The following is a 72089-nucleotide window of genomic DNA, read 5'->3' on the forward strand; positions in this document are numbered from 1 at the left end:
CACCCCCATTTGTTGTCTCTTGGTATTCTAAGACCGCAATGACCCACCTAGAATTCTGCCCTTTTCATCCCCTGGGCCCCTTTCAGAAAGAGATATCTCTCATTGGAGCACATTTCTAAGGATTTCCATTTTTGCACGCCAGTGTTATATTACTTTCCAGTAGCCAGTTTAGGGAGGCTCCCTCCCCCCTCTGTTTATCTTCTGATACTTCCCCTCAGATTCACTTTTCCACACCTCTTACCTTGCAAAAAGCAAGTCACTTTTCTGCTTGTAGAGTTCCAGATATATTTTCTAACATCTTCAGCTGATTTTGTGGGTGTTCAGATGGTTTGATAGATATCCAGCTAAATTCAAGGACCAGATGAAACAACGTCCCCTACTCTTCTACCAGGAGACTTACTTTTAGATCCAAAAACAAACTGGTTGATATTGAAAGGATAGATAAAATATTCTATGCAAACAGTAACCAAAAGAGTGTAGAGGTACTTGTATTATCAGACAGTATAGTCTTTGAATAAAAACAGTTATTATGCTAAGTGAAATAAGTTTCAATCAGAGAAAGAAAATTATCCTATGATTTCACTCATGTGGAATTAAAAAAAAACAAAACAGAGGATGATGGGGGAGGGAGGGAAAAGTAAAATAAGATGAAATCAGAGATGGAGACAAACCATAAAAGACCCTGAACTATAGGGAAAAAAGTGGAGGGGAGGCACGTGGGGGGATGGGGTAATTGGGTGATGGGGATTAAGGAGGGCACAAGATGCACTGGGTGTTATATGCAACTGATGAATAACTGAACTCTACCTCTAAGACTAATGATACACCATATGTTAACTAATTGAATTTAAATAAAAATTTAAAAAGTTATTAAAAATTTACATATTAATAAAAGGTTTAATACCACAAGAAGCCTTAACAATTATAAACAATTGCACATATAACAAGATCAAAATAAGAAGCAAAAATAGGCAGAATCAAGGGAGAATCAGATATTACTATAATAACAAGGAGATTTCAATCTCACTATTGATAGTGATTGTACAACCAGACAGAAGATAAGGAAACAGAAGACATGTACAACAAAATAAACCAACTAGATCTAACAAACATTTATAGAACATTGCACTAAACAACAGAATACACATTTGTGTCAAGGGCATATGGGGCATTCTTTGGGAGAGACCAAACATTTGGGCACAAATTAAGTCTCAATAGATTGAAAAAGAAAGGTATTATACAAAGTCTCTTCTGTGACCATAGCAGGATGAAGTTAAACATCAGTAACAGAAGGAAAACTGGAAAATTCATTTGTGGAAATTAAGCAACACTCTTAAACAATAGATCAAAGAAATCACAAGGGAAATTAGAAAATACTTAGAGAAAATGAAAAGGAAAAGACAATATATCAAAATCACTGGATTTAAAAAAAAACAGTGCTGGGGGGTAATAATATAAAAACACTGGAAAAATATGCCAAGGAGCAGGCTAAGCCACACTTAATTTAAAAAATTATATTCTTTCCATAACAATATAGCATAATATGAAAACAAATTACTTGTGTGTTCGATTGTTAGAAGCATTATTCAAGCACTCTTTTCTTTGGTAAACCTGTAAGGAGGGTGCTTTAGTCCTGATGAGAATAAGTTTCTCTTAGGAATATGGAAGGGCCGCTGAAAATTGAGCTCAATGTTTCAAGTCCTTGTAAAAATTTTCTATCAACACAGAAGATGGGTTCTCAAACTGTGACCCGAGTCATGCCCCCATGAACTCTGCACACAGGTAGAGGATCCTCTACTACTTGAAATGGTGTTTATTTTTAAGTTTTGACACACCTGTGACAAATAATGTGAAACCTCATGGCTTTTGCCCATGATTAGAGCCAAGTCAGCTGCAGAGCTGAGTCTTCTTTTTTTTTTTTTTTTTATGGCAGGCACCATGTGATTCAATTATGCAAAAGAACTCAGGATATAGTTCTTGTGTTAAAAGGCATTATTAGTCACACATGAAATCACTTTCAATACAACAGGGAAACAACTTAGGGCAGCTGTGGTATCATATGCTGAAAGCATTTAGAGAATGTGTATGTGTGTTTGTGTTATTAGAACTATGCTCAAGTATGACTTCTTTCTAGAATGTTCATACATCTTGTGTGTATGCCTACTAACCTGGACTGTAGCAGAGAACCCAAGTGACAATACTTCAGCTTAGTTTTGGCTTCTAAAAGCTTCTATCAGAGAGAATCTTAGGGAGATGGTGGGGAGGGGGATGTAGGGCCATTGAGGGAGAGGCTTTTTATGTCTCTGTTCAGAAGCAATTGCCTGGGAACTAGACAATGTTTTGGATGAAGTCATGTCAGCAACTTAGCAGACCCCAAGGTTTCAAGCACTTCAGGAATGGTGTCATCAGATAGAGTTAGAAAAATTGATGCCATAATAATGTGAGGAACTCCCATCCAATCAAGGTGAAGCCTCCTTTAGGTCTAAATTATCCCATTGTTTTATTATGAATTATAATCTTGCATTAAGCTTTTTTAAAGAACACATTCATTTTGATTTTTAGCATTAGTAAAATAATGGTAGTTATTATTTATTGCCCATTTGCTCTGTGCCAGGTTGGTTTAAGTGATTGACATAGATTCAGAAAATGCTCCTCAAATGGATTGTAGGTAATTACTATCATTGTGCACCTTCCACGAATGAGGAAACTGAGGAACATAAAGAACTGACTTGCTCCAGGTCACAAAGCCAAACAGGAGGGGGAGGGGAGTAAATAACCAATTAGTAAAGTCAATAAGCCACTTGGCACATGCTGGGTCTCCTAATATACATAATAAAGTTCAATTTTATGATTTTTAAAATCAACTGTACTGACATGTATAATATAAAGTGTATGCATTTTTGTACATTTTGATGAGTTGCAAACATTTATTCAGCTTTGTAAACACTATCACAATCTAAATATAGAACCTTCCATCACACTAAGACATTCTGTTGTTCCTCTATCTAGTGAATTCCAAACCCCACCCTAGGCAACCAATGATGTGTTTCCTATCCATCTATATGAGAGGTCTTTTCTAGAATTTCATAGAAAAGAGATGATACAGATTCTTTTGGTTGGCTTCTTTTCCCAGCCTAATCTTATTGAGATTTATCAATGTTGATACATCCATTAGCAGTTTTTTTCTATTACTGAGTGCTACTCCATTCTAATATCACTGTTTATACAATTTATCTGTTGATGGACATTTTGGTTCTTTCTAATTTGGAGCTACTGTGAATAAAAGTTCCTTGAACATCTTAATAAAATTCTTTAGAAAAACTTAAAAAATTTTCTGGGTACAGTGTTTCCTTGGAGGCAAATATCTAGAACTCAAATTGTTAGTTGTAGTTATGATATTGTTAACTTTATAAGGAACTATCAAAGGGATTTGTAATACTACCACATTATAATTTTAGTTTGCATTTCCTTGATGACTAAAGCTTGGGACATCTCTTTTAGTATTTATTGGGTATCTATATATCTTCTTTTCTAAAATGCCTGTTTTAATCTTCTCCTGTTTTGCCCATTTTAACTAGGGTGTTTATATTATTATTATTATTGCATTATAATTTTTTCCCATTATTAATATTCTTTATATATTGTGGATGCAAGTACTTTATCAGATATAATTGTCAGATCTATTAGGGACATTTTCTCCTAATCTGTGTTTTTTTACAATTTCATAATAAAATCTTGAAAAGCACTTTAAAAATTCATAAACTTCAACTTATCTTTTTTTCTTTACTATTTGGTCTCAAAGTAAAATTATACTTTTGTCTGTTTTCTAACAAATATTGTACTGTTAGCTACTTTGTTTAGGTCTATATTTCATTTTGAATTAAGTATTTAATTATGATGTAAACATAAAGGTATATTTAAAATACACAATTATCCAATTATTTTATCACCATTTTTGGAAATAGTTATCCTTTCCCATCAAATTACACTGGAACATTTATCAAAAATCCATTTAAAATTTTCAGTTTTAGCTCAGATAAGTAGAGAACATCCAGTAAGAAAACAGCTAGGCAGACTTTAAGTTAGTAAGTTTTCTTGAATGCATCAGCTGAGATGGCAGGGTAAAAACTAACGCAGACCTTGGAGAGCTAGGTGGCTGCAGGGAGAAGCAAGGGCCCAAGCAGTTGCTTCATTGAGCCAGAGAAGGACAGATATTATATAAAATGACTCTAATGGAAAAGCTAGACAACATGCATGATTAGATAGGTTATTTCAGCAGAGAGATAGAAGTTTTAATAAAATTTTAATGCTAGAAATAAAAAACAGTATCATAAATGAAGAATGCCTTCAAAGGGCTCCTCAGTATACCTGATACTGCTGAGAAAATAATCGGTGACATTGAAGATGTGTGTATGTTGAAATGTTTTTTTTTTTTTTCATTTTATGTATTTTAATGTTCACAAGCTTATTTTACTAGTTTAGTCCTAGAAACATCTTCACATGAAATATTCCTACCTGCTTAACTGACTGTATAATCATTTACTGTTTTATTTAAATTCAATTTAATTAACAAATCTGTATTATTAGTTTCAGAGGTAGATTTTAGAGATTCATCAGTTCCATACAACACCCAGTGTACACTACTTCAAGTACCCTCCTTAATACCCATCACCCAGTTGCCTCATCCCCCACCCACCTCTCTTCTAGCAACCCTGTTTCCTATAGTTGAATCTCTTATGGTTTGCCTCCCTCTTTGTTTTCTTATTTTATTTTTGCTTCCCTTCCCCAAGTTTATCTTTTTCATTTCTTAAATTCCACATGAGTGAAATCACATGGTATTTGTCTTTCTCTGATTCTTTCACTTAGCATAATATTCTCTAGTTCCATCAACATTGCTGCAAATGGCAAGATTTCTTTCTGTTTGATGGCTGAATAATATTCCATTGGGTATATATGTGCATGTGTGTACGTGTATGTGTGTAAACCACATCTTTATCCATTCATCTCTTGAAGGACATCTAGGCTCTTTCCATATTTTAGCATGGCGACCCTGAGATAATACAAAAGTACACAGAAAACACTGTTTGGCTTCTTTGAAAACTGTTTAGTAACAATATCCTTCCCTAGATGTACATGTGAGAAAGCAGCAGGAGAAATGAAATGTAGTATGGGATTCTGTCCATTCAGAGATTTCCTGTAAAAGACTTATTAATCTACATGTGGTAAAATGTAGCTGATGTCAGAACAGTTACTGAGCAAGGGGTACATAATTCTATTATAATGATGTTGGGTTTCAGTACACTTATAAATACCTGGTAAGTGGCATGCACATATACAAACACACATAGATAAAAAATAGAGGAATCAGAAAATATTCACATATATTCAACACTGTTCAGTTTATGCAACTTATTTTTTATTTCTTTTTAAAGCTTCTTATTCTAGTGAATTCTACATTATCAATATTGTTATGTTTAACTGTTTTCATAATACATATGTAACAATTGTTTTATGAAACAATTTCTAAGTAGATGCTATTACTTACCTTTCTCAAATTGATAGATTCTCCCCCTGTAACACATTCTGAGAAAGATTAAAATTTGACAACCTGTTGGAAAACTTTCATATGTTTACAATTCAATTATCAGATATTTGATGAGATATTATTTTTTGGTAAAGGATTTCCTACATATGTTGAAATGTTGAGTTTCTTCCACTGGTATTTACCTGACTGATGAGGAGGAGTTGTGGATAAAAACTATGGTCATTCAGGATATTGTCAGGGGTTTCTCCTTTGTCAGGTTTCTGATATATGTTGAGTTTAGATATCCACAGAAATCATATTCCTAGGCTTTATTAGTTGAGGGTTTGGTGAGTATATGTCAGTATAGAGTGTACTCAAGCCTGTAGAAACTCAGTAACAAATTTATATCCTTGCTGCAAAAAGACTGGTTCCATGGAGGAAAAAACTCCATTCCAGTCACTCTTTTACCCTGTTTCCTTCCGTCTTGTACTCTCCCATCTTCAGTGCATGAGCCCCATGATTTCACTGGGAGAAATCTCTACTCCATTCTAATAAGGGATAGTAGAAAACATTAATTCGAGGAATGTATTAAATGAGACTGGTCAATGACACCCACATCCTACTAGCCAGAGGTTATTAATATGACACCATTTGGATGACACTGGTTGAGAAATTTAGACATATGGCATATGGGGATTTAGACATATTTGGACATATGGCATATGGGGATTACTTCTGTGTAAGTCAAACTGAGGGCTGATTTATAATAGAAAAATTCCCCACATCCATTACCTTGTTTTTTGTTTGTGTTGAAATAGTGTGAGGTCTATAACCTCTATGTATTTTCTGTTGTACTGAGGAAGGTGGCTTTTGGCTAAAAGTTATCAAACACTTATTACACTCTCAGTTTTCTTATTGTATCATTTATCTGATGATGAGTATATTTTGATAATTGATGCAGAGTTTTCACATTTTATTACATTCCCAGACCTTTTCTGCAGTGTGAGTTTTCTGAGGATTGAGTACAGAGTATTTCTTACATTCATTCTTTCTGTAATTTCATTTCTTTGGTGGGTGAGTTCTCTGATCCATAATGAGGACTGTACTTTGTATGAAAGACTGCACATATAAAATATATTCCAAGAATTTCTCTCCTGTGTACATTCTCTGATGTTTGTGAAGATTGGTATCTTGCAGAGGAACTTGCAATAGTTTATTCTATTCACAGGGTTCTCTTTCTCTTTTATATTGTGAGATTTGATTTCTGGCTCAAAGTTTTTCCATATTCTTTACGTTCAGATGTTCAACTCCCTGTGTGGGCTTTCTGATGTTCTCTAAGGCTGGATTTCTGGCTGAAAGTTTTCCCACACTTATCACATTTATAGGGCTTCTCCCCTGTGTGAGTTCTCTGATGTACTCTGAGGTTTGATTTCTGGCTGAAAGCTTCTCCACAGTGATTACAATTATAGGGTTTCTCTCCAGTGTGAGTTCTCTGATGTTTTCTTAGGACTGACTTTTCACTGAAAGCTTTTCCACATTCATTACATTCATAGGGTTTCTCCCCTGTGTGAGTTCTCTGATGTCCTCTGAGATTTGATTTTTGCCTGAAAGTTTTTCCGCACTCATCACATTTATAGGGTTTCTCCCCAGTGTGAGTTCTGTGATGCACTCTGAGGTTTGATTTCTGGCTGAAAGCTTCCCCACAATGATTACATTTATAGGGTTTCTCCCCTGTGTGAATTCTATGATGTCCTCTGAGTTGTGATTTCTGACCAAAAGCTTTCCCACATTGATTGCATTTATAGGGCTTCTCCCCTGTGTGAGTTCTATGATGTTTCCTTAGACCTGACTTCAGTTTGAAAGCTTTCCCACATTCATCACATTTATACGGCCTTTCCCCTGTGTGTGTTCTCCGATGATTTCTTAGGCCTGACATGTGGCTGAAAGCTTTCCCACATTCATTACATTCAAAGGGTTTCTCCCCCGTGTGAGTTCTCTGATGTACTATGAGGATTGACTTATAGTTGAAAGACTTCCCACACTCATTACACTCATAGGGTTTCTCCCCTGTGTGAGTTCTCTGATGTATTCTTAGACCTGACTTTGCACTGAAAGACTTCTCACAACCATCACATTTATAAGGTTTCTCTCCTGTGTGAGTTCTTTGATGTTTTCTTAGGCGTGATTTCTCACTGAAAGCTTTCCCACATGCATGACATTCGTAGGTTTTATCCCCTGTGTGACTTTCCAGAGGCTGAATCAGGAATGAATTCATAGTACAGGGTTTTCCACATTCATTACATTCATAGGGTTTCAGTGTTATGTGAGTTCTCTGATGTATGTTGAAAGCTGACTGGCAACCTAATGTCTCTGTACATGTGTCATAATCAGAGGATTTGTCTGTTGTGTGAGTTCTCTGATGCACTGGAGGGGCTGGATTATGGATGAAATTCTTTCCATATTCAAAGGGTTTCACTCCTATATGAATTTTCTGATGTTCTCTGTGTGATTTTTGGCTGAAAGGTTTCCCTTCTGTGTCAGTTCTTTGCATGATCCTACTGAAATTATTTCTGTTTTTGGCACATTCATATTCATTAAATTCACAATGACTCTTCTCTTCTGGATTATTGCTATGAGAGACTATAAAAGTTGTTTTATCACATTGTTTTACCCCAAATTTACTGAATTTATAAGATTTCACTTTTGGGTGGATACTTTCAGATGCAATGAGAGCAGTCTGTTCAAGGAAAGCTTTTCCACATTTGTTGTACTCAGAAGCTTGCTGCAAAGTCTGAATTGCCTGATGCTGAATGACTTTCTCTTTATGACTGAAGGATTTCACATTTTTACTATAGACAAGTGATTTCTCACTAGTATTAGTTCCGCCCTCCTTAATACTAAGAAGCCATTTCTCAGTAAGCTTATGAGCCTTCTTTCTTGAATATTGATAGTGTGGCCAATGAGCTGAGATGCAGGAAGGTAGGCCCTGTAGTATCAAATTTATAGGGCATTGTTCTTGCAGGTAAAATGTTTATGTCCAGATTACATGGTTCTGCTGTAGTCAATGATTTATTGGTGAACAAAACTTGCCACAAATATTTGCCTTGGTTTTCTAGGCTCTTCTCTGAATGTTGATTAGGTTGGGAGTCTTCTAAAAAATGAGAAAATTAAAAATACTTTAAGATATTTAACATACTTCTTATGGAATGGGACTTATAGATGTATGCCCTATTATGTATTTGATGCCTCAGTTTCTGGCTCAGGTTAATAAAGTAATTTCAAGTGTATATTCTTTTTTTTTGCAAAAAAAACCCCCCAAAACAAACAACCCCCCCAAAAACCCAAAAAAACCTCCAAAACAAAAAAAATGAAAAAAACTTTTTTAGTGGGAAGAAACTAGAAATAAATATACATATGATCTGGCATCTTAAGGTATAGTTTTCAAAGCTGGTTAAAGAAGAAGATATAAAGGAACGGAACAATTAAGAATGTAGAATATATTTGAGAGAATTGGTTCTTGGGAACAGAAAAGACAGGAAAAAAGTAGTAAATGGGATGAATTCAACAAAGATTATGAAACTAAGTAGATTAAAAGGCTTTCAATGGTTTTACTGGAGATAGAATTTGCATTAAGGAAAAATATGAGTCTAGATTCTTAGTCAAATATAGATTAAAACGGTAGCATAATCATTAGAATATATGATTAGATTTGGAGCTCCATTTTTGTTAGTCTACATAACAACACTAAGTTTATAATGGGATCAACTTCCTCATGGTGAAAAAAAAATATTTGCCATGCTTTAATTCTCTCTGTGGTATTATTCACAGAAAAAGTGTTTCAGTAGAAGTAAAAACAAAATGATGGGACTTAAAGTAATTTTTCCACCTATAATGGAGTCACTGGTCTATCCTGGTTCTGGTACCTTGGTATTATTATTAAATAGTGAATATCTCTTGGTCATCAAACCTCAACTTTTCTCTTTTCAACTTGCTCATTATTTTCCCCAAACTCGTCCTGCTTGCCCAATTTTTGATATTTTTTTTCCAACATAGCTAGGTTTTTTTTTGACTGAGAACCTTAAGTAAGGATCATGCTTCAAACTGACCCTAAAAACTACAAGTATCCTTTGTATTTATTCACCATAAGTTTCTTATGCATATTTGACTGTTATTGCCCTTTAACTACCCACACTCCTAGCAAAAACATCAGGCCTACCCTAAAAATATTAGAAAGCCTTGAATATATTACCCTAGGCACCAAAAGATTAAAGATTTAAGTGATTCAGGAAAAATGTCACATTAACTACATGTTCATTGTGTGTTTTAGCTACCATTCCCCCCGTCCATAGTATTTTCCTGCTCTAATCTTATTATCGGTCCCCATTAAATGGTTCTTTTCCAGCAGTAACTTTATATGCACACTCTTTCCCTAAACTGACTTCCAATTTAGTATTAGAACTATACAGAATCTAGATGCCTTTCAGGTACAGCAAAGCTATCTTCATTAAACTTAACAACAGAAAGACTTCCAATATCTTCTTACAAATTTAAGCAATATTTACTTTAAAATCTGAAAGAAGTACCATTCTGCCTATCTCATTATTATTATTATTTTTTTAAAGATTTTTTAATTTTTATTTATTTATTTGTCAGAGAGAGAGGTAGAGCGAGCGTGAGCACAAGCAGACAGAGTGGCAGGCAGAGTCAGAGGGAGAAGCAGGCTCCCCGCAGAGCAAGGAGCCCGATGTGGGACTCAATCCCAGGACGCTGGGATCATGACCTGAGCTGAAGGCAGCTGCTATTTTAACAAGGGATATACAGAGAGGGCCCATATTTGTGACTGATGATTTTTTTTAAAGATTTTATTCATTTATTCGACAGAGAGAAATCACAAGTAGGTAGAGAGGCAGGCAGAGAGAGAGGGAGAAGCAGGCACCCCGCTGAGCAGAGAGCCCGATATGGGGTCAATCCCAGGACCCTGAGATCATGACCTGAGCCAAAGGCTGAGGCTTAACCAACTGAGCCACTCAAGTGCCCTGTGACTCATGACTTTTAAAGTAAATTATCACAACCCAAATCAGGAGTCTTTTTTTTTTTTCTTTAGGAGTCATTTTTAAAATTAATGGCATGTCCATAGTTAAATAAGAAGCAATTTTCTCTTTCTTGGTTGTATTTAAAATACTGGTTCATCTTTTAATCAACAGTACCTTATATGATATGAAATATATTTTATGCAGTTTTGCTCACTTTTCCAAAATGAAACCCTCACTATGATATTCTTTGCATCCTTCTGTAATATATCAGTGGTCCATAAAAAGCAGTGTGCTCAGAATTACTTAGGGAGCTTATAGAAGGGCTCAGATCGATTGTTGACCTAGCCTGAGGATTCAAAAAATCCTAGAAATTTGACTTGGGCATTGCATTTATGAATAGTGTCTTCTGAATGAATCAGTATGAAATAGTTACCTCCACCTCATTTTGGAATCAATCTACAATGTTATTAAAAATATTTATCATATCATACATATCAAAGTAGAAGAATGAAACAGACAATTCTTTTGGGGGGGAATCATAATCCAAGCGAGAAAAGGAGCTCATCAATTCAATAACTTGACACATCCATCACATGATTTAAGAGTTTACAAAAGAAATGGAGAGGCTAAAATATTCCAAGATTATATTACACAAGTTAGAATCTGTCCCCTTCTGATTTCTTTCCTTTTCTGGCTGAGGTTAGCTATTTAATTTACTTTTATTCCAAGGATTACCTTTGCTATATAATTGATACCATTATACTTTGTATTACATTTTTTTACTTTACTTAAGCTTTCTTTTACAACTTTCTTGTTAAAAAAAAGTACACTTGAGGGGCACCTGGGTGGCTCAGTAGGTTGAAGCCTTTGCCTTTGGCTCAGGTCATGGTCTCAGGGTCCTGGAATTGAGCCCCACATCAGACTCTCTGCTCAGTGGGGAACCTGCTTCCTCCTCTCTCTCTGCCTGCCTCTCTGCCTACTTGTAAACTCTATCAAATACATAAATAATAAAAATCTTAAAAAAAAAAAAGTACACTTGACCCATGTGTTTCAAGGGTCAACTGGCCAAGGGGTGCTGACCACTCCCCATGCAGTTGGAAATCTGTGTATAACTTCTGATTCCCCAAAAACTTAACTACTAACAGCTTACTGTTGACCAGAAGCCTTACCAATAAGATAAACATAGTTAACTCATATTTTGTAATTTACATGTATTATATATGCTGTATTTTTTACAATAAAGTAAGCTAGAGAAAAGAAAATATTATTAAGAAAATAAAAGAAAATACGTCTACAGTACTTTATTGCATTTATTGAAAAAAATCCATGTATAGGTAGATCTGTATAGTTCAAACCTGTGCTGTACAAGTGTCAACTGTATATGAGATGAAAAATTCTGCACTGCTTTACCTATAGTTCAAAGGTTCTAATAAGACATTTTTTTTAAAGATTTTATTTATTTGACAGAGAGAGATCACAAGTAGGCAGAGAGACAAGCAGAGAGAGAGAGAGAGAGAGAGAGAGGAGGAAGCAGGCTCCCTCCCAGCAGAGAACCCAATGTGGGACTCGATCCCAGGACCCTGAGATCATAACCTGAGCTAAAGGCAGAGGCTTAACCCACTGAGCCACCCAGGCAGCCCAAGACATGTTTTTTTAATAAAAACTTCAGGATATTGTATAATTTTGATTTACCTTTTAATAAAATAGGTTTTTGAAAGATATATATTCATCACTGATTTTAAGATAGAGGGATTTTAACTTTTCTCATATTGTTTGCAATTAGTGTTACTGAACGATAGTATCTCTGCTTTTTGGAATTTATTGACGTTTGTCTAAAATACTTTACATTTTCTCAGTGTTCCAAGGCCATTTAAAAGGAGGTTTATTTTTTGTTTTCAAAATAGAGTTTTGAAAGACACTTAATAGATTTTTTTTTTAATAAAATATGCTAGATAATGTCTAGACCAGAGATTGGGAAACTTTCTTTGTAAAAGGCCAGAGAGTAAATGTTTTGGGCTTTGCTGGTCATGCAGTCTCTACTGCAATTATAGTTGACCCTTGAATAATGTGGAGATTAGGGGTGCCAACCCCCAAAGCAATTAAAAATATGCAATTTTTAACTCACCAAAAATTTAAAACTATTAATAGCCTGCTGTTGACTAGAAATTGTACCAATGACATAAAGTTGATGAACACATTTTATATATTACATGTATTATATACTATATTGTTACAATAAAGTTAGCTACAGAAAAGAAAATTATAAGAAAGAGAAAATATATTTACATGTGCTGTTTTGAAAAAAATCCACATAGAAGAGAACCTGAGCAGTTAAAGCCTATGTTGTTTCTGTAGTTCAAACTGAAGTTACTTAACTCTGCCTTGTAGTGTGAATACATGAACAAATAGACATGGCTGTGTGTTCCAATAAATGTTTCCTTACCAAAAAAAGCAGCAGGCAGGATTTGACCTAGGGATAGTTTTCTGAGCCGTATTCTAGACCCCACTGAGTCTGGTATGAAAGAGGGGCATATTAAGGTTTATTATATCTACTGTATGCCTACTTCTCCTTTTAACTCTTGCCAGCTTTTATTTTATGAATCCTGATCATTTGGTACATAATACTGAAAACTTCAATGTCCTTTAAAACTCTTTCAGCTTTATCAAAATATCCCTTTTCTTATCTGTTTTTGACATGAACTGATTCTTAAGTATTAGGTAAATAAATATTGAGTTTTAAAATGCTTTTGGCTTAACAATTCATGGCTATATTTCAAACTATATATATAGATATATATATATTACTTTTTAGGCATATCTCTTTGATACAATTTGATGGGATATTATCTTAATAGGTGAATTTAATTCATTTTCATTAGTTGATATGGCAGGTATGTTTATCTTACTGTATATCATGTAGTGTATTTGCATAGCTTTTGTCCAAAATGTTTAACACAGCAGGCCTGAGACTGTTACCCTTAGATGGTTGGCTTGGAAGATTAGCCCTTGCCTGGCATCTACAAACTTAAGATTTTGAGATGGTTCTCAAGAACCTAGTCTCTAATGAACTTTCCAGGTAGACAACATTCACTGTTGGGGGTCTTAGAAGCTTGCACTTGGTTTCCTCTGGACTTCGTCCCTTTTCATTTTGCTGATTTTGCTTTGTACCAATCATTTCATGTTATAAATCTTAGCTGTTAAGTATGACTACATGAATAGCAAAAAGAACCAATGAATGTGGTATGTGGTAGTTGTCTTGAGGACTTGCTCTCTCTCTTTTTTTTTTTTTTAATTTTTTTTATATATATATATATTTTTTTTATAAATTTTTTATTTTTTATAAACATATATTTTTATCCCCAGGGGTACAGGTCTGTGAATCACCAGGTTTACACACTTCACAGCACTCACCAAAGCACATACCCTCCCCAATGTCCATAATCCCACCCCCTTCTAAATTTGAAGTATAGTTGACACATAATATTGGGGACTCTATAGCTTTTAAAGAAACTTTTCTATTAATAGGTCTGTTATCTTTGCTCTATTAAAGATATTTAACTTCTAATAATTAGGAAGGCTGCGTTTTGTTCCAGTAGTTATCCTTTCCAATTATATTATGTAATTTCTTAATTATCTATATATTTAGATGACAACTAGTAACACATTATCATATGGTGAAAAAATTATGGTTCCTTTCTCTTTTCTAATCTGCTGATTCTCGATTTTAGTAGTTTTATTAATTTTTCTTAGTTTTTATGTTTTTACTGTTAAGAGTATAGAATTCATTATTTAACTTTTCAGCTTCCCATCTTTTAAGATGAGAACATCAACATGCTTACAACCCACTCCTTGTGTTAACTGGCCCCCCCACATTTTATTAGATTTAATATTTTTGTAATTTAAAAAGACTCTAAAAGGACAGTGCTGAAAAACATTTTAAACAGCTCACTTCCAGCTGATTGCTTTGGTTTTATTTTTCTTTTTTAGCTGATCACTTTGGATCTAATTTTCTTGGATGCATTCTGCCAGTATTTAATAACTCACCTGGGGAGCTTTTTCTTAGAAATTCTTTCTTTAATAACCATGGATCCTCTCCTTGTTCCAATGTGAAGATCAGTTCTGGTTTTGCAAAGCAGTACCCTGTAAATGGGAAATAATTTAGCACTTCAGTTTAGCTGCATAGGTTTCACTGTTTCTGAATGTGAAGTAAGGTATAGTTTCAAAAGTGGCATGTTTAGGGTACTCACTACAACTTTTCTGGGAGGGGAATGATCACAAAAAATATTTTCTAATGCTTATAAAGCACCAATCTTCTTAACCTCCTAAATCACAAGCCTAAGTAATGTTAAATTCCAAAATGCTCAGTGTCTATCTTTTAAAGAAGAGCGTTTAGAAGGACTTTCCAAACTGGCCATAACAGAGTAAAAGGAACTGATTTACTTCTCCATACCACATATCTAAAAAAGTGTACAAACTATATAAAATGGTTTTTAAACTTTAGACACCAGGCAGTGCAGACAGAAATACCTGAAATAGGAAAACAAATGATGTGAGTCCTAGGATTACCATGTGTTGACACAAAACGAACATAAACTTTAAAAAATTTTAAAGAGGGGCGCCTGGGTGGCTCAGTGGGTTAAGCCTCTGTCTTCGGCTCAGGTCATGATCTCAGGGTCCTGAGATCAAGTCCTGCATCGGGCTCTCTGTTTATCAGGGAGCCTGCTTCCCTCTCTCTCTCTGCCTGCCTCTTTGCCTACTTGTGATCTCTCTCTGTCAAATAAATAAATAAAATCTTAAAAAAAATTAAAAAAAAATTTTCAAGAGAAAGGAAGAGTTTTACTTGAGCCCAAGTTAGGACAACTGCCAGGGATACACAATCTTCACAAGCAAGAGTCTTCCAGGGAAGGAACATTTAGTGCAGGGTTATATATGTTCTTTACACAAAGAGTTACAAATCAACAAGATGAAGGACATTCCAGAAAGTTACAGACTTTATCTTGTGTTTTTATTATATGCAAGGCTCTATGATTAATCTCAGAGAGAGTTGTTTTGTTTTTCTTATCCTTATGTTTAGAATGCTCCTTTTTCGTCTTTTTCAAAAAAATTGACATGTGCTTGGGGCAGAAAAAGAGCCCATGCTTTGAGGTTTTGCCAAGTCATTTTGGTCTTAGTAAATGTTAAAGCCCAGGAGCAGGGCCCACAAACATTAAAAGTTGAAAATTTCCCTTATCACACAGCTTACTGCTAAGAGTTTAACCCAGAACAAAAGAACCAAAAAAGCCTAGCTGACTCATTAAGTTGAAGTAACATAAATGAATCATGACAACTAGAATTGTTAAGGATGAAATACTAGAGAAGACAAAGCTGTACTGGGGCGCCTGTGTGGCTCAGTTGGTTAAGCAGCTGCCTTCGGCTCAGGCCATAGTTCCAGGGTCTTGGGATCGAGCCCCACATCGGGCTTCCTGCTCAGCAGAGAGCCTGCTTCTCTCTCTCCCTCTGCCTGTTGCTCTGCCTACTTGTGCTCTCTATCTCTCTGTCAAATAAATAAATAAAATCTTAAAAAAAAGAAAAAGAAAGAAAAAGCTGTACTGATATGGAGTCTTATTAGAGATTTGCAGAAGAGTCTCCTAAGTACTAACTTGTGCAAGCATGGAAGAAAAATACTCAAGGATGGGGAAAGACCAGTGAAAAAGAATAGGCTGAAAAAATTATCAAAGCATACATAGATGTAAGAAGCTTCTGTTGCCACCAGCCAGGGTAGAAAAATCTACTTCATGGCCAACTGGGAAGAATACCAGAAGGATGTTTATTGCTTAACAGAAGAGCCAAATGAGTCCTAAAGCAAGCTCTGAATCTAACAAAACACAGCTTAACGCAATCCCTGAAATAATCAAATTAATTCCAAGTAACTTAACTACATGCCAGGAAAGGCCTCAAAAGATTTAAAATATAAACAACAACAACAACAACAACAAAAACTAGAAACTTACAATTTATTATCAGTACTCCATAAGATAAATGTACTTTTGATCCCCTTTATCAATTTCATCCCTCCCCCACCCACCTCCCCTCTGACAACCACTAGTTTATTCTCTGAATTTAAGAGTTTGCTTTTTTGTTTGCCCTTTTTTTGGGGGGGGGGTCTGTTCTTTTGTTTTGTTTCTTAAATTCCAAAATGAGTGAAATCATATGATAATTGTCTTTATCTGATTGACTCATTTCACTCAACATTATACCCTCTAGGTCCATCCATGTAATTGCAAATGGCAAGAACTCATTTAATGAAGAAAAAAAATCTCCCTCTCCCACTCCCCCTGCTTGTGTTCCCCCTCTCTCTGTCAAATAAATAAATAAAATCTAAAATAAAAAGAAAATTTTTATTTTAGAATGTCTTTAAATTCACAGGAAAACTGCAAGGATAGGAAGGAAAATTTCTAAATAGGCTGTAAGCAATTTACCCTACTGTTAACATTCCTAGATTTGTCACAACTAATAATATAATGTTGACAATTATTAAATAAAATCCACACTTTGATATTTATTTTTCCCCCTTAATCTAATTTTTCTGTTCCATAGTATCCATCTGTTCCATAGTATCCATGCAGGATACAATATTATATCTAGTTATCATGTCTCCTTAGACTCCTCTAGATTATGAGTGACTTGCCCTGGTTTTGACAATCTTGACATTTAGAAGATGTTGCAGAAAGTCCTTCAGTATGGGGTACTTGTCTGATATGTTTTGAGGATAAAAATGGAATTTGTGTTTTGGGGATAAAGACCACAGAGGCAAAGACACTGTATTCTTATCCCATCTTATGCTATCAACATGACACTATTTTCTTTTCATTCAACTTTTTATTTAAATTCTAGTTAGTTAACATACAGTTAACTATGTGAATACTACTTTCAGGAGTAGAATTCAGTGGTTTATCACACACAATAAGCATCACCCATTTAGCCCATTCTCCACACACCTCCATCAACCCTCAGTTTGAGCTCTATCGTTGAGTCTCTTATAGTTTGCTTTCTTCTTTTCCCTTGTCCCATATGTTTATGTTTTGTTTCTTAAATTACACATATGAGTGAAATCATATGGTATTTTTCTTCCTCTAATTGACTTATTTTGCTTAGCATAACACACTATAGTTTCATCCATGTCATTGTAAATGGAAAGACTTCATTGTTTTTAATGGCTGAGTAATATTCCACCCCCCTCAATCCTACATCTTCCTTATCATCTGTTGATGGACATATGGGCTCTTTCTGTATTTTGGCTATTGTGGACATTGCTGATATAAATAGTGGTGTGGATGTGCCACTCTGAAACACTATGTTTGTATACTTTGGGTAAAAACCTAGTACCACAATTGTTGAGTCAGCGTAGTTCTATTTTTAACTTTCTGAGGACCCTCCATACTGTTTTCCAGATTGGCTGGACCAGTTTGTATTCCCACCAACAGTGCAAGAGGGTTTCCCTTTCTTCATATCCTTGCCAGCATCCATTCTTTCCCTAGTTATTAATTTTATCCATTCTGACTGGTGAGATGCTATCCCATTGTGGTTTTGATTTGTATTTGAACATCTTTTTCATGTGTCTGTTAGCCATTTGTATGTCTTCTTGGACCATGTCTTTTCATGTATTCTTCCCATTTTTTTGACTTGATTTTTAATTTTTTGGGTGTTGAGTATGGTAAGTTCTTTTTAGATTTTGGATACTAGCCCTTTATCTGATATGTTATTTGCAAACACCTTCCATTCCATAGGATGCCTTTTAGTTTCTTTGCTTTGTTGTGCAGAAGATTTTTGTCTTGATGAACTCCCAATAGTTCATTTTTGCTTTTGTTGTTCTTGCCTCTGGAGACATGGCTAGCAAGAACCTGCTGTGGCTGAGGTCGAAGAGCTTGATACCTGTATTCTTTTCTAGGATTTTGATGGATTCCTGTTTCACATTTAGGTCTTTTGTCCACTTTGAATTTATTTTTGTTTATGGTGTAAGAAAGCGGTCCAGTTTCATTCTTCTGCATGTATTTTCCCAATACCATTTGTTGACAAGACTTTTTCCCCTTTGTTGAACATTAACATTTTTTGACCATGTAGTTGCAGACTCATTTCTGGGTTTGCTGTCTGTTCTATTGACCCATGTGTCTTTTTTTTTTCTGCCTGTACCATACTATTTTGATTACTACAGTTTTGTGTAGTATAACATGAAATCTGGAATTGTGATACCTCCAGTTTTGTTCTGCTTTTTCAACACTGTGTTGGCTATCTGGTGGTTTTTGTGGTTCCATATAAATTTCAGAATTGTTTCTTCTGGATCTGTGAAAAATATTGGTGTTATTTTGGTAGGGATTGCAATGAATGTGTATACTGCTTTAGGTAGTATAGACATTTTAAAAATATTTGGTTTTCCAATCCATTAGCATGGAATGTTTTTCCATTTCTTTGTGTATTCTTCAATTTTTTCTCATAAATATTCTGTAGTTTTCATAGCACAATTCTTTTACCACTTTGGTTAGATAGGTACCTTTGAGTTTTTGGTACCACTATAAATGAAATTGACTCCTTTCTGCTGCTTCATTGTTGATGTATAGAAATGCAACAGACTTCTGTGTGTTGACTTTATAGACTGTGACCTTGCTGAATTCCTGTGTAAGTTTTAGCAATTTTTTGGTGGAGTCCTTTGGGATTTTTACATAGAGAATCACGATGTCTGCAAAGAGTGAAAGTTTGACTTCTGTGCTCATCTGAATGCCTCTTATTTCTTTTTGTTTTCTGATTGCTGAAGCTAGGACTTCTAGTAATATGTTGAACAGCAGTAGCGAAAGTGGACATCCCAGTCATGTCCCTAACCTTAGAGTAAAAGCTCTGTTTTTCCCCTCTGAGGATATTAGTTTTAAGTCTTTTGTATAAGGCCTTTATGGTGCTGAGGTATGTTCCTTCTTTCCCCACTTTTCTGAGTTTTTTTTTTTTTTTTAATCAAAAAAGGATGCGGTATTTTGTCAAATGCCTTTCTGCACTGAGAGGATCCTTTGTTTTGTTAATGTATTGTATCATGTTAATCGACTTGTGGCTGTTGAACCACCCTTGTAGCCCAGGAATAAATCCCACTTGATCTTGGTGAATAATCCTATTAATATACTGTTGGATCCTATTGGCTGGTATCTTTTGGAGAATTTTGGCATCTAAGTCCATCAGGGATAATATTGGTCTATAATTCTCTTTTTTAGTGAGGTATTTGTTTTGGGGATTTGGCCTCATAGAATGAGTTTGGAAGTTTTCCTTTCACTTCTGTTTTTTTGGAAAAGTTTCAAAAGAATGGGTATTAATTTTTCTTTAAATGTTTGACAGAATTCCCCAGGTAGCTGTCCAGTCCTGGACATTTGTTTGTTGTGAGTCTTTTGATTACTGCTTTAATTTCATTGCTGGTTATGTGTCTGTTCAGGTTTTCTATTTCTTCCTGTTTCAGTTTTGGTATTTTATATGTTTTTAGGAATGCATTAGTTTCTTCCAGATTGCCTAATTTGTTGGCATATAATTGCTCATAATATTCTCTTATAATCATTTTTCTTTGGTGTTTGTTGTGATCTCTCCTCTTTCATTCATGATTTCATCTATTTGGGTCTCTCTTTTTGATAAATCTGGCTAAGAGTTTATCGATTTTTGTTAATTCTTTCAAAGAAACAGCTGTTTCATTGATCTGTTCTACATTTTTTTTAAAATTTCTGTATCACTGATTTCTGCTCTAATCTTTATTATTTCCCTTCTCCTGCTGGATTTAGGCTTTATTTCCTCTTATTTTTCCAGCACCTTTGGGTGTAAGGTTACGTCTTGTGTTTGAGACTTTTCTGTTTTCTTGAGGAAGGCCTATATTGGTATATACTTCCCTCTTTGAAATGCCTTTGCTGCATCCCAATGGGTTTAGAATGTATATTTTCACTTTCATTTCCTTCCATGTATTTTTAAAATTCTCCTTTAATTTCCTGGTTGACCCATTCATTCTTTAGTAGAATGTTCTTTAATCTCCACGTATTTGTGTTCCTTCCAAGTTTTTCTTGTGGTTGACCTCAAGTTTCATAGCATTGTGGCCCAAAAATATGCATGGTATGCTCTCAATCTTTTTGTACTGGTTGAATCCTGATTTGTGACCCAGTATGTGCTGAATGTCTTGGAAATTCTTTATCCTTCCTTCTATTCTGAATGACAGCCCTAATGGATAAAGTATATTTGGCTACCTATTTTCCCCATTTATCTGCTCTAAACTTTATTATTTCCTGTCTTTTGACCTCAGGTCTTGTTTTTCTAGTTCCCTGAGACTTAAAGGTGTTTATTTGATGTTTTTCTATTTCCTAATATAGGCATTATTGCTACAAACTTCCCTCTTACTACAGCTTTTGCTGCATCTTATACCTTTTAGCATGTTGTATTTTTGCTTTTGCTGGATTCAAGATAGTTTTTACATTATTTTTCCATTTTTTTTCTGACCCAATATTTAGCTGTGTTGTTTAGTTTCCACATTTTTTGAATTTTCCTATTTTCTTGTTGTTGTTGGTTTATAGTTCAGAATGATTTCAATCTTCTTAAAATTTGTTAAGATTTGCTTTTTTTTTTTTTTTTAAACCTAACGTGATTTCTCCTGGAGAATAATGTATGTACTTGAGAAAATTATGTTTGCTTCTGATGGATGGTTCTATATTTGTCTGTTACATCCAATTGGTCTATCAGGTTCAAATCAGCTGTTTCTTTATTAATTTTTATGTCTAGACTTTCTTTCCATCATTGTAAGTGGAATATTGAAATCACCTACTTTTTATTGCTGATAGCTTCTCTGTTTAGGCCTATTTATGTATAACTCAGAGATATTTCAAGTACAGCTCCAGGCCATCACAATAAAATGAATACTGCATTACAGCAAATTACATGAATTTTTTGGTTACACAATGCATGTATGCTTACACTATACTGTAGTTTATTAAGTGTGTGATAGCATTATGCTGAAGAAACATATACTTATAAAAGAACTTCGCAGCTAAAATATTCTAACCATCATCTGAGCTTTCAGGAAATTGTAGTCACAGATAACAGTTTGCCTTTAGCAAATACTATACTAATGAAAAAGTTTTTAAACTTTTAATTCCTGTATAGTTAATATACAATGTTATATTAGTCTCAGGAGCACAAAATGCTTCACCAATCTGTCCACTGCTCAATGCTCATCAAGAGAAGTGTACTCTTAATCCCCTTCACTTATTTCACCCATGGCCCCACCCACCACCCCTCTCTTAACCATCAGTTGAGAGTATGTTTTTTGGTTTCTCTTTTATTTTGTTGTTCATTTATTTTTTTCTTCAATTCCACATAGTAGTGATATCTATATTTGTCCTTTTCTGACTTATTTCACTTATTAGCATTATGCTCTAGTTCCATCTGTGTGTTGCAAATGGCAAGATTTCATTTTCATGGCCAAGTAATATTCCACTGTATGTATTTACCATGACTTCCTCTATTTATGGACACTTGGGGTGCTTCTACCTCTTGGCTATTGTAAATAATGCTTCACTAAACATATGGGTGCATGTACCCCTTTGAATTAGTGTTTTTGTACTTGGTGAGTAAATCCTTAGTAGTTTGGTTCTATTTTTAACTTTGTAGTTAAACTTTGTAAGAAACCTCCATACTGTTTTCTACAGTGGCTATACCAGTTTGCATTCCTACCCATAGTGCAAGAGTATTTCTTTTCTTCCACATCTATGTCAACACTTGTTGTATCTTTTTTTTGGATTTTAGCCATTCTGACATCACATTGTGGTTCTGATTTGCATTTCCCTGATGATCAGTCATGTTGAGCATCTTTTTATATGCGTCTGTTGGCTATCTGGATGTCATTTTTGGGGATATGTCTGTTCAAGTCTTCTGCCCATTTTTTAATTGGATCATTTTTTGGGTGTTGAGTTTTATAAGTTCTTTATAGATTTTGGAGACTAACCCTTTATCAGCCCTATCATTTGCAAATAACTTCTCCCATTCAGTAGGTTGCCTTTTAGTTTTGTTGATTTTTTTCATTTGTTGTGCAGAAACCTTTTATTTTGATGTATTTGATGTATTTTATTTTGATGTATTTTTACTTTTATTTCCCTTGTCTCAAGAGGCCTATCTGGAAAGATGTTGCTATGGCCAATGTCGAAGAAATTACTGCCTGTGTTCTCTTGCAGGATTTTTATGGTTTCAAGCCTCACGTCTAGATCCTTAAACCATCTTAAGTATTATTGTGTATGGTGAAATTGGTCCAGTTTCATTCTTTTGCATATTGCTACTTTTCTCAGCATCATTTGTTGAAGAGATTGTCTTTTTTCCATTGCATGTTCTTGCTTTTGTTGAACATTAACTGACCATGTTAATGTGGGTTCATTTCTGGGCTCAATATTCTCTTCTATTGATATATGTGTCTATTTTTGTGCCTGTATCATACTGTTTTGATTACTACAGCATCATGTAATAGAACTTGATTTCTGGAATTGTGATATCTCCAGTTTTGTTCTACTTTTTCAACACTGCTTTGGCTATTTAGGGTCTTTTATGGTTCCATACAAACATTAGGATCATTCTAGTTCTGTGAAAAATGCTTGGTGTTTTGGTAGGGATAACATTAAATCTGTAGATTGTTTTGGGTAGTATGTATATTTTAACAGTATTTTTTCTTTCAGACCATGAACATGGAATATCTTTGCATTTGTTTGTGTCCCCTTCAATTTCCTTCATAAATGTTTTATAGTTTTCATAGTATAGGTCTTTTCATGTCCAGGGTTAAATTATTCCTATGTATTTTATTCTTTTTGGTGCAATTATAAACGAGATTGTTTGCTTAATTTATCTTTCTGCTACTTCATTATTAGGGTACAGAAATGCAGTGGATTTCTCTATATGATTTATTATCCTGCCACCTTACTGTATTCATTTATCAGTTTTAGCAGGGTTTTTTTGGTTTGAGTTTTTTGGGTTTTCTATATATAAAGTCATGTAATCTGCAAATAGTCGAAGTTTTACTTTTTCCTTACGAATCTGGATGCCTCTTATTCCTTTTTTTTGCTTTGTTGCTGTCGCTAAGAGTTTCAGTAGTATGTCGAACAAAAGTGGTGAGAGTGGATGTTCTTGTCTTGTTTCTAACCTTGGGAGAAAAGCTCTTATTTTTTTCCCCATTGAGAATGATGTTATTAGCTGTGGGTGTTTCATATATGGTCTTTATTATTTTGAGGTATGTTCTCTCTAAATCTACTATGTTAAGGTTTTTTTTTTTATTATTATCATGAATGGATGTTGTATCTTGACAAATGCTTTTTCTGCATCTATTGAAATGTTCCTACAGTTTATGTCCTTTCCCATATTGATGGGATGTATCACACTGATTGATTTGTGAATACTGAGCCACCCTTGAAACCCAGGAATAAATTCCACTTGATTGTGGTGGATGAATTTTTTATGTATTGTTTTATGTATTGTTTGATTTGATTTGCTAATATTTTGTCTGTGTTTTTTGCATCTATATCATACGTCAGATCTTATTTTCTCTTTCTTATGTGGAGTCTTTGTTTTTGGTGTCAGGGCAAATGCTGGCCTCTTGCAATGAATTTGGAAGTTTTCCTTCCTTCCTTCCTTTTTTGTTTTGTTTTGTTTTTGTTTAAAATAGGTATTAACTCTTCCTTAAATGCTTGGTAAAATTTGCCTGCGAAGCCATCTGTTCCTGGACTTTTGTTTGTTGGGAGTTTTTGATTACTGATTCAATTTCACTGATGGTAATAGGTCTGCCCAAATGCTTAAGTTTTTGTGGTGTTGGATGTATTTCTCCTCTTTCATGTCTGATTTTATTTGAGTTCTCTCTCTCTCTCTCTTTTGATGAATCTGTTTAAAGGTTTATCAATTTTGTTCATTTTTGAAAAGAACCAGCTCTGGGTTTTATTGATCTGTTCTACTGGTTTTTGTTTTGTTTTTTTTTGTTTTTAGTTTCTATTAAGTTTATTTCTGCTCTAATATTTATTTCCTTCCTTTTACTGGTTTGAGGTTTCATTTGTTCTTTTTCTAGCTCCTTTAGGTGTAAGGGTAGTTTTTTGAGATTTTTCTTGCTTCTTGAGATGGGTCTGTATTGTTACAAACTCACCTCTCAGAACCAGTTTTGCTTCGTCCTGAAGATTTTGGACCATTATAATTATATTTTCGTTTGTCTCCATGTATTGTTTGTTGTCCTCCTTTATTTCTTGGTTGACATACTCATTGTTTAGTAGCATGTCACTTAACTTCCATGTAGTTTTGCTCTTTCCAGACTCTTTCTTCTGTTTGATTTTCAAAGTACCGTGATCAGAAAAGACATGGTATTACTTTAGACTTTTTTAATTTGTTGAGGTTTGTTTTATGTCCTAATATGTGATCTATTCTGGGTGAATGTTTCATGTGCACTTGGAAAGAATGTGTATTCTGCTGTTTTAGGGTGGAATGTTCTGACTATATATCAGATCCATCTGGCTGATGTGTCATTTAAAACCACTTGTTGATCTTCTGTTTGATCTATTCATTGATGTAACTGGAGTATTAAAGTCCCCTAATATTATTGTATTACTACACCAATTACTTTATGTTTATTATTATGAGCTTTATGTATTTGGCTGCTTCTGTGTTGGTGCATATCGTTATAAATTCTTATTGGGTTGTTCCCTTTTAAATTATATTACGTTCTTACAAAAAAACAGTTTTTGTTTTAAAATCTTTTTTCTTTCTTTCTAGGTGGCTCAGTCAGTTAAGCATCTGCCTTTGGCTCAGGTCATGGTCCCACAGTCCTGGGAATGAGTACCATACTGGGTTCCTTGCTTGGTGGGAAGCCTACTTCCCCCTCCTGCTTGTTCCCTGCTTGTTCTCTTTCTCTCTCTGACACATAAATAAAATCTTAAAAAAAAAATCTCTTTTCTTACTGGTTACCAGAATGGATGTGGGTGGAGAGATCGGTTAAATAGGTGATGGGGCCTAGGAAGTGCATTTGTTGTGATGAATATCAGGTATTGTACAGAAATGGTAAATCACTATATCATACACATGAAACTAATATTCTGTATATTAACTATAATTTAAATATAAGCTAAAAAGACAAATACAATAGTATATATTGACTATCCATGTATTAAGTAAATAGTCTATTTTGTCCAAATAAGTATTTCTACCTCAGCTTTCTTTTCATATCCATTTGTGTGATAAATACTTCTCCATCCCTTCACTTTCTTTAGTTCTTTTATCAGAGAGAGAGAGAGGGAGAGCGAGCGAGCACAGGCAGACAGAATGGCAGGCAGAGGCAGAGGGAGAGGCAGGCTCGCTGCCAAGCAAGGAGCCCGATATGGGACTCGATCCCAGGACGCTGGGATCATGACCTGAGCCGAAGGCAGCTGCTTAACCAACTGAGCCACACAGGCATCCCTTTAGTTCTTTTTTTCTTAAAGATTTTATTCACTTATTTGACAGACAGGGAGAGAGACCACATGTGAGGGAGCATAAGTACACAAGCAGGGGGACTGGCAGGCAGAGGAAGATGGAGAAATGGGCTCAGAGTCTGATGTAGGGGTCAATTCCAGGACTCTGGGATCGTGACCTGAGCTGAAGTTAGAAGCCTAACTGAGTTACCCAGGTACCCGTGTCTTTAGTTCTGAAATCAGTCTCTTATAGGAGTATACTCTTATAGAGTATATATACTCTATGGAGGTATAGAGTATCCATATAATGGGAGTGTTAATATGCTTCAAGGTGTTGCCAAGTTCCCTAAATCTATTTTCATTTTATATTAGTTTTTTCTCTCTCACCTGTTCAGCTTGATTGCTTTCCTCCAGGTCGCTCATCCATTGTTCTGCCTCCTTTAGTCTACTTCATTCCTTCTAATGATTTTTAATTTCATTTATTGAGTTCTTCTTCGATTGGTTCTTTTGTATGTTTTCTACCTCTTTGTTAAGGGAGCTCTTAGGTCTTCCACTCTTTTATCAAATCCTTTGAGTAATTTTATGACCATTATTTTAATTTCTCTATCAGGCATATTAATTATCTTCATTTTGTTTATGTCTCTTGCTGCGATTTTGTCCTGTCTTCTCATTTAAGACATATGCTTCTGTGTCCTCATTTTGACTAACTTTCTGTGTAGTTTCTATGTGTTAGGAAAATTAGCTGCATTTCCTGCCCTTAAAAGTAGTTGCCTTATGAAAAAGGGATTCTGTAGTGCCCTGCAGTGGAGTGTCCCTTGGTCACGAGAACCTAGTACTCCAGAGGTGCCTCCTATGTGTGTTGCTTGTGCTTTCTTTTGTGGCTGAGGCACTTTTTCCTTGGACAGTTGTCTTCAACATCTCTCTATTTGTTGTAGGCAGGGTTTAGTTGCTGTGGTGATAGTGATCACTTTGGGGCTTCCTTAGGCTTGATGAGAGTCGGACCAGTTATTTGCCAGAGATGCAATAGTACTGAAGTGCAGGACACTTTCCCTGTTTTGTCCCCCGAGAAGTTTTCCTTGGTAGGTGGGACCTGTAGTAGATACCCCCAGATACCCCAATATCTTCCCCCAGTATGTGGTTGTCTTTCTCCCTGTTGCTGTGGTTGCTTACATTCTGCCAGCACTGTCACAGTACTTTGGATGGGCTCTGGCCAGGAGTGTATTGGAGGGGGGTGGATCCGCAGAAGCACAGACTATGGAGGTTGAAGGTAGGATGCACAGTGTTAACAAAAGGTTTGGGAGGGTCCTCTGTGGGAAAAGAACTGGTGCTGAGGCCTTGCTGGAAGTCACATGTCCATAGGGGAATGGGAGTGAAGTGGGCACTGTTAGCAAGTTAGGTAGTGAGTATTGGCACTGTGCTGGTTCCCACAGGTTGCTATGCTGGGGGTGGGGTGGGGGAGGGAAATGGTGCCTGCCAACTCCTTTATTCCTGGAGAAGTCACTGAATGATTCCTGTCCCACCAGCACAGGCTCTGAGATTAGTAAATAAATCTTCCATCTGATAGACCCCATGCTATTTTCAAACCACTACTCCTATGCTATATCACTGCAGGGCTATTTGGGTGGGGACTGTTTCCTCTCATCCCCCTGTTCTCTCAGATGTTAGGCCACTGATTTTTAATGTTTCAGATGTTAAGTTCCATTGATTGTAAGAACTCAGGAAATCTGGCCTCTTTGGTTTTCAATGTCAAATGTTACGTGATGCCTTTAGCTTTGTTCTTTCTCAAGACTGCTTTGGCGATTTGGGGTCTTTTGTGGTTCCATAAAAATTTTAGAATTGTTTCTTCTAGTTCTGTGAAAAAGGTCATTGGAATTTTGATAGTGAGTGCACTGAATCTGCAGACTACTTTGGGTAGTGTGGACTATTTAACAATATCAATTCTTCCATTCCATAAGCACAGAATATCTTTCCATTTATTTCTCTTCAATTTTTGCATCAATGTCTTATTGTTGTCAGTGTATAATGTCTTTTTTTGTCCGTGTATGGTGTGTCTTTCACCTCCTTGGTTAAATTTATTCCTAGGTATTTTATTCTTTTTTAAAAATTTTATTGTAACTGTGATTTTTCCCCCTTCTACTAGTAGATTTGTGTACAGAAACACAACAGATTTCTACATAGTGATTTTTTATATTCTGCAGTTTTTCCAGAGTCTTTAGTCTTTTCTATGTATAGTTTCATGTCATCTGCAAATAGTGACAGTTTTACTTCTTCCTCACCAATTTGGATGCCTTTTATTTCTTCTTCTAGCCAAACTGCTGTGGCTAGGGGCTGCAAGAGGATGTTAAATAAAAATGGTGAGAATAGGCATCCTTGTTCTAATCTTAGAGGAAAAACTTTCAGCTTTTTACCATTCACTATGATGTTAACTGTGGACTTGTCATATGTGGCCTTCATTATGTTTAGATACATTCCCTCTGTACCCATTTTGTTGAGAATTGTTATCATAAGTGCATGTTGAGTTTTGTCAGATGCTTTTTCTGCATACTAATATAATTACATGATTTTTATATCCTTCATTTTGTTCATGTGATATATCCTAATGATTGACTTGCAGATATTGAACCATTCCCATCCTTGCATCTCTGGAATAAATTCCCCTTTAGCATGCTCTGTGATTTTCAGTGTATTGATGAATTTAGTTTGCTAACATTTTGTTGAGGACTCTGCATATATTTCATCAAGGATATTGGCCTCTAATTTTCCTTCTTGAGGTGTTTTTCTCTGGTTTTGGTATTAGAGTAATGCTGGTCTCATAAAATTATTTTGGAAGTGTTCCCCTCCTTCCTTCTGTTAATTTTTTTTTTTTTACTATTGAATTTTGTAAGTTTATAATGAGTTCTTTGTCAAAAATATGATTTTCACACTTATCAGTGACTTGTCTTCTCATCCTCTGTATCAGGTTTTTCCAAGGTCTAAATTTTTAATTTTGATGAAGTTCAATTTTTATCAGTGTTTTTGATTCACCAAGTTTTTGGTCCAAAAATTTCTCCAAATTTTAAAAATTATGTCATTTTACATTTACATTTAAATTTGCAGTACATTTTGAGTTAAATTCTGTATAGTTATGTCTACATTGATATATATATATATTTATATATATATATATATATTTTTTTTTTTTTTAATTTTTGCCTGTGGATATCCATTGGCTCTGTACCATTATTTTTCTCCCATTGAACTGTCTTTTCCTTTCTCAAAAACCAGTTAGCTGTATTTTTAGGGGTCAATTTCTGTGTTCTTTAACTCAGACAGTAATGCTTCCCACATTATATTTTTTGTTCAACATTGTTTTATCTGTTCCGGTTACTTTGGCTTCACATATAAATTTGGAATAATGCTGTTGTGTTTTTTTAAATCTTGCTTGGCTTAACATTTACATTTACTGTATCAGTTACCTATTCTGAAGGGTTAATATCTTTACTATGTTGCAATCCCTAAACAAACTATATACACTGATTTAGAACTTTGATTTTTTTCATCAGGGTTATATAGTTTTCAGCATAAAAGCCCTGTACAAGTGTTGCTTAATTGATACTTTAGTATTTCATTATTTTGAGTGGTGGTAAATGGCATTATATTTTACTTTGTTTTCTTATTATCAGTTGCTGGCTTATAAAATATTTTTATATGTTCTTTTATGCTGGGACCTTGGTAAACTTTCTTGGTAGTGGTGAGAAAAGACATATTTGCCTTTTTCCAATCTTAGAAAGCATCCAGTCTTTCACCAGATGATATTACTCAGCAGGAGGTCTTTTACAGACATTTTTCATCAGCTTGAGGAAGCTCTCCTCTACTTCTAGTATTCAGAGAGTATTTCTTATGAATGGATGTTCAATTTTGTCAAAAAATATTTTTTGTATCTACTGCCATAATTCTGCAGTTTTTCTTATTTACCCACTAATGTGGTAGACCACACTGACTGATTTTTGAACACTGAATCAGTCTTGCAAACTTGGAATAACCCTTACTTGGTCATGTCACATAATCCTTTTTATTTATTGCTAAATTCCATTTGCTAATATTTTAAAAGTAGTTTTACATCTCTTTCATGAGAGAAATTGGTCTATAGTTTTGTACTATCTTTGTCTTAGTATCCACATCAGAATAATGCTGACCTTGTAAAATTAATTTGAAATTGTTCTATTTCTATTTTCTGGAACAGATTGTGTGGAAATTGTGTTTATTTTTCTTTGAATGTTTGGAATAATTCTTTATTAAAAATATCTGGTCCTTTTCTTTCTTTTGTATTTAAGTTACAAAATCAGTTTCCTTAATGGTTATAGGACTATTTAAATTATCATTGTTGGGTTCATTGTGGTATTTTTGCTTTCCTACTAATTATTCCATTTTATCTAAAACTTGTCAGATTTATGTGTATAGAGTTCTCTACAATATTCTCTTATTATAATTTTGGAGTCTGTCGGTGTTGTGTTTTTTATATCCTTATTTTATTTGTCATATTGACCATTTGTGTTCTTTTATCTCATTCACTGTTATTAGAAGTTTGTTTTATTATTCTTTTCATCATCTTCTATCACTGGTTTTTCTTTATTGTTTTTCTGTTTCCAATTTCATTGATTTCCACTGAGTTTTTCTTCTGCTGAAGTTGGGTTTACCATGCTCTTTTATACTTTCTTAATGTGAAATTATATACACTACTGATTTGAGACATTTTCTCTTTTCTTTTTTTTTTTTTTTTAAAGATTTTATTTATTATTTATTTGTCAGAGAGAGAGCAAGCAAGAGCAAGCATAGGCAGAGTGGAAGGCAGAGTCAGAGGGAGAAGCAGGCTCCCTGCGGAGCAAGGAGCCCGATGTGGGACTTGATCCCAGGATGCTGGGATCATGACCTGAGCCGAAGGCAGCTGCTTAACCAACTGAGCCACCCAGGCGTCCCCATTTTCTCTTTTCTAATGTAAACATTTAGTGCTATAAATTTCTCTTAGCACTCCTTTAGCTTGTAAAAATTGTGTATCAAGTCACTAAAACAAATCCTTAATTTATATCTTTTAGTGTATCTCCTTCTTTTATAGGTTACAGTATGTGATCTTGAAGAAATAGAATTAAAATATAACTATTTACTTAATACTCCCTATTCGGGGACACCTGTGCAATTCTCCAACTATTTAATAGCACAGCCTTTTCCTAGGATAGTCTGAACACTCAGTCAAGTACTTGACTAAGTACTAGAAAAATAATTATGAACAAAATACAGAATGTTTCCTTTCAGGAAGCTCAGCATTCTTGGGCAAATTACAAATAAATTACATAAACAAATGTAATTCTGCAAATTTGGTAAGCACAAGCAATCAAAAACATACAATACAATATTTCTAACAGCAATACTTGACTTGAGGGAGCTCAATAAATTTTCCATAAAAAAATGTGTGCTATTTGTTGAAGTTGGGTGGGGAGGGGTTCACTGATTATTTACTATTTTCATTAAAGTTTTCAAACTCAAAGAAAAAGAAATGTTAAGATAAAACGAGGCTTGAGAAAATCTTTAAGGGAAGTGCAGGAGTAACTAAAATAAAGAAATAGAAGCACTCCAAACAGGGATAAAAGCAAGTACCAAGATCCTTGTAAGAAAAGAAGACAGTGAGCACCAGGTCCTAAAAACAGATCAATAAGGTTGCAACAAAGAAAACAAGAGGGCACATAGTACAAGATGTGGAAGAGAATCAAGAGAATATATTTTCTTGGAGCCATATTCTGAAACTTTTAAGCAATCAATAGCCAGTGAATGTTCTTAGTAAAATAGTAATACAATCACATTTATTTTTAAGAAATATAAATTTGGGGCACTAAAATATTTCAGATACATTAGCTTTTCCCCAACAATCTCATGTCTAGGAATTTATCTTAAATCTATTCCTGCACAGTTAGAAAATAATATATGTACAAGGTTATTCATTATAGCACTGCTGGTAATAACAGTAAAATAAAAAAACCCAAATGTTCATCATTGACTAGTTAATAAACTTGGGTTGCATCCACCCACAAGTGAAGACCATGTATTCAAAATATAGATAAGAGCTTACACACAGGGTGCCTGGGTGGCTCAGTGGGTTAAGCCGCTACCTTCGGCTCAGGCATGATCTCAGGGTCCTGGGATTGAGCCTGCATCGGGCTCTCTGCTCAGCAGGGAGCTTGCTTCCTCCTCTCTCTCTCTATGCCTGCCTCTCTGCCTACTTGTGATCTCTCTCTGTCAAATAAATAAATAAAATCTTAAAAAAAAAAAAAGAGTTTACACACAAATAATGAGTAATCAGTATAAAGTCAAAAATAAAGAAGCAGAATAGTATGTGGGAGAAAGAAAGGGAGATAGGAATTATGTAATTACTTATATTTGCAAAAAGGAAACACTGGAAGAAAAATCAGAAAGCAATAAAAGTAGGACAGGAGGGAAATGAACAGAGGGACAAGAATGGAAATGAGAAAACTCTGAACATACCTTTTAACAGAGTTTGGGTTTTTGAACTACATAAATATTTCCCATACCTAAAAAATCACACTAAATTTAAAGTCAATTCTTAAGTGTGAAAATTTCAGAGGCTGATGGTTCCAGATACAATTAGTTAGACATCACTCTGTACCTCTTCTTAAATCCATGTGAAATCCTAGATATAATATATAAGGTAAACATATGAAGACTTTGGACAGTATAACAGAGGAAAGAGATTGGCTAGTGATCTCAGAACCTAACTCTGTATAAAATATGTGCACTATATGTTAAGTGGTATGATTATGGTGTTGTAGAATGGACACAAGATTACTTTTAAAAATGTATAATGTCAATAACAAGCAACCACTATAAAGATTTTAAAAAGAAGTATAAATGATACATCAAGAGGAAGAATAAAATGGATTCATATAAAATGTTCTTGGAAGCAAAGAAGGCAAAAAGGAAAAAGGAATTGGTGGGGAAACCAATGAACAAATTCAGTGACTAGAAAAGTTACAGAAAATTTAATCCAACTACATCCATTAGTCACCACAAATGTGAATGGTCTAAAAATCCCCCCACCCCCCCAAAAAAAGAGGCTGTCAGGTTAAATAAAAAAGGTAGAAGGGAACTCTATGCTGGGACTATAAGAAACACACTTAATATGCAAAGACTCAGATAGATTAAAAAGTAAAAGATAAAAGAAAAATATATCATGCTAACACTTACAAAGAAAAAAAATTGAACTGTATTAACTTCAGAGAAAGAACACTTCAAAACATAGAAGATTACCAAACATCACACATATTACCAGGGCATTACCTACTGATAAGGGGTTGATAAGGGGTTGACTCTTTAAGAAGACATAACAGTTCTAGGTATTTATGTACCTAAAAACAGAGCTTGAAAATATATGAGGCAAAAACTGATAAAACAGAAAAGAAATAAAACAAAACTCACTGTTAGATTTGGAGCGTTAAGCTCTACTCTGTTAACACTGATAGATTAGGAAGGCAGATTCCTAAGGATATAGATGCCTTGAACATCACTAGCGACCAACTTGGACCTATTCACATATATTAAGGCTATTCTAACAACAGAAGAATACACATTTGCCTGAAGTATACATGAAACATTCACCAAAAGAGAACCCATTCTAGGTCACATACCATATTTTAACAAATTTAAATGTGTACAAATTAAAACAATATGTTTTCCCATTAACCCAGAAGTAGATAGGAAATCAAGTACAGTCAGACAGCAGGAATATTCCTAAATATTTGGAAATTAACCAGCATATTTCTAAATAATGCACTAAAATAAGTCACAAGAGAAATTCTGAAAATATCTTTAAATGAAAATAAATTTGTATAATGCAGTTAAGCAGCACTCAGAGAAGAGTTTATAGCATTAAGTGCACCTAATAGAAAGAAGAAAGAAATTACTAATCTAAGATTTCTTTCTTTCTTTCTTCTTCTTCTCCTTCTTCTCCTCCTCCTCCTTCTTCTTCTTTTATTTTGGGTCAGGCTTCCTTTTTTCTTTCATTTTTTTCCCTTTCCCTTTTTCAGTCAGGCTTATAGTTTTTCTTATTGTCTGCCTGGGGTTTCTTGTCGGTGTTATTATTCTATTTCCTTTTCTCTTTTTTAGGATCAGACTTTTTTTCAACAAACAAATCAAAACACACCTAGATCAACGTCCAAACACTTCCCACTGCAAACAGGTTAGGTGGAACTCTGCAGGGGATGGACCAGTGGGAAAGAACAGCTAAAACACAACAGCACAGTGCACACAGCACACCTCCTGAGCTGCCAGGCCCTACACGCTGTATGATCTCTTCCTAATATAGCATTACTCTGAGGTGCAGGAAACATAATAAGCTTTCATAACATGCAAAAGATAGAAACTTAGCCTAAATGACAAGATGGAGGAATTCTCCCCAAAAGAAAGGTCAAGAAGACATCACAGCAAGGAACCTGCTTAAAGCAGATATAAGCAAGATATCTGAGCAAGTATTTAGATCAAGAGTCATAAGACTACTAGCTGGATTTGAAAAAAGCACAGAGGACACCAGAGGAAACCCTTACTGCAGAGATAAGACCAAAAAACTAGCCAAGCAGAATTAAAAGATGCTGTAACTGAGATGCAAAACAGATTGGATAAAATCACTACCAGGACTGAAGTAGCAGAGGAGGAAACAGGTGATAAAGAAGATAAAATTATGGAAATAATGAAGCTGAAGAGGGAAAGAAAACTACTAGATCATGAATGTAGACAAAACTCAGAGATTCCATAAAGCAAAATAGTATCATAGGAGTTCCAGAGGAAGAATAGCAGGGAGGAAGGGGTGGATGGTTTATTTGAACAAATTACAGCTGAGAAATTCCTTCATCTGGGGAAGGAAAGAGCCATTCAAGTCGAAGAGGCACAGGGAACTCCCCTCCAAATCAACAAAAACAGGTCAACACCATGACATAACATAGTGAAATTTGCGAAATACAAGGATAAAGAGAGAATTCTGAAAGAAGCTCAGGAAAAAAGGTCCTTAACCTACAAGAGCAGACACAAAGGCTGGCATCAGACCAATCCACAGAGACCTGGCAGGACAGAAAGTAGTGGCATGATTTATTCAACATGTTAAATGGGAACAATATGCAGCCAAGAATACTTTATCCAGTAAGACTGTCATTTAGAATAGAAGGAGAGATAAAGTTTCCAGGACAAACAAAAACTAAAGGAGTTCATCAACACTAAACCAGTCCTGCAAGAAATATTAAAGGGAACCCTTTGAGCAGAAAGAGAGATCAAAAGTAAAAAATACTAGAAAGGAACAGAAATAATCTATAGGAAGTGACTTCACAGGTAATATAATGGCATTATACTCGTATCTTTCAATAATTACTCTGAATGTAAACTGGACTAAATGCTCTAATCAAAAGAAAAAGGGTATCAGAATGGATTAAAAAAACAAAACAAAACAAAACAAAAACCAAAAAACCCAAGAGACTCATTTTGGATGCAAGGGCATCTGCAGATTGAAAGTGAGCAGGTGGAGAATCATTTATTATGCTAATGGACATGAAAACAATGCTAGAGTAGCCATCCTTTTATCAGACAAACTAAATTTTAAATCAAAGACTGTAATAATGGATGAAGAAGGATGCTCTATCATAATAAAAGGGTCTATCAAACAAGAAGATCTAACAATTATAAATATTTATGTCCCCAACATGGGAGCAGTCAAACATATAAATCAGTTAATAACAAACTTAAAGAAGCTCATTGAGAATAATGCAATAATACTAACATATTAATGCAATAATACTAATATGTTAAGTTAATAATACTTAATACTCCACTCATAGCCAGGGACAGATCGTCTAAGCAGAAGATCAGTAAGGAAACAAAGACTCTGAATGATACACCAGACCAGATGGACTTAACAGATATATTCAGAGCATTTCCTCCTAAAGCAACAGAATACACATTCTTTTACAGTATACATGGAACAATCTCCAAAATAGATCACATACTGGGTCACAAATCAGGATTCAACCAGTACAAAAAGGTTGAGAGCATACCACACATATTTTTGGACCACAATGTTATGAAACTTGAGGTCAACCACAGGAAAAAACTTGGAAGGGGCATAAATACATGGAGATTAAAGAACATTCTACTAAAGAATGAATGGGTCAACCAGGAAATTAAAGGAGAATTTTTTTTTAATTTTTTCAATTTATTTATTTTCAGAAAAACAGTATTCATTATTTTTTCACCACAACCAGTGCTCCATGCAATCCGTGCCCTCTATAATACCCACCACCTGGTACTCTAACCTCCCACACCCCCGCCACTTCAAAGGAGAATTTTAAAAATACATGGAAGGAAATGAAAATGAAAATACACAGTCTAAATCCATTGGGATGCAGCAAAAGGCAGTCTGAAGAGGGAAGTACATAGCAATACAGGCCTTCATCAAGAACCAAGAAAAGTCTCAAATACATGACCTAACCTTACACCCAAAGGTGCTGGAAAAATAAGAGGAAATAAAGCTAAAATCCAGAACAAGAAGGGAAATAATAAAGATTAGAGCAGAAATCAATAATAACAGAAATAAAGAAAAAAACAGTAGAACAGATCAATGAAACAAGGAGTTGGTTCTTTGTAAGAATTAACAAAAATTTACAAACTCTTAGCTAGACTTACCAAAAGAAAAGAGAGAGGATCCAAACAGATAAAATCATGAATTAAAGAGGAGAGATAAAATAAATAAATAAATAAATAAATAGGGGCGCCTGGGTGGCTCAGTGGGTTAAGCCTCTGCCTTCGGCTCAGGTCATGGTCTCAGGGTCCTGGGATCGAGCCCCGCATTGCGCTCTCTGCTCAGCAGGGAGCCTGCTTCCTCCTTTCTCTCTCTCTCTGTCTGCCTCTCTGCCTACTTGTCATCTCTCTCTCTGTCAAATAAATAAATAAATAAATAAATAAAGAGGAGAGATCGCAACAAACACCAAAGAAATATTATAAGAGAGTATTATGAGTAACAATATGCCAACAAATTAGGTAACCTGGAAGAAATGGATACATTCCTAGAAATGTATAAACTAACAAAACTGAAATAGGAAGAAACAGAAAACCTAAACAGACACATAACCAGCAAGGAAATTGAAGTAGTAATCAAAAATCTCCCAATAAACAATAAGTGTCCAGTGCTAGACGGCTACCCAGGGAAATTCTAGCAAACACTTAAAAAAGAATTAATACCTATTCTTCTGAAACTTTTCCAAAAAATAGAAATGGAAGGAAAAGGTCCAAATTCCCTTTATGAGGACAGTATTAATTAAACTGATCCCCAAACCAGGCAGAGACCCACAAAAAAACAAGAATTACAGACTGATATCTCTGGTGAATGCAAAAATTCTCCACAAGATACTAGCTAATCAGATCTAACAGTATATTAAAAGGATTATTCACCAGCACCAAGTAGGATTTATTCCTGGGCTATAAGAGTGGCTCAACATCTGCAAATCAATCAACATGATACACCACATTAATGAAAGAAAGGATAAGAACCAAATGATCCTCTCAACAGATGCAGAAAAAGCCATTTGACAAAAAACTGCATCCTTTCTTGATAAAAACTCTCAGCAAAGCAGGGATAGAAGGAACATATGTCAACATCATAAAGGCCATCATTCACGATGGTGAAAAAACTAAGAACTTTTCTCCTAAGGTCAGGAACATGGAAGGGATGTCCACTCTAGCCACTGTTGTTCAACATAATACTGGAAGTCCTAGCCTCAGCAACCAGACAACAAAAAGAAATAAAAGGCATCCAAATGGACAAAGAAGAAGTCAAATTTTCACCCTTCACAGATGACGTGACACTTTATGTAGAAAAGCCAAAAGACTTCACTAAAAAGTTGCTAGAACTAATAGAGGACTTCAACAAATTTGCAGGCTATAAAATCAATGTACATAAGTCTGTTGTATTCCTGTACATCAATAATGAAGCAGTAGAAAGAGAAATCAAGGAATTGATGCCACTTACAATTGCACCAAAAACCATAAGATACCTGGGAATAAACCTAACCAAAGACATAAAAATCTGTACTCTGAAAACTACAGAGCACTTATGATAGACATTGAGGAAGGCACAAATGGAAAAACATTCCATGCTCATGGATTAGAAGACCATATGTTGTTAAGATGTCTATGCTACCCAAAGCAATCTACACATTCAATGCAATCCCTAACAAAAGAACACAAGCATTTTTCATAGAGCTAGAACAAACAATTCTGAAATTTATATGGAACCAAAAAAGATCCTAGAAAGCCCAAACAATGTTGAAAAAGCAGAACAAAACAGGAGGCAACACAATTCCAAACTTCAATCTGTATTATAAAGCTATAATCATCAAGACAAGATGGTACTGACAGAAAAACAGACATATAGATCAATGGAACAGACCGGGGAACCCAGAACTGGACCCTCAACTCTATGGTCAATTAATCTCTGACAAAGCAAGAAGGAATATCCAATGGAAAAAAAAGTCTCTTCAACAAATGGTGTTGGAAAAACTGGACAAAAACATGCTGAATGAAACTGGACAACTTTCTTAAACCATACACAGAAATAAATTCATAATGGATCAAAGACTTAAATGTGAGATAGGAATCCATCAAAATCCTAGAGGCAGCAACCTCTTTGACCTCAGCCCCAGATACTGCTTGCAAGACACATTTCCAAAGAAGAAGGGAAACAAAAGCAAGAGTGAACTATTGGGAGCTCATCAAGACAAAAAGCTTCTGCACAGCAAAGAAAACAGTTGACAAAACTGAAAGGCAACCCATAGAATGGGAGAATATATATGTAAATGTCTTGTGAGATAAAGGGCTAGTATCCAAAACCTATAAAGAACTTATCGAACTCAACACTCAAAACCCAAAATATCCCATCAAGAAATGGGCAGAAGACATGAACAGACATTTCTCTAGAGAAGACATATAAGTGGTAACAGACACATGAAAAAATGCTCACCATCACTCAGCATCAGGGAAATACAAATCAAGACCACAATGAGATACTTCCTCACACCAGTCAGAATGGCTAAAATTAACAATTTAGGACACAACAGATGTTTGAGGAAGTAGAGAAAAGGGACCCCTCTTACACTGTTGGTGGAAATGAAAACTGCTGCAGTCACTCTGGAAAACAGTATGCAGGTTCCTCAAAAAGTTAAAAATAGAGCTATCCTATCACCTAGCAATTTCACTACTAGGTGTTTATCATAATATCATGTTTATCATGATACAAAAATAGTGATTTGAAGGGGGCACATGCACCCCAATGTTTACAGCAGCAATGTTCACAATAGCCAAAATATGGAAAGAGCCCAAATGGATAAAGAACTGATGAATGGATAAAGAAGATGTGGTATATATATAGGGTGGAATGTTACTCGGTCATCAAAAAGAGAGAAATCTTGCCATCTGCAATGATGTGGATGGCACCAGAGTATATTTTGCTAAGTGAAATAAGTCCATCAGAAAAAGACAAATACCATATGATTTCACTCATATGTGGAATTTAAGAAACAAAGCATGAACATTAAGAGAAGGAATGGAAAAATAAAATAAGACAAAAACAGAGGAAGACAAACCATAAGAGACTCTTAACTCTAGGGAACAAACTGAGGGTGCTGGAGGGGAGGTGAACTGGGTGTTGGGGTAACTGGGTAATGGGCATTAAGGAGGGCACTTGATATAATGAGCACTCGTTGATGAATCACTAAATTAAACTAAACTAAAATAAACTAAGGTAAAGTAAAATAAAATAATATTTTTATAATAAAAATTAAAGGTTAGAGCAGAAATAAATGTCATGGAGAACAGAATAGAAAAATCAGGAAAACTAACAGTTGGTATTTTGAAAAAAGTAAACAAAATGAACAAACCCTTAGACTAGACTAAAAAAAGAGACAACTCAAGTAAAAAGAAAATGGAAAGAGGAGATATAATAAGAGATTCCTTTGAAATAAAAAGGATCACAAGGGACTAATATGAACAACTATGCAAACAAATTGATTAATGTAGAAGAAATGGATAAATTCCTACAAATATACAACCTATACTCCTGAATCAAAATAAAAGACAAAGCCTAAACAGACCTATGATAAATAAAACAGACTGAATTATTAATAAAAAATCTCCTGACAAAGAAAAGCTCAGGATCAGAAGGCTAAACTGCAGAATTCTGCCAAACATTTAAATACCAATCTTTCTTCAAGCCTTTCAAATAATGGAACAAAGAACATTTCCAAACTCATTTTATGAGGTCACCATTGCCTTGATTCTAAAATCAGAGGACTACGTCATAAGAAAACTATAAGCTAATATCCCTGATGAGCAAAGATTCAAAAATTTTTAGAAAACTAGCAAAGTGAATTTAACAGCACATTTAAAGGGATCATTATATCATGAATAAATAGGATTTATCCCTGGATGCAAGGCTGTTTACATGCAAATCAATCTGTGTGATACACCACATGAAGAAATGAGAGAAATAAAAACATGTGATCATATCAAAAGACTGAGAAAAATCATTTCACAAAGCTCAACATTCATTCATGATTAAAATTCTCCACAAAACAGATCTAGAAGTACATGTTCTCAATACAATAAAGGCATATATGAAAAGTCCACAGTAAAGATCATAATCAATGGGGAGAATATTGAAGGCTATAAGATCCAGTACAAGGATGTCCAGGATGTCCACGCTCACCAATTCTATTCAACATCGTATTGGAAATTCTACCCAGTGCAAGTAGACAAGAAAAAGAAATAAAATGCATCCAAACCTGAAGGGAAGAAGTAAAATTATCTGTTTGCAGATGACACTATTCTCTACGTAGAAAACCCTAGACAATAAAAAAAATCTGTTAAAACTAATAAATTTGGTAAAGTTGGAGGATACAAAATCAACACGGTGTCTATATACTAACAATGAATAAAATTTAAAACCACTTAGGAATAAGCAACCAAGAAGATAAAAGACTAAAAAGTATACTAAATACTATAAAAAACTGACCAAAAAAAATTAAAGATACAGATGAATGGAAAAACATTCTATGTTCATGGATTGAAGAATTAATACTATTCAAAATGTCCATACTACCTAAAGTGATCTACACATTCAGTGCAATTCCTATCCAAATCCCAATGGTATTCTTTACAGAGAAAAAAAAAAGAAAAAAAGAAAAAATTGCTAAAATTCATGTAACCGCTAAAGGCCCTAGAGAGCCAAAGCAATCTTGAGAAAGAACAATGTTAGAGGCATCACACTTCTGGACTTCAAAATATATTACACAAAGCTATAGTATATATAACATTAGGGAAATGCACATGAAAACCAGTGAGGTATCACTTCACACATGTTAGAAAACGATGATTATCAAAAAGACAAAAGACAACACATGTTGGATGTGGAGAAAACATAACCCTTGGACACTATTGGTGGGGATGTAAACTGGGGCAGACATTACAGAAAACAGTGTGGTGGTTCCTCAAAAAGCTAAAAATAGAACTACTCTGGGGTGTCTGGCTGGCTCAGCTGGTACAGCTTGATCTTGCAGTTGTAATTTCAAGCCCTACACTAGGTGTACAGATTACTTAAAAAATAAAATCTTAAAAAAATTTTGAACTACCCTATAATTCAGGAATTCCATTTCTGGGTATATGTCCAAAGGAAATCAGGATCTCAAAGAGATATCTGCACTCCCATGTTCTTTGCCGCTTTATTCACAATAGCCAAGACACAATCTAACTGTTGATGGATAAATGATTAAAGATGTGTACACACACACACACACACACACACACAGGAACATTATGCAGCCAAAAAAGGGGAAGGAAATCCTGACATTTGCCCCAACATGGATAAATCTTGAAGGCATTATGCTAAATGAAATAAACCAGACAGAGAAAGACAAATATGGATGTTGGTGGATCTAAAAGAGTCAAACTCATAGAGAGATAGTAGAATGGTGGTTGCCAGGGGCTGGGGAGATAGGGAATGGGGAGATGTTGGTGAATGGTTATAAAGTTCAGTTATGCAAGAGGAGTAAGTTATGAAGATCTATACATACAGCAATCTGAGGATAGTTAAAAATACTGTATTGTTTACTAGAAATTTGCCAAGATGGCAGATTTTAAGTGTTCTCACCGCCAAGAAAACAAAGGTAACTAGGCCAGGTCATGGATATGTTATTTAGCTTGATTGTGGCAACTGACTCAGAATGTGTACATATATCAAAATATCAAGTTGTACAGCTAAAATATATATTTTTTGTCATTATATAGCAGTGAAGATGGAAAAATGCATATAAGCCATAAACAGACACTTTCCTAAGGATACATAGATGGCATAGGAGTATTAGAAATATTTGACATCCTTAGCCATCAAGGAGATGCAAATTAAGACCATGTTGAGCTATACTATATACCCATTACAACCACTATTTAAAAAAATAGTTATCACACCAAATACTAGGAAAAATGGGGAGTAACTAGATTTCTCATATATTGCTGGTGGAAATGCAAAATGGTGCAGCCATTCTGAAAAATAGTTTGGCAGTTTTTAAAGAGCGAAATATACTTACCATATAACCCCAATCATACTCCTAGGCGTTTATTCCAGAGAATAATAATTTATGTTCACACAAAAACTTGAACATGAATGTTCACAGCAGCTTTATTTATAATAAAATGTCTTCTAACAGATGAATGGCTAAATAAATGTTATATTCATATAGTGAAATACTAATCTAGTACTAACTAATACTAACCTAGTATTCAGATGAAGAGTGGATTAGTAGTTGGTAGAGATTAGGGATAGTGTGGGAGAGGAGATGGGTATGATTATAAATAGGTAGCATGAGACAGTTCTATATCTTGATTGTTTTGGTGTTTACACAAATCTCCACATGAGATAAAATGGCATAGAGCGATTTATACACACTGTACCAATGCCTATTTACTAGCATTGCTATATTACAGTTATGTAAGATATAAGCACTAGGGGAAATTTTTGAAGAATAAAATTGTGCCAATTATCATCATTAAAAAGCTTCTTTGAAAGTTTGTATAAAATAGTAATAACTGGAAAACATTTTCTTCTTAAAAAGGTGAGACAAAGATAGAGCGAAAAAGTTTGTAAAACATGTATTAGACAGAAGTCTGAACTTCTGAGATGAAAAAGCCCAAAAACTAAACTAAAAAAATGGAACTGAAAATGTGATCCCTCCAATAAAGGAGATTATTATTGGTTAAAAAGCAAAAAAAAAAAAAAAAAAAAAAAAAAAAAAAAAAAAAAAAAAAGCAAGCACATAAAAAGAGGTTCCATATAGTTAATCATCAGGGAAATACAAATTAAAACACTGTAAGATATAACTAGATCTTAAGTAGAATGGTTAAAAATAGTAAGACTTACCAAACCAAATGTTGGTAACCAAAGAGCAATGAGAACCCTCAGACATTGCTCATGGGCATGAAAAACAGTAGAGCCAACTTGGAAACATTTGGCAGTTTCTTACAAAGTTACATATAAACTTAGTAGAAGACCCAGCTAACCCACTCCTACGTATTTACACAAGGGAAATTAAAACATGTTGATACAAAGACTTGTATAAATGTTCATAGCAGCTTTATTCATAATAGCCCCAGACTGGAAGAAAGACCCTGGATCTATCAACTGAAAGGAAGACACACACATCCGTGAGGCTCAAAAGCATTTATGCTAAGTGAAAGAAGCCAGACAATAGAGAGTATATACTTTATGATTCTATTTATACAAAATCTGAGAAGAGGCAAAGTGCTTGCATTAGAAAGTGTGTTAAGTGAGATAAGAGAGTTAGGGATGGGCGCAGGGGACTCACTGCAAAGGGGTACAAGAATCTTTTAGGGGTGATGGAAACATTCCAAATTATGAGTTTGATGATAAAAATCTACTATATAATTTTTCAAAACTCACTGACTTAAACACTGAAAAGTCCCGAGTTTTATTTTCTGTTAAACACACCTCAACAAGAGTGACTGACATTTTAAAAAGAAAAAAGAAAACTAGAACATGCAGTCAAAAGGGTGGTAAGGTCTGCTCACCCACTGAGACGAGGTGGCTATAGTTCTCCAGCATCACATCTCTGTACAGGGTCCTCTGAGCAGAGTCCATCTGTCGCCACTCCTCCTGCGTAAACTCCACAGTCACATCCTTGAATGACACTGTTGCCTGCAACAGCACATTTCTGATCAATCTGAGGGCCAGAATCAGGCACATGGAAAAAAAATTTTTGGAAACTAAGTCTTACTGTTTTTACTGTTTAGAGTTTAAAACAAAATGCTATAAAGGATGACTATCATGGCTCAACTCTGTCTTATATTTCAGGCATATACTCATGATAAGTTAAAAAAAATTCTCATGCTCTGATTTATTTATATTTATTTTTAATTTATATACATATATTGCCACTTAATATCATGAGAAAACTAGTGACTTATTTTTTAAGGTAAAATTATTATAAAGAGGATTCCTGTCTGCATTTCCCACACCAACAGATTATGCTGAGCACCTGGTAGAGTCTACACATACCAGTCTGGAGATCTCTGCTGGGGTAATAGAGAACTAATGAAGAGAATACATGTGAGACTGGGGAAGTAATTACACACCACCAGATTCATATTTCAGGAGCAATGCTTTAGAATAGGATTTCTTTGTTTATGTACAATATGTATTTAGTGTGCAGAACTAATGAAGAGAATACATGTGAGACTGGGGAAGTAATTACACACCACCAGATTCATATTTCAGGAGCAAATATGAATTATAATATGCTTTAGAATAGGATTTCTTTGTTTATGTACAATATGTATTTAGGCAATACACTGGGTATTGTATATAAACGATGACTCTTAGAACACTGCATCAAAAACTAACAATGTAAACCATGAGAGACTGTGGACTCTGAGAAACAAACTGAGGATTTTGGAGGAGGAGGGATAGGAGGTTGGGTAAGCCTGGTGGTGGGAATTAAGGAGGGCACGTAATGCATGGAGCATGGCGTGTGATGTATAAACAATGAAACTTGGAACACTGAAAAAATAAAGTTTAAAAATCAAAAAAACCAAACTAATGATGTATTTCATGGTGGCTAAAATAACAATTAAAAAAAAAAAACAGGATTTCTTCATCTTGGCACTACTGACACTGTGGACCAGATAATGCTATTTTTGTGGAAGACTGTCCTGTGTATTTTAGTGTATTTATCAATATCTCTGTCTTCTACTGATTAGATGTCATCAACATCCCAGTTCTGACAATCAAAAATATCTCCAAACACTGCCAAACATCTCCTGGGGTGCAAATCACCTCCAGTTAGGAACCATTGCTCTATATGAAAGGTGGATAATGTCTTAAGCAGCAAAACAAAATAACTAATGTAAAGATGACTTACATTAAAGCAAAGATGAAGAATGGGAAATTAATCCTTACAGGAAACAAAAATCTGCTCATTATTTTCCTGTGCACCTATCTACAGAGATGCTGCACAAACAACTGGGTAAATATGGATGCCATTTGCAGAGACTGGAAGAATTAAGTAGAGTCAGAGATTGGGTCATTGTGAGACAGATGTTCTTCGTTTGCACTCAAAATACCTATTGAAAATATAGGGGGAATTATTTATTTCATTGTTGGTTGCATGATTTTGGGACAGAGGTCTAAAATGAAAATAAGGAATTAGGAGATAGCAGTCATTAAGATGGCTAACTGAAGTCATCGGAAAAAAGAGATGACTCAAAAAGGACAGAAAAACAGGAGCAAAAAAGACTAAGTAGAGAATTCGAGGAAATAGCAAAATTTAAGAGGCAGGTAGAAAAAGAAAAGCCGTGAAGGCTGAGAAAGAATTCTGAAATGTTAGAAAGAAAAACTGGAAATATTAGAGTAATGGAAATTAAAAGAAAAAATAATTAAAAGCATGATTCATCTAGTTCAAGGGAATAGACTGAGCATACACATTTACCTCTCTGCCTTTAAAAACACAGGGAAATACGAAGCAAGTATATAAAAGTATGACAAAAGAGGAATAGAGAGAAATGACCCAGCAGAAACCCCCCAAATTTGAACAAATTCTGGAAGATAGAGGGTAGGAAAGTATTAGATAAGCAAAACAGGATAATGTTGGCCACAACTTAATATAAACACAGACGTGGGCCCGAGCAGGGAAGTGATGAGAGCCTAAAAAGGCATCCAAACTTAAACTGAACAGGACCTAGAACCAAGTGTGTAATAGGAAGAATGATTAGCAGAGTAAATTTCCTATTTGAATACAAGTGACATCATTCAAATGCATGAGGAAAAGTCTGGACACTAAAATATCACAGGGTAACTAGTTGTCCGTCTGGGAAAAGACTACTATCTTGTACCGCCGAGCAGGATAAATATCAAAATGTATTCAGGATCTACTGTAAAAAATAAAATAAAATTCCAGAAGGCTACACAGAACAATTATTTTACATTAGAGTGGGAAATGCCCAATTATGACTGAAAATCCAGGAACATTAATGAAAAAACTCCTAGATTTGACATAAAAGTCAACTGCCTTGGGGTATGTCGGTGGCTCAGTTGGTTGTATCTGCCTTTGGTTTAGCTCATGATCCCAGAACTCTGGGATTGAGCCCACAGCTGGTTCCCTGTTCAATGGGGAGCCTGCTTTTCCCTCTCCCTCTACCCCTCTATCCCTCACCCTTGTTCGTGTGCACTCTCTCAAAATCAAAATCTCAGCAAGTGTCTTTGAGACAGACAAGATTTTTAAAACTTTCTATAAAGAAGCGAAGGACCTAGACTATCCAAAACAATTTTAAAAAAGAAGAAAGTTGAAAGACTTATATTATCTGACTTCAAGAGTTACTGTAAAGAGACACTCATCAGGATAGTCTGGTATTAGCAAATGGATTACACTGATCATCAGAGGTGAACAGAGAATAGAAAGAGACCCTACATGCATTGTGGACTGGTTTCCCACAGAGATGCCAACACTATTCAATGGACGAAGTATATTTTTGTCAACAAATGGTGCTGACAGGTAGGTAGGCAAAGGTAGAGAGCACAAATAGGACCAGTATATGTCCCTCAATTCCCAATATTTAGAGTTCACTGTCTAAATAGAATATTTAGAATCTCAGACCCCGAAATTCCGGGTTTCAGACTGGGCCAAGTAGAACATATTCTGTCCTTTTCTGATTAGCAGCCTTTAGGCTAAAATAAAATTTAAAAGCTGATTGAAAAAAGGGATTACTGATATAATAGATAAAGACTTTGAAACTAATAGAATGCTATCAACAAGCTCATGAAAATACATTAAAAATGTAAATAAAATGAACAATTCTCTATGAAAATGTAGTATCAAAAATTGTATTAAGAAAAAACACAGGGGTGCTTGGGTGGCTCAGTCAGTTAAGCATCCAACTCCTGATTTCAGCTTTGGTTATGGCCTCAGTGTAATGGGATCGAGCCCTGTGTTGGGCTCTGTGCTGAGCAAGTACTCCTCTTGAGATTCTTTCTCTCCCTCTCTTTGTGCCCCTCCCCCAAGTTTTCTCTCTCTCTCAAATAAATAAATCTGAAAATAAAAGAAAAAAATACAAATGCCATATAGACTTATGCCTGATAAGTCAACACCAGAGAGTCTTTATGCTAAAGTCTTCTAAAGGTCTAAATCTGTATGTACAAATTTCACAAAAACCCTCATGTAGTACAACTTTCTCATCTAAATTGCTAGAAAAGGAGCAGAAAAGTTCTCCATTTACTTTCATAAGACTATGACCATGATACCATAATTGGACAGAAAAACAAAAAACTATAGTCTAATCCAACTTGTGGATACAGAAACATAAACCCTGAATACATTATTAGCAAAAGGCCCGAGGAAAATATGTAAGAAGCAACTTACCACACTTTTAGCAACTAAGCTCCATACAGGAATTTAAGTTAATATAGAAAATATGTTATACTGTTTACAGTACTCACAGATGAAAGAAAATAAGCTTTAGTTTTATTCCAATCCATACAGAAGAGACAATAGATAATTCAATGCATATTCATGACTAACATGAAATCTTAGCAACCTGGTACATGGATGGAACGTAACCCTACTCTAACAAAGGTTACCTACCAAAAGCTGAAAGAAAACATCACAGCTGATAGTCAAACAGCGTACATTTTGGTTCAAGACATATTTCTAGATCTCCTTTTTCATTTAATACCTGGATCTGTCTAAACCTCAAAAATCCATTACAATACTAAGTAGGGAATAAATGAAAAGCTCACCTGAGGTGTGTTCATTTTCTGTGGATCTTGGGAGAGTGTAGAGAACTGTGGTTCAGCTAAGGGGACAGAAAGAAGATAGAGGTCACGAGATCTAGCCTGTTTTACACCGCCCCACATCTCAGCAACCCAGTTGGAGGATCATCCTCCCCATAGGCCTGGGACCCTCTGGACCTTGAAAAGGAATGAGAAAGATCATGTACCACTTGTCTTTGTGTGACTCTGAAATTACTGTGGGCTTAATTCTGCAATTTTTTACTGAGCGAACATAAAATTTGCTTGATTGATTTAATAATAATGCATGTTTCCTCGTGACTAACACAAAGCAACAGATTAGTTGAATCAGCGTACGCCAAAGGATGAGACAACATAATTGAGACCTAAGAACTCATTTTAGGGGCAAAACCAAGAGTCCTGGAATTCATTATAATATCAGACTTAAAGGACAGCCTGAAAATACTGAACAGGCTAGGAACCTCTTTCTGACCGAAGGGACCTGAAGAGACACTAAAAATACCAGAATATATCTGACATATGATCAAAGTTCATCTACATTCACCTTCCCTTATATCTTTGGGGATCTGGGGACAGGCCACTTTGCTTAGTGCTATGAACGCTGCGATGCTGGTTTCAGGCAGGTGTGATATTTAGACAATGCTTAAGACTGGAAGTAAAGCACACCTGCCCTTGAATCCAAACTCCCTCACTGCTAGCTTGTGACCTGGGCACATCGTTTCACCAAGCTGAGCCTGGGTTGCTTTCTAATTTTTGTCCGTTTGTTTATTTTAAGTAGTTGTGAGGTTATGATAAACCGTCCAATGAAAACAACAGTGTCTTCTAACTGTGAAAGCAGTTGTCATTTACGCAGTGCGTAGTGCCCGGTACTTGTCTAAATACTTTAAAAGTGATGACTTAGATCCAAGTTTCAAAACAACTCCCTAGAACAGTCGTATTAATACAATTTTGAGATGAGAAACCCGAATCTTACCCAGGTTCCTTCTATAGCCTCTGCTGGAAATTTACCCGGGCCTTTTTGACTCCCGTGCTCCGGCTCTCACCGCACTCAGGGTCACCATCAGCGTTACAGACGCACTTTGCCTCGCACCGACACTAAGTCGGGCTGCAGGCGTGCCCAACCACACTGTCCCTACACATCCAGGACAGTACGGAGCCCCTACTCAAGACTGGGCTCAGACCCACTTGCGCGACCGGAGCCGGAGGGCCGGGGATCTCCCCCTACATCCCCCAACACTCCCACCGGCCTAATGTTGGTAGAGGGCTGGTCGAGGCGTCTACCAGGGGTATCCCAAAGACTTCTTGCTCCTAGACACAAGGGCGCCCCTCCCATAGAGAGCTCCCTGCACTCTCACCGCATGCTCTCATCCTTTACTTTCCGAGTAGACCCGGGGGTTCTCTCAAAGCGCTTTCCTGCAGTCCAAGATTAGACGAATGAGGAGGCGGAGCTACGGCTGCCCTTGCGCAGAAGGAGCCCCGAATTCCCTTCCCAGAGTGCCATGCGGGGAAGCTAAGAAGTCAGGACTACATTTCCCATAGACCTCCGCGGCCACTGTTAAAGTCACTCTTTTTTGGCATTTCCTCTTTTTAGAAAATTAGAGACTGCTGTTCTTAAAATTCTCTAACTCAGGTTCTGTCAGAGCCCGAAGAGATTAAGGGTGAAATGTGAATTCTACCAAATGTAAAGGGTGCTCCTCTACTGAATCCCTATTGAAATAACATTTCCCCCCTCAGGTTATTTGGAGGCAATGAAAAAACTTGAATATGGTTCGGATATTGAAAATATTAAAATTACGGTTACTTAGATGAAGTGTGAAAAAAAAAACCCTCGAAGTTATGTAGGAAAAATGATTTTGTTAAAAAAAAAAAGGCATGACGACGAGGTGTTTAGGATTGAAATGATAACTCTGTAAAATTATAATCTTTACAGTTTTTCAACCCGGGACTTCTACCTTGTCCCTTTACAACCACCGGACCTGTGAGCTCTGACTTGGTGCCCTTGGAGCCCAGTGTGGAGCTTCTACTGGGGGTCAAGACAGATGCTGCAGGTGTAGATGTATGTAGGATGTATGATGAATTCTCTCTTTCAACAAATTTTTTGTTATCTCGGACTTCCATGTACATAACAAGTTTGCTGGTTTTTTGCTGACATAATTCTTTGTCATTTCTTAAGGAATTACAAATAAAAGCACAAAAATGTTGTTCAAACTATATTAAATCATTAATGATTGACTTTAACATAAAGATTAGTAATGGAGGGAAAGTAGTCACTACATATGTTCATTTAATAAACATTTATTGAAAACCTGTGGTGCAAGAGACATTATAGATGGTGGGATAGCAACCTCAGATAAAAGATTAAATTCCCTATCCTCATGGACTTTATGATCTAAGTTGTTTGGGGGACCTAATAGTCAGGGTCCCCTTAAGAAACAGATGTCTGTTGTCGACAAACAGTAGGATCTTGAGGACAGTCTAATAAACAGGGCTCTAAAAACAAGGGTAGGGTTGGTAAATCATCCTGTAACTAGTGATGATAAGGAGGCATTATGGCCACAGGGCTCACAGTGAATATAGGTAATGTTACCAGAACCTGGAAGTAGAAAGGTTATCCTTATGAGAGCAGTGGCTTTAGGAAAGCATCATTATGGCCATTGATTACATGGCTCAGCATGAAGAACCAAAGGAATAAATACCCAAACATCACTTATACTCTTTCTGCTCATGGCCTATTTTCAGTTAAGCATTTATAAACCTCATTCAATACCTATTCTTGGAAATCCTTCCACATGTATCTCCTCTAGACTTTTTTGTCATCAAATTTCCAGTCTTATTCTTTTTTTTTTTAAAGATTTTATTTATTTATTTGTCAGAGAGAGAGCGAGCGAGAGCCAGCATAGGCAGACAGAGTGGAAGGCAGAGTCAGAGGGAGAAGCAGGCTCCCTGCGGAGCAAGGAGCCCGATGTGGGACTCGATCCCAGGACGCTGGGATCATGACCTGAGCCGAAGGCAGCTGCTTAACCAACTGAGCCACCCAGGCATCCCTCCAGTCTTATTCTTGTCTAGCCCCCTACTACTCAACAACTCATTGAGCTACTGGACATCCATCAATATAAAACTCAAGACATGTCTCTTCTTCACAAAGTGAACAAGTAAATAAAACTCCTCAAACCTCTGCCTACTGGGAAGATTTCTTTTCCACACATTTCAGAACCAGCCCTAAGTGAGACTGCAAGCAGTGATAGCTTCCCATGATGACACTATGCACTGTAGATTTGAGTTGAAGGAGATTTGACTGGCCTCCTTGGGGACTTTTGGAGAATGATTAATTATATAACTAAGTTGTGAGGACTTTTGTCAAAGGGACCCAGTCTGCCCTTCAGTCAAAGCCTTCTATCTTTAAAGTAGGATATATCAATGACTAGAAAGAGGATCTGAAGCCCTGATATAATGGGTTGTGTTAATTTTCTGCCCATGAGACCCAAAATTTCATATATAGATATGTATCTTAAGAATTATTTTAAGTGGGTGTTCATCTACTTCATTTCGATGGACTTCACTATCAAAGAGCTACCAGTGCACATCCCTTCAGGTCACTAAAAAAGATAACTGCATATGATAATCACTTAGAAGAGTTTAAAAAAAATATTTGTCAGGATCCCATTAAAAAAACACAGGCATATCTCGAATATACAGTGGGTTGGGTTTAAGGTTACCACAATAAAGTGAATATTGCAATAAAGTGAACAAAATGAAATTTTTTGGTTTCCCAAGGTATGTAATAGTTAAGTTATGCTTATACTATACTGTTGTTTACTAAGTATGCAATAGCATCGTGTCTTAAAAACAATGTACATAGGTTAATTAAAAATATTTTATTGATAAAAGATTTGTCCTCTGAGCTTTCAGCAACTCATAATCACTGATCACAGATCACTATAACAAATACAATAATAAAGTTTGAAATATTGTGAGAATTACCAAAATGTGACCCAGAAACATGAAGTGAGCAGGTGATGTTGGAAAAATTGTGTTAATAGACTTGCTTGACTATGCTTTGCAGCTATTGCACTTTTTACAATTTGAAACCTTCAACTTGTAAACTGATTTACAAATTAAAACTTTCAGTTTGTAAAAAAGAAAAAGCCACCACAATATCTGCAAAGCAAAATAAAATGAAATTACAATACAATGAGTTGTCTCTATATATTTCATTGGTGTGAAATCCATCTTGGGCTGCTCCTGATTCCACAGTGAGTATACTTGTGTTGGTAAATTTGGCCCTGTCCAAACAGAGTTCATCCTTCTTGGCCTAATATTCTAAGGCTCCACCTACATATATGCTATCTAGTTTCTGCTTGTACTATTGAGCGAGATCTTGAGTTCGTGTGTGTGTGTGTGTTTTAATTTCTGGATTAGCCCTTGTGATTTCCCTTCTGAGCATAGCTGGTTCTTTATTCTCATAATGGACCTCAAGTCAGCAACAGAAGCTGACTCAGGCTCAGGGAAAACCCGAGGACAGTGTGCATTCTTTTTGTGGGATAAATTGTATTAGGATCATCCCTTAGGATTTAGAGAGAAATAGAGGATAGCAACTGTCAGAAATAAGTTAAGCAGGACTTCTTTTTCTCAGCTTCTCACAAACAGTGGTTTTTAGTACACCTTAAAAGTCTTGGGGCACCTGGGTGGCTCAGTGGGTTAAGCCTCTGCCTTCAGCTCAGGTCATGATCTCAGGGTCCTGGGATCGAGTCCCGTATTGGGCTCTTTGCTTGGCAGGGAGCCTGCTTCCTCCTCTCTCTCTCTCTCTGCCTGCCTCTCTGCCTGCTTATGATCTCTATATGTTAAATAAATAAATAAAATCTTAAAAAACAAAAAAGTCTTACAGTTGCAGAGTGTGCCAAGTGCAATGAAACCTGAAGTAAGCCTCAGGTTTCAAAGACCTGAGTATACCTTTGTAAGCCTCAAAGACCTAGTATACCTTTAATGCCTAGTTGCACACCAAAGGCAAAGTGCACAGAAGAGAGAATAGCTATTCTAACTGCTAGTAGATATTTGACCATATATCAAATGGGGGCCTGCCTCCGACAACACTCTACACACAACACACCTTAGATTCAAAGACAAATAGGTTGAAATCACAAGAATGCAAAAGAGGAGAAGAGGGAGGATGCCAGAAGAGTATGAGAACCTCATTTCACCTGGTCTCTTGAATTCAGCTAGATATCTACCAAATCATCTTGAATACCTGCGAATTCAAACTTAGATCTAAAAAAAGAATTGCTGCAATTCTACAAATTGCAAAGCAACCACTTTCTGCAAGTTGCATGGAAAGCCTTCAGGGAACAAGAGCCACATTGAACAATCCAAAGTGTCTTACATTGAGCCCAGCCCCCTGGCAACTGGTGATGCATCTCCCCCTAGCCAGACAACTGAGAATCAGTACAACAGGCCCTTCCCCGAGAAGAACGGCAAGAATATCAGTCTAATACAAAATTTATGGATCACACTGAACTGAAAAACTCCTATACCAAGGGGAAAATAGTATATGGAATTTGGTCAATATTTTTTCTCATGATTCTTTAGTCTTTCAGGTTAAAGTTTTCTTTTTTTTTTCTTTTCAACTAGTTCCTTATTTTATCAACTCCTTTTAAAGTCTTTTTAAAATTTTCATTTTTACATTTATATTTTATAGATATATTCTTCATTTTTAGCTTCCTTTCACTGTATTCAAGTTTATTTTGTAAATCTATAAGGTTTTCATTCTTTACAATTTTGGGATTTAGTGTCCTCTAACAAACAGATCAAAATACACCCAGGGCCAAGTCGATCACCCTGTTTTGTCCACCTAGAAGATTAAATTCTCTCTCCCCCTATTTATTTCCTTTTCTTTTTTGGTTTCTGATCTCTTCAGATTATTCTAGTGTGTATTTCATTGGGGTCATGGTTGATTTTTTAAAAAGATTTTTATCATTTATTTGAGAGAGAGAGACAATGAGAGAGAGCAATAGAGCAGAGAAGGTCAGAGGGAGAAGAAGACTCCCATGGAGTTGGGAGCCCAATGTAGGACTTGATCTCATGGCCTGAGCTGAATGCAGTTGCTTAACCAACTGAGACACCCAGGGGCCCTGTCATGGTTGATATTTTTGATTTTGTTCTTTCATTCATTTATTCTTCTCTGGACAAAATTACTAGAAGGGAAAATTCACAACAAAAGAAAGAACCATAGGTAATACTTTCTGCCATAGATTTAAACAATATGCATGTTAGTAAAATGTTAGACCTAGAATTCAGAATGATGACTATAAAGTTACTAGCTGGGATTGAAAAAGGCATAAAAGACACTAGGGAATGCCTTAGTGCAGGGATGAAATCTAATCAGGCCAAAATTCAAAATGCTCTGAGATACAGTCTAAATTGGATGCTTTAGCAGGTAGGGTAAATGAGGAAGAAAAGAGTAAATTACACAAAAGACAAGTTAATAGAAAGGAAGGAAGCTGAGGAAAGGAGAGAAAAACAACTAATGTACCATGAAGGGAGGATTCAAGAAATCGGCAATATCATAAAGTGAAACAATATTAGAATAATTGGGGCCCCAGAGGGAGAAAAAAGAGAGAGGGACAGAAGTATAACTGAGCAAATCATAGCTGAGAACTTCTCTAATCTGGGGAACGACATGGCATTTAAGCCATGGGCATAAGCCTGGGCATTTAAGCCCAAAAGGCCCAGAAATTTCCCTTCAGAAATCAATAAAAATAGATCAACATCTGACATATAATTGTGAAACTTGCAAATTTCAGAGATAAAGAGAAAAATCCTGAAAGAGGCCCTTAACCTACAAGAGTAGGAACAATAGGGTGGCAGCAGACCTATCCACAGAGACCTGGCAGGCCAGAAGGGCTGGCATAATATATTCAGGGTACTAAGTGAGAAAAACATGCAGCCAAGAATACTTTGTCCAGCAGGACTGTCATTCAGAATAGAAGGAGAGATAGAGAGCTTCCAAGACAGTGAAAGGCTAAAAGAATTTGTGATCACTAAACCAGCCTTGCAAGAAATATTAAGGGGGAAATTGTAAGTGAAGAGAGACTCTAAGAGTAACAGACCAGAAAAACACAGAGACAATATACAGAAACAGGGACTGTACAGGCAATACAATGGCATTAAATTGATATCTTCTGAATGTAAATAGTTTAAATGCTCCAGTCAAAAGACACAGAGTATCAGAATGGATAAAAAAGCAATACCCATTCATATGCAGTGTACAAGAGACTCATTTTGAACTTAAAGACACCTCCAGACTGAAAGTGAGGTGGCAGAGAACAATTTATCATGCTAATGGATCTCAAAAGAAAGCTGGAGTAACAATTCCCATATCAGACAAATTAGATTTTAAACCAAAGACTGTAGTAAGAGATGTAGAGGAATACTATATCATACTTAAAGGGTCTTTCCAACAAGAAGCTCTAACACTGTAAATATCTATGCCCCCAACATGGGAGCAGTCAATTATATAAACCAGTTAACCAAATAAAGAAAAATATTGATAACAACACATTAATAGTAGGAGACTTCAACACTACACTCACAGCAATGGACAGATCATTTAAGCAGAAGATCAACAAAGAAACAAGAGCTTTGAATGACACATTGGACCAGATGGACTTCGTAGATATATACAGAGCATTCCATCCTAAAACAACAAAATACTCATTCTTCTCAAATGCACATGAAACTTTCTCCAGAATAGATCATATACTGGATCACAAATCAGGTCTCAATTGATACCAAAATATTGAGATTATTCCCCACATATTTCCATACCACAATGTTTGGAAACGGCAACTCAATAACAAGAAGAAATTTGGAAGGAAATCAAACACTTGGAGGTTAAAGAGCATGCTGCTGAAGAATGTTGGGTCAACCAGGAAATTAAAAAAAAATAACTTAATTCATGCAAACAAATGAAAATGAAAACAAATTGGTTCAAAACATATGGGATACTGCAAGTGAAGTACATAGCCATCCAAGCCTCTCTCAAAAAAAGAAAAAAAAAAAAAGAAAAGAAAAAAAAAAAAAAGAAAATCCCAAATGCACAAGCAAACCCTACACCTAAAAGACCTGGAGAAAGAATAGCAAATACACCCTAAACCAAGCAGGAGAAAAGGAATAATAAATATTAGAGCAGAAATCAATGAAACAGAAACCAGAAAAACAGTAGAACAGATAAACAAAACTAGAAGTTGGCTCTTTGAAAGAATTAATAAGATCAATAAATCTCTGGCCAGATTTATGCAAAAGAAAAGAGAAAGGACCCAAATTAATAAAGTCATGAATGAAAGGGGAGAGATCATGACTAATACCAAGGGAATAGAAATAATTGTTAAAAATTATAATCAGCAGCTATATGCCAACAAATTAGACAACCTGGAAGAAATGGATGCATTCCTGGAAACTTATAAACTACCAAGACTGAAACAGGAAGAAACAGACAAAGAAACAGACCCCATCAAAAAGGAGATTTAATGAACAGACATTTCTGCAAAGAAGACATCCAGATGGCCAGCAGACACATAAAAAAGTGCTCCATATCACTCGGCATCAGGGAAATACAAATCAAAACCACAATGAGATAACACCTCACACCAGTCAGAATGGCTAAAATCAACAAGTCAGGAAATGACAGATGCTGGCAAGGATGCGGAGAAAGGGGAACCTTCCTACACTGTTGGTGGGAATGCAAGCTGGTGCAGCCACTCTGGAAAACAGCATGGAGGTTCCTCAAAATGTTGAAAATAGAACTGCCCTATGACCCAGCAATTGCACTATTGGGGATTTACCCTAAAGATACAAATGTAGTGATCCAAAGGGGCACGTGCACCCGAATGTTTATAGCAGCAATGTCCACAATAGCCAAACTATGGAAAGAACCTAGATGTCCATCAACAGATGAATGGATCAAGAAGATGTGGTATATATACACAATGGAATACTATGCAGCCATTAAAAGAAATGAAATCTTGCCATTTGCGACAACATGGATGGAACTAGAGCATATCATGCTTAGTGAAATAAGTCAAGCAGAGAAAGACAACTATCATATGATCTCCCTGATATGATGAAGTGGTGATGCAACATCAGGGCTTAAGTGGGTAGGAGAAGAATCAATGAAACAAGATGGGATTGGGAGGGAAACAAACCATAAGTGACTCTTAATCTCACAAAACAAACTGAGGGTTGCTGGGGGGAGGGGGTTCGGGAGAAGGGGGTGGGATTATGGACATTGGGGAGGGTATGTGCTTTGGTGAGTGCTGTGAAGTGTGTAAACCTGGTGATTCACAGACCTGTACCCCTGGGGATAAAAATATATGTTTATAAAAAATAAAAAATTAAGAAAAAAAAAAAGGAGCTTTACACTCCAATTTCCCTGATGAACATGGGTGCCAAAATACTCACCAAATCCTAGCCAATAGGATCCAAGAGTGCTTTAAAAGGATTATTCGCCATGACCAGGTAAGAATTATTTCTGGGATACACGTGTGGTTCAACATTTGCAAACAAATCAATGTGATAGAGCGCATTAATAAAAGAAGAGACAAGAACCATATGATCCTCTCAATTGATGCAGAAAAAGCATTTAACAAAATACAGCATCCTTTCTTGATTAAAACTCTTCAAAGTATAGGAATAGAGGGAACATACCTCACTATCATAAAAGCCATCTATGAAAAGCCCACGGAAAATATCATTCTCAATGGAGAAAAACTGAGAGCTTTTCCCTTAAGGTCAAGAACATGACAGGGATGTCCACTCTCACCACTGTTGTTCAACATAGTACTAGAAACACTAGCCTCGGCAATCAGACAGCAAAAAGAAATAAAAGGCATTCAAACTGACAAAGAAGAAATCAAACTCCCTCTCTTTGGGGATGACATTATACTTTATGTGGAAAACCCAAAAGACTCCACCCCAAAATTACTAGAACTCATCCAACAATTGAGAATTGTGAGAGGATACAAAATGAATGAACAGAAATCAGTTACATTTCTATACACTAAGAACATAACTGAAGAAAGAGAGATTAAGGAATTGATCCCATTTACAATTGCACCAAACCCCCTAAGATATTTAGGAATAAACCTAACCAAAAAGGTAAAGGATCTATACTCTAGAAACTACAGAACACTTATGAAAGAAATTGAGAAAGACACAAAGAGATGGAAAATCATTCCATGCTCACAGATTGGGAGACTAAACATTGTGAAAATGTCTATGCTGTCCAGAGCAATCTATACTTTCGGTGTAATCCCTATTAAAATATGATTGACATTTATCACAGAGCTAGAACAAACAATCCTAAAATTTGTATGGAAACAGAAAAGACCTCAATTTGCCAGAGAAAACTAAATTTGCCCCAAAAAACTAAAGCGGGGGCATCACAATGCCTGACTTCAAGCTATATAACAAAGTTGTAATCACATCAAGACTGCATGGTATTGGCACATAAATAGACACATAGGTCAGTGGGATAGAGACCCCAGAAATAGACCAATTAATCTTTTACCAAACAAGAAAGACAGTCTCTTCAATAAATAGTGCTGAGAAAATTGGGTAGCCACATGCAGAAGAATGAAACTGGACTGTTCTCTTACACCATACACAAAGATAAACTCAAAATGATTGAAGGATCACAATATGAGACAGGAATCCATCAAAATCCTAGAGAAGAACATAGGTAGTAACTTCTTTGACCTTGGCCACAGCAACTTTTTGCATTATACATCTCTAAAGGCATAAAGAAAGAAAGGAAAAATGAACTATTGGGACTTTATCAAGATAAAAACTTCTAAAACAAAAACAGGGTAAAAACTGTAGAACGAAGGAAGCCATCAACAAAACTAAAAGTCAGCCTTTGGAATTGGAGAAGATATTTGCAAATGTCTTACCAGACAAATGGCTAGTATCCAAGAACTATAATGAACTTTCAGACTCCACACCCAAAAAATAAATAGACCATTCATGAAATGGGCAGAAGACATGAACAGAAATTTCTCCAAAGAAGACAGGCAAATGGCCAACAGATCCGTACAAAAATGCTCGACATCACTTGACATCAGGAAAATACAAATAAAAACCACAGTGAGATACCACCTCACACTATCAGATGGCTAAAATTAGCAAGACAGGAAAAAAAATGTTGGCAAAGATGTGGAGAAAGGGGATTGCTCTTCCACTGTTGGTGGGAATGTAAGCTGGTACAGCCATTCTGGAAAACAGTATGGAAATTCCTCAAGAAGTTAAAAATAGAGATAGAGCTACCCTATGACCCAGCAATTGCACTATTTACCCCAGAGGTAAATAGGTATTTAGAGGTATTTAAATAGATATCTAAATAAATAGGTATATAGAGGTAATAAATAGGTATTTAGAGGTAAATAGGTATTTACCCCAGAAATACAAATGTAATCATTTGTGTTACATGCACCACAATATTTATAGCAGCAATGTCCACAATAGCTAAACTATGGAAAGAGCCCAAATGTCCATCAACAGATGAATGGATAAAGAAGATGTGCTACATATATACAATGTAATATTACTAGGTCATCAGAAAGGATAAGTACTTACAATTTAATCAATGTGAATGGAACTGGAGGGTATTATGCTGAATGAAATAAGTGAATCAGATAAAGACAATTAGCATATAGTTTCATTCATATGTGGAAAATAAGAAAGAGTGCATAGGATTATAGAGGAAGGGAGGGAAAAACTGAATGGGAAGCAATCAGAGAGGGAGAAAAACCATGGGAGCCTATTAAGTATAGGAAACAAACTGAGCATCACTGGAGGGGAGGTGGGTGAGGGGAATGGGTAACTGGGTGATGGACATTAGGAAGGCACATGATGTGATGAGCACAGGGTGTTATACGCAACTGATTAATTATTAAACTCTACATCTGAAACCAATGATGTAACATATGTTGGCTAATTGAATTTAAATAAAAAAAGAATGCAAAAGATACATCATGCAAATAATAAAAGACTGATGGAGGGGTTGTATTAATACTGGAGGATATAGGTTCTTTTTAAAAAAGCTTTTTTAAAATTCCAAATTGTTAACATACAGTGTAATATTTGTTTCCAATGTGCAATACAGCAATTCGACACTTCCATATAACTCTCAGTGCTCATCATTGCCCCTTTCCAACAGCCTCTTGCCACTTTCCAATGGCACATGGGAGAAGAACGAGGCACAAACAAGTCAGTCTCAAGGGAATGGGAGTTGAGAAGATTCCTGCCCAGAACAACTCCTCTGTCCTGTATTTATTAGAGATACAAGATGACAACCAACAAAGAAGTTGAAGGAGGTTATAGATAAGCAAGGTATGCCTGATCAAGCAGTATAGGATTTGTGGTTGAGTAAACACATTTAAAGGAATCATCTAATTAACTACAGGTGATCGCTTGAGAAGGGGAGATAACAGAAAAAAGAAGCAGGCAGAGTTCCATCCTGAGCAGGCTGGGTGTTCCCAGCTGCTTGGCTTCAATGATGTATATCCTCCTCTCCCCCAGATGCCTATTGCTGGTACATATTCAAGCATGTCTGGTCAGTACATTGTTCTGAGGGACAGTTACAATCACGATAAATGCACTCCTTAATCCACATCACTTATTTAACCCTTTCTCCCACCAACCTAACCCTCTGGTAAAGATTAGTTTATTCTCTATACTTAAAGAGTCAGCTTCTTGGTTTGCCTCTCCCTCTCTCTTCTTTTCCCTCCCACTCCTTTGCTCATTTGTTTTGTTCCTTAAATTCCTATGAGTGAAATCATATGATATTTGTCTTTCTCTGATTGACTTATTTCACTTAGCAAAATGCTCTCAAGCTACATTCATGTCACTGCAAATGGGAAGAATTAATTCTTTTTATGGCTGAGAAATATTCCATTGTATATATATATACTACAGCCTCCTTATCCATTCACTAGTTGATGGACATTTGGGCTGTCTCCATAGCTTGGTTATTATAGATAATGCTGGTATAAACATAGGGGTGCATGTATCTCTGTCAATTAGTATTTTTGTAATTCTTTGGGTAAATACCTTGTAATGCAATTGCTGGATCATAAAGGTAGTTGTATTTTCAACTTTTTGAGGAATCTCCATACTGTTTTCCAGAGTGGCTGTACTAATTTGCATTTCCACCAACAATGCAGGAGGGTTCTTTTTTCTTTACATCCTAGCCAACACCTGTTGTTTCTTGTGGTTTTGATTTTAGCCATTCTGGCAGATGTGAGGTGATACGTCATTGTAGCTTTGATTTGTATTTCTCTGATGATAAGTGATGTTGAGCATCTTTTCATGTCTGTTGGCCATCTGTATGTCTTCTTCAGAGAAATGTCTGTTCATATCTTCTGCCCATTTTTAACTAAATTATTTTTTTAAGGGGTGTAAACTGTGTACATTCTTTAAACAGTTTAAATACTAACATTTTTTGGATATGTTATTTGCAAATATCTTCTCCCATTCCATAGGTTGCCTTTTAGTTTTATTGATTGTTTTCTTTTCTGTGCAGCAGGTTTTTACTTTTATTTATTTATTTATGTTTCAAAATTTTATTTGAATTCTAGTTAGTTAACATATAGTGTGATATCACTTACATGTAACACCCAGTGCTTATCATAAAAAGTGCCCTCTTTAATACCCATCACCTATTTAGGCCATCCCCTGGCCCACCTCCCTCCATTACTCCTCAATTTGTTCTCTATCATTCAGAGTCTCTTATGGTTTCTCTCTCTCTCTTTCCCCTTTTCATATGTTCATCTGTTTTGTTTCATTAACTCCACATGTGAGTGAAATCATATGGTAGTGTCTTTCTCTGACTTATTTTCCTTAGCATAATACACTCTACTTCCATCTATGTTGTTGAAAAGAACAAGATTTTGTTCTTTTTGATGCTAAGTAATTTTCCACTGTATAATATACCACAACTTCTTTATCTGATCATCTATTGATGGACATCTGGATTCTTTCCATACATTGGCTATAGTTGATAATGCTGCTATAAACATCAGGGTACATGCTTCCCCTCGAATCCATATTTTTGTTTTGTTTGGGCAAATACCTAGTAATACAATTGCTGGTCATAGATTAGTTCCAATTTTAATTCTGTACAGGAACTTCATAGTTTTCCAGAGTGGCTGCATTAGTTTGCATTTCCACCAATAGTGTAAGAGCATTCTCCTTTTTCTGCATCTTCACCAACACCTATTAATTCTTGTGTGGTTAATTTAGCCATTCTGACAGGAGTGAGGTGTATCTCATTAATATTTTGATTTGTATTGTTCTGATCCTGAGGGATGTTGAGCATCTTTTCGTGTGTTTGTTGGCCATCTCGATGTCCTCCTTGGAAAACTGTTTATTCATGGCTTTGCCCATTTCTTAACTGGAAAATTTGTTTTTTGGGTGTTGAGTTTGAGTTGAGATTGTTCTTTAAAAATTTGTTATTTAAAACAAATTTGTTTTTTAAAAAAAAAGTTCTTTAAAGATTTGGATACTGATCCTTTGTCAGGTATGTCATTTGCAACTATCTTCTTCCATTCAATAGGCTATCTTTTAGTTTTGTTGGTTGTTCCCTTCACTGGGCAGAAGATTTTTATCTTGATGAAGTCCCAATAGTTCATTTTTCTTTTGTTTCCATTGCCTCTGGTGATGTGCCTAGTAAGAAGTTTGGGTGGTGGAGGTCAGAGAAATTGCTGCTTGTGTTCTCCTCTAGGAGTTTGATGATTTCCTGTCTCACATTTAGGTCTTTCATCCATTTGTATTTTATTTTATTATTTTATTTAGATTTTATTTATTTATTTGAGAGAGAGAGATAGAGAGGGCAGAGGGAGGGGCAGAAGGAGAGGGAGAAGTAGACACCTCACTGAGCAGGGAGCCTGACATGGGCTCAATCCCCAGACCCTGAGGTCATGACCTGAGTTGAAGACAATTAATTAACCCACAGAGCCACTCAGGTGTCCTGATTTTGAATTTCTTTTTCTGTATGGTGTAAGGAAGCGGTCCAGTTTCATTCTTCTGCATGTGGCTGTCCAGTTTTCCCAACCCTAGTTGTTGAAGAGATTGCTTTTTTTTTCCCATTGGATATTCTTTCCTGCTTTCTCAAAGATTAATTGACCATGTAGTTGTGGTTTCAATTCAAATAAATAAATAATCTTTTTTTTTTTTAAAAAAAGGAAAACAAAAACAAGAAAAAACAAAACAAAACTAAGACTAAAACAACAACAACTATATCCTGTGTGTGTGTTTTAAGATTTTATTTACTTATTTGACAGACAGAGATCACAAGTAGGCAGAGAGGCAGGCAGAGAGAGAGGAGGAAGCAGGCTCCCCGCTAAGCAAAGAGCCTGATGCGGGGCTCAATCCCCGGACCCTGAGATCATGACCCCAGCCAAAGGCAGCGCCTTAGCCCACTGAGCCACCCTGGCGCCCTGCTGTGTGTCTTTTGGTGTGCTTGTTAAAACAATCTAGATCCCCAAATAAAAAAAATAAAAATAAATAAAACAAAATGAAATTTAAAAAAAAAGGTAAAAAATATGTCTAAAGTATGTATAAATAAAAAATTAATAAAAATTTTAAAAGGAATTGGAAAATATAAGAAAATAAATGAAAAATAAAAATATAAAAGACAAAGAAGAAAAGTAAAAAGGAAGCTAGATCCTATTTCCCTAGAGCTGAAGCTCTGCAGGACTCTATGATCAATAAACCTGGTACCAGATAGTTGTTTGTGCAGGTCCTCTGGGGAAGGGGCCTGCTCTGCTGATCCTGAAGCCAACTTGTATCAGAGGAAACGCATTTCTACTGCAGGGGGGCGGCGCTTGGTGTATGCTGCTCTAATCTCCACTAGGTGGTGCTGTTTTACTCTTGAACGCTTCAGTGCAAGTACTGTCGAAATACGTATGAGGAATTTGAATAATATTGGTAACATGTAAATAATTGGTTGGTATCCCATATTTTGTAAACTTTTAAAATTGAGAACAAAATGTTACAGAAAAAAAGCAAAAGACTTGAGCTGACATGACCTCATGGGACATGATTAGATAGGAAGAAGAGAAAACAGTTAGCAAAATGATAGATTTAAACTGAACCCTGTTAATAATTAGACTGCAGTTGGCCATTTAACAACACATGTTTGAACTGCATAGGTTAACTTGTACATGTATTTTTTTCAATGAATATATTGCAAATTTTTTTGAGATTTGTGATAATTTGAAAAGAGAGATGAAACATGTAGACTAGTAATATTGAAAAAATAAAAAAAAAGGTATGTCAGAAATGCATGAAATACATGTAGATATAATCTATTTTATCTTTTACTACCAGAAAAATCTGTTATAAAATTTAAAATACCGGGGCGCCTGGGTGGCTCAGTGGGTTAAGGCCTCTGCCTTCAGCTCAGGTCGTGATCTCAGGGTCCTGGGATTGAGCCCCATATCAGGCTCTCTGCTCAGCAGGGATCCTGTTTCCTCCTCTGTCTCTGCCTGCCTCTCTGCCCACTTGCGATCTCTGTCTATCAAATAAATAAATAAAATCTTAAAAAAATTTAAAATACCAAAATTTGCTCATTCACTTAGACCATAGATGATACTATTTATAGCTGAGAGAAATGTAAACAAATATAAAGATGCAGTATTAAATCATAGCCATATAAAATTAACTGTAGTACATACTGCACAACAGTAATAATTTTGTAGCCACCCTTTTTTGCTATTGCAAGGAGCTGAAGTGTTGCAAGTATCTGCTTAAAATGTCTTGTGACTCTCATAATTATCTCTGCCTGAGCAGTTCATCTCCAGTAGATTGCATATTTCAGTAAAAATGGATATTTTCAAGTTCTTATGTATTTTTATGTTTAGTGCAATACCATAAACCTCAAAGAACTCCAAAACCCATAAGAAGTTCTCAGAAGAAGCAAAGTCCATGACATTATAAAAAAAAAAAGTTGAATTGCTTCAATATAGAATATAATAGATATGAAGAACCGTATCTATTATTACCATAGACTGAGGGCTGCCACTGCAGTTGCCTGCCATTTCAAGATAGATAAATCCAGCTTAAAGGCCACTGTCAAAAACAAAAGAATACTTGCAAAGCTGTTGCTGCAGCTATGCTAGCAGGCACAAAATCCTTACACTTTTTGTGAAATATTTATGTGTGTTATGTGTGTGTGTGTGCTTCTACAGAAGGTTTTTTTTTCTCTTTTTCTTTTTCAATTTTAATTCCAGTTAGTTAATACACAATGTTATATTAGTTTCAGGTGTACAATATAGTAATTCAATACTTCCACACATCACCCAGTGCTTATCACAAGTGCACTCTTTAATCGCCATCATTTATTTAACTCTTCTCCCACTCCTCTCCTCTCCAGAATCCATCAGTTTATTCTCTGTAATTGAGAGTTTATTTCCTTATTTCTCTCTCTCTCCCTCTCATTTTTTCCCTTTTCCCCTTTGCTTATTTGTTTTGTTCCTTAAATTCCACATATGTGTGAAATCATATGGTATTTGTCTTTCTCTGACTGACTTATATCACTTAGCATTATACTCTGGTGCTGCCACTGTGGAAAACAGTATGAAAGTTCCTCAAAAAGTTAAAAGTAGGGGCGCCTGGGTGGCTCAGTGGGTTAAGCCGCTGCCTTCGGCTCATGTCATGATCCCAGCGTCCTGGGATCGAGTCCCACATCGGGCTCTCTGCTCAGCGAAGAGCCTGCTTCCTCCTCTCTCTCTGCCTGCCTCTCCGTCTACTTGTGATTTCTGTCAAATAAATAAATAAAATCTTTAAAAAAAAAAAAAAAGTTAAAAGTAGAACTGCCTTATAACCCCGCAATCACACTACTGAGTATTTATCCAAAGAATACAAGAACACTAATTCAAAGGGATACATGCACCCCATGTTTATAGCAGCATTATCTACAATAGCTAAATTATGGAAACACTATAAGTTCCCACTGGTTGATGAATGTGTAAAGAAGATGTAGTATATATATATATATATATATATATATATATATATATATATATACAATGGAATATTATTACTCAGCCATAAAACACAATAAAATCTTGTTATTTGCAATGACATGGATGGAGCTAGAGTGTATTATGCTAAGTGAAATAAGTCAATCAGAAAAAGAGAGATGCCATCTGATTTCACTTATATGTGGAATTTAATAAACCAAACAAATAAACATGGGGGGCAGTAAGAAAAAAGACAGGCAAACCAAGAAACAGACTCTTGACTAAAGAGAACAAACTGAGGGTTACCAGAGGGGAGGTTTGGTGGTGGTAGGGAGGAGTTAAATAGGTAATGGGGACTAAGGAGCTTACTGCTGTGATGAGCACAGGGTGATGTAAGGAAGTGATGAATCACTATATTGTACACTTGAAACTAATATTACACTGTATGTTAACTAACTGGAATTTAAATGAAAACTTTTTTAAAGAAGAAAACATATGAAAACATATGTGTATGTGTAATATAAATACATATATATATGCACACACATATACATACAATGGAATATTACTCAGACATAAAAATAAATGAAATCTTGCCATTTGCAACAACATGGGTGAGTGAAATACATTTTTATCTCATATTGGAAATGTAGCTTTTATGTAGGTGCAGGATTGCTGTAAGTCACACCTACAGACTGTAATACGATTCAAGAAAAAACATTATACAACAACTTAAAACAAAAGGAAGATGAAGGATCCAAAGCTAGAGAGTTTAAAGCCAACAGTGAGGGCGCCTGGGTGGCTCAGTGGGTTAAGCCGCTGCCTTCGGCTCAGGTCATGATCTCAGGGTCCTGGGATCGAGTCCCGCATCGGGCTCTCTGCTCAGCAGGGAGCCTGCTTCCTCCTCTCTCTCTCTCTGCCTGCCTCTCTGCCTACCTGTGATCTCTCTCTGTCAAATAAATAAATAAATAAATAAAATCTTTAAAGCCAACAGTGATGGTTCGATACTTTTTGAAAGAAGTTCAGTTTCAAAAATGTCAAGATAACAAGAAAGCAAGTCTGTTGACCAAAAGGCAGAAGATTAGTTCCCAGATGCCATTAAGAAAAACACTGAGAAGAAAGGATATCCGCCTGAACAGTTTTTTAATGCAGATGAAGGTGCCCTATTCTGTGGGTTGGTGGGGGTGGGGGCGGATGCCACAAAGGATATTTATTAGTAAGGAAAAGAAGTGAGCACCAGGACTTAAGGCAGGAAAAGGTAGGCTAGCTCTATTGTTTTGTGTAAAAACAGTCAGGGTAATAATTAGGACTACTCCAAGCCTTGAAGACAAAAGATAAATAACAGTTGCCATTCTTTCAGTTGCACAAGAAGAAGGGCTGAAACGTTTTCTCGATTGGTTCCATCAATGTGTTTTTCCCTGAAGTGAGGAAGTACCCTTCCCGTAAGATGCTGGCTTTAAAAATTTTTTTTGATATTATATAATGCCTCTGGCCACACAGAACTCCACAAATTTAAAACCCAGTGATTTTGAAGTACTCTATTTGCCACCAAACACAATGTCTCTAATTCAGTCTCTAAAGCTGGGGATCATAAAGACTTTTCAAACTCAATACACATGGTATCCTATGGAAAAGATTAACAATGCTATGGAAGGAACCCCAATTGAGAGAACATTATGAAAGTCTAAAAAGGATTACACCATTGAAGATGTCACTGTTTTTATAGAAAAAGCCATGAAAACCTGAAACAATAAATTCCTGCTACAGAAAACTGTGTCCAGAAGTTGTACATGATTCACAAGATTTACAACTGAGCTAATCACAGAAATTATGAAAAAGATTGTGGATATGGCAAAAAAAGGTGGGAGTGCAGGGTTTTAAAATATGAATCTTGGAGAAATTAAAAAGCTAGTTTAGTGTTAGTAATATGTATAAAGTCTACAGTGTTTCGTATCAGATAAGACAATATTGATGTAGTTATTGACAGGTAAAGAGATGATGTAATCTTGTAAAGAGATTTTGTAAAGAGATTATATAAATTCGGATACTGGGAAATACAGTACAGTACTATAAATGTATTTTCTTTTCCTTATCATTTTCTCAATAACATTGTTACTTGTCTAGCTTAGTTTATTCTAAGAATATAGAATATATTACATACAACATACAAAATATGTGTAGTTGCCCCTTTATATTATTGGTAAGGTTTCTGATCAACAGGAGGCTATTAGTAGTTAAGTTTTAGTAGTTAGGCTTCTGAGGAGCCAAGAATTATATATGGATTTTCAACTGCATGGGGAATCAGTACCTCTAACCCCCATGTTGTTCAATGGTCAACTGTAAATACATGTAAACTGAGTTCTCAAAATAAAATACAAAGATAATAATATTGGCTTACAAAGCAAAATCTGCACATATAGTCTCTTAAACATAAATAATTTAAAAATAGACACAGTTATGTTAAAAAATAAAGGGGTGGAAAAAAAGAAGTGCCATGCAAACACTAAACATAAAAAAACTAGTGTGGCTATGTTAAATTCAAATAAAATACACTTCAAGAAAATTTAGATTGACAAAGCAAAGGAGAAACATTTTATAATTATAAAAGTCATTTAATCAAAATCATAGCAACTTAAACTGTGTATTTACCTATAACAAAGTTCCATAATAAGTAAAATCAGTATCTTTCAGAACTAAATGAAAAATATCATCAAATATCATAGTTGGGTGTGTTAATGCCATTCTATTAGTAATTAATGAAATAATAAAAAAATCAGTGAGTATATAGAACAGCTGGCTAATACTATTACTCAATTTGACTTTATTGATATTAATAGAATGTTACCCCACAAAATGGCTGACATTTAAGTGCAAATGAAATGTTCACCATGTTAATTCTTAAGCTGAAGCATAAAAACAAACTCCAGTATATTGTAAAAGATAAAAACTATTCAAATTTCTGAACATAAAATTAAAAATCCATAATAATCAGATGTTAAGGAAATCACCAAATATTAAAATTTAAGCCACACCCTTCCAAATAACCATGGGTGCTAGAAGATATCATAATGGAAAGTCAGAAGTATATTGAACTAAATGACAATGAAAACAGACCAAAAAAATATTTAGATTTACCTAAGGAAACAGTGAATGAAAAATACTTAAAGAACAAAGTGTTAAACTCATTAATCCATTTAAGATGCTAGAAAAAGAAAAGGAAATAAAGCCAAGGTAAATAGATGTAATTTAATCCTAATGATATAAGTATAAGGCAATGCAACAATTTAACCCTGTATCTTTGTATTTACTATTTCATCTCTTTTTAATCATGATTTATTATCCATGAGGAATTTTTAAATGATTTAAATTAGATTAAATTAAATTAAATTTTTCTTGCTTCTTATCTTATTTGCTTATGATATCCTAAGGCCACTGTAAAAAATACAGAATTTCATAAAGAACTAAAAACTAGTGAGGTTGAATTTAAAAATGCTATAACTGGGATACAAACCTGGCTGGCTGCCATGACAATGAGGATGGATGAAGCAGAAGAACAAATCAGTGATGCAGAAGATAAAATTATAGAAAATAATGAAGCTGAAAAGAAGAGGGAAAGAGAGGTAATGGATCTCAAATGTAGACTTGAATTCAGTGACTCCTTCGCATAATAACATTTGTGTCATAGAAGTCCCAAGAAGACAGAAAGAAAAGGGGACAGAAAGTTTATTTGAGCAAATTATAGCTGAAAATTTCCCTAATTTGGGGAATGAAACAGACATCAAAACAAGAACCACAGAAAACTCCCATTAATTCAACACAAGATGGCCATCACCAAGACATATCATAGGCAAATTTACAAAAACTACAAAGAAAGGATACTGAGAGCAGCAAGGGAAAAAGTCCTTAACCTACAAGGGGAAACAAATTAGGATATCAGTAGATATGCCCAGTTTCCCATTTAGTGTGATGAATGGGAAAAAGATAAAGCCAAGAACACTATCCAGCAAGGCCGTCATTTAGAATAAAAGGAGGGAAACAAACTTTCTTGGAAAAACAAAAAAAGGAGCTTGTGACCATTAAAAGAAATATATATTTTTTAATTTTTTATTTTTTATAAACATATATTTTTATCCCCAGTGGTACAGGTCTGTGAATTCATTAAAAGAGATATTAAAGGATCCCTGCAAGAAATATTTTTTTAAAGATTTTATTTATTTATTTAATACACACACACACACACACACACACACACAGCAACAGAGGAACAGAGGGAATGAATACAAGCAGGGGGAGTGGGAGAGGTAGAAGCAGGCCTCCCTCTGAGCAGGGAGCCTGATGTGGGGCTTGATCCCACATGATCTGAAACAAAGGCAGGCACCCAACGACTGAGGCACCCAGGCACCCCCCTGCAAGAAATATTAAAGGAGACTCTGAGTGGGGCAAGAGGGGAGAAGACCAAAAGCAACAAAGACTAGAACCAGAGAACATCACCAAAAATACCAACTCTATAGGTAACACAATGGCACAAAATTCACATCTTTCAATAATCAATGGACTAAATTAAATGCTCCAATCAAAAGACATAAGATTTTCAGAATGGATTAAAAAAAGATTCATCTATATGCTAAATTTTAGATCTAATCACATCTACAGATTCAAAACGAGGAGATGGAGAACCATCTATCATGCTAATGGATGTTAAAAAAAGCCAATGTAGCCATACTTATATGATGAACTATATTTTAAACCAAAAACTGTAACAGGAGATGAAGAAGGACATTGTATTATAATGAAGGGGTCTATCCATTAAGAAGATCCAGCAATTGGGGCACCTGGGTGGCTCAGTAGGTTAAGCCTCTGCCTTTGGCTCAAGTCATGATCTCAGGGTCCTGGGATTGAGCCCTGCATCGGGCTCTCTGCAGCAGGGAGCCTGCTTCTCCCTTTCTCTCTGTCTGCCTCTCGGCCTATTTGTGGTCTCTCTCTGTGTCAAATAAATAAATAACATCTTTAAAAAAAAAAGAAGATCTAACAATTTTAAGTATTTGTAGCCCTAATTTGGGAGCACTCAAATATATCAATCATATTATAGCAAACATAAAGAATCTCATTGATAATAGTACAGTAACAGATTTAAAATAATGGTAATACAATAACAGTAAATACTGGGACTTTAACACCCCACTTACAACAACGGACAGATCATCTAGGCAGGAAATCAACAAGGAAACAATGGCTTTGAATGACACATTGGACCAGATGGAATTAAAAGATATATACAGAACAATTCAACCTAAATCAGCAGAATACACATTTTCCTTGAGTGCACATGGAATATTTTCCAGAATAAATCATATGCTGGGTCACAGTGAGCCCTCAACAAGTATAAAAATATTGAGACCATACTACGAAAATTTTGAGACCACAATGCTACAAAACAAAGTCAACCACAAGAAAAAAATTGGAAGGGGTGCCTGGGTGGCTCAGTGGGTTAAGCCGCTGCCTTCGGCTCAGGTCATGATCTCAGGGTCCTGGGATCGAGTCCCGCATCAGGCTCTCTGCTCAGCGGGGAGCCTGCTTCCCTCTCTCTCTCTCTCTGCCTGCCTCTCTGCCTACTTGTGATCTCTCTCTGTCAAATAAATAAATAAAATCTTAAAAAAAAAAAAGAAAAAAAATTGGAAGGAT

At 35.7% G+C, this 72089-nt stretch overlaps 1 protein-coding gene across 1 annotated transcript; it reads right to left on the reverse strand.

The window, feature by feature from the left end:
• Nucleotides 1–4988: 4988 nt before the first annotated feature.
• On the reverse strand, nt 4989–49852 carry ZNF782 (zinc finger protein 782). The gene is given in 6 exon segments (XM_013048356.2): nt 4989–8450; nt 8452–8675; nt 14602–14697; nt 44163–44289; nt 48382–48437; nt 49749–49852. Coding segments are annotated over 6 exon segments (2199 nt in total). The 5' UTR covers nt 49762–49852; the 3' UTR covers nt 4989–6767.
• Between the last annotated feature and the right edge of the window lie 22237 nt (nt 49853–72089).

This window comes from Mustela putorius, unplaced genomic scaffold (assembly GCF_011764305.1).
Source record: "Mustela putorius furo isolate JIRA1106 unplaced genomic scaffold, ASM1176430v1.1 tig00000876_pilon_pilon_pilon, whole genome shotgun sequence".
Taxonomy (NCBI): domain Eukaryota; kingdom Metazoa; phylum Chordata; class Mammalia; order Carnivora; family Mustelidae; genus Mustela; species Mustela putorius.